This window comes from Dendrobates tinctorius, unplaced genomic scaffold (genome assembly GCF_039654945.1).
Source record: "Dendrobates tinctorius isolate UK_male_01 unplaced genomic scaffold, ASM3965494v1 ptg000063l, whole genome shotgun sequence".
NCBI classification, from domain to species: Eukaryota; Metazoa; Chordata; class Amphibia; order Anura; family Dendrobatidae; genus Dendrobates; species Dendrobates tinctorius.
In genome coordinates, this window is record NW_027361731.1 from 28,164,807 (window position 1) to 28,235,505 (window position 70,699).

General features: G+C 58.9%; 1 protein-coding gene and 1 non-coding gene across 4 annotated transcripts; one reads left to right on the forward strand and one right to left on the reverse strand.

Moving 5' to 3' along the window:
• Nucleotides 1–15,261: 15,261 nt before the first annotated feature.
• On the forward strand, nt 15,262–48,120 carry TEX2 (testis expressed 2). Of its 3 annotated transcripts, none has more exons than XM_073579752.1 (12): nt 15,262–15,419; nt 24,545–26,027; nt 26,100–26,300; nt 26,377–26,695; nt 27,294–27,541; nt 27,706–27,879; nt 36,109–36,208; nt 36,536–36,668; nt 37,407–37,529; nt 39,434–39,643; nt 45,127–45,247; nt 45,359–48,120. In XM_073579752.1, exons 2-12 carry the CDS (start codon nt 24,570–24,572, stop codon nt 45,476–45,478), a joined length of 3,207 nt encoding a protein of 1,068 aa, XP_073435853.1. In that variant the 5' UTR covers nt 15,262–15,419; nt 24,545–24,569; the 3' UTR covers nt 45,479–48,120. The 3 variants fall into 3 exon arrangements, with proteins under 3 accessions (XP_073435853.1, XP_073435855.1, XP_073435854.1); XM_073579754.1 differs by having other exon boundaries at nt 37,413–37,529; XM_073579753.1 differs by having other exon boundaries at nt 15,416–15,519.
• Nucleotides 48,121–57,980: 9,860 nt separating this feature from the next.
• Nucleotides 57,981–58,111, reverse strand: LOC141094410 (small nucleolar RNA SNORA76). Its single transcript, XR_012233069.1, has one exon. It is a non-coding gene; the product is annotated as a small nucleolar RNA SNORA76 (small nucleolar RNA).
• Between the last annotated feature and the right edge of the window lie 12,588 nt (nt 58,112–70,699).

Below are 70,699 nucleotides of genomic sequence, written 5' to 3' on the forward strand. Positions count from 1 at the left end.
TGGACACAGTAGACGTTCGGAAAGTGACAGGATGGTGAGTGCAGTACACTGCAGCTCCACAGAAGCTGACCGTATCATTGTTCTGTGATTACATTCCTTACAAGAAAAATATCCATGAAGGGACGATGGCGGTATGTAGTATGGTCCATCCCTACAACCAAGTCCACTCGTAGCCCAAGCAGTTTACATGGGGCAGAGTTTTCAAGTGAAGATGACCCGGTTCAGGGCGAAGTATCTTCATGGGAAATGTCGTAAAGTTGAGGCCATGATTTTGTAAGACCATCAGTGTCATAGCTCAAGAGAATTTCGACCTGGAGAAAATCCAGTAGGCTCCTATTCTAGAACTGGTTACACCGAGGCTCCACTGCCATGATCCTGAGACAGTCCATGCCAAGGAGGCACAAAGGGCGACCAGCAGACGGCTGGAGAGACTATGGCTGCTTCACGGCAAGACACCGGCTCACAAATAACAAGCTGCTGTCGGAGTCCGGCTCCATGGAGCTTCACCGTCACCCGACAGTTTAGACCCGGCTCCAAGTCATTGTGTCTCATAACATGAAGACATTTCTGATGATGGAGGAGCGAGAGGTCTCCAATTCTCAGAGCATCCGGTCACTATAAGCGAATTGTGAACTCAAGGGGGATTACACTGAAGAGACCCCAGAACATTACAGAGCGGGGGCCATCATATTTGTATTGATGTCTATGGATATAGATGAGGACAGAGAAGCCCCGGAGGTGGATGTGGGGGTCACATACTTTTATCTATATTAATGTCTATGGATGTAGATAGATGAGGACATAGATGCCCCCGGAGATGGGGGGCACGTACTCTTCTCTATATTAATGTCTATGGATGTAGATGAGACCAGAGAAAATCCTGGAGGCGGATGGGGGGGCTCGTGCAGTTAACGGATGGTGCCATATTATAAGGAAGTGTTACATATAATAAGAGGAAACCATGTAATTAATGATGGTGCTCCGTTTAACGAGCGGCTATAGTCTAGGGCAGTGATGGCGAACCTTTCTGAGATCGAGTGCCCAAACTGCAACCTAAAACCCAATTATTTATGACGAAGTGCCAACACGTGCCGAATTCCCCATCGTGATCCCCTTCATGCAGAAATGCCCCACCATGATCCTCTTCATGTAGAAATATGCCCCATCGCGATCCCCTTCATGTAGAAATATGCCCCATCGCGATCCCCTTCATGTAGAAATATGCCCCATCGCGGTCCCCTTCATGTAGAAATATGCCCCATCGCGGTCCCCTTCATGTAGAAATATGCCCCATCGCGGTCCCCTTCATGTAGAAATATGCCCCATCGCGGTCCCCTTCATGTAGAAATATGCCCCATCGCGGTCCCCTTCATGTAGAAATATGCCCCATCGCGGTCCCCTTCATGCAGAAATATGCCCCATCGCTGTCCCCTTCTTGTAGAAATTGCCCATTCCACCACCTTCATCACTTCCTCCTCCCCATCATTGCCTTCACCACCACAACCATCGTTAGCCCTCTCCCCATCACTGCCATCATTGGCCCACTCCCATCATTGGCCCTCTCCACACCCACAGGGCCACACTCACGAGACACACACCACACACACAGCGGCCACACACATCTCCGTGGGCCGGCAGCTTCCTTCCAGTCACTTCCTCACACACATTGAGAGGCGCGGCTGGATGACATTGACAGCTGGATGACATTGACAGTGAGGCGAGGCCGTGTGCCAGCTGAGAGGGCTCTGTGTGCCCTGTCACGCGTGCCATAGGTTCGCCATCACTGGTCTAGGGGATGGTGCTGTATATAACTAGGGTGTACACTATATACTAAGGGGTGGATGTGACAGGGTCTTACTCTAGAATCACACAATCAACAGCCAGAGATGATTGAACTGTCCAAAGAACCTTTATTACATGGAAACCGAAAGGTCCATAAAATCCACCACGCAGAGGACAAACTAATCCCGGGGCACGGATACAGTCCAGTAACGGGATAATTGCCCCAAGAGATGAGTCACAATCCTCTATTTAGAGATCAATATGGCTCATCTTCCAGGGTAATCGGGGTGTGTCTAAGTCCTTTGGGAGTGCTGACCTTGGCTCCTTTGTGGGATGATGATGCTACCTTACGTGTCTCCCTGTCCTCAGGTTCCCTCCTTAGATCTAGGGATAGGGGTAGGCAGACGGGTTGGGTGGTGTTCAGGCCCCCCAGACCTGGGAATGGTGTTCAAAGAACAAGGCATTACAGAAGGTGATTTGTGGCATTTGGAGAGCAGAGGGGTCATGAATGGACAGTCAGATTTCAGCAGGGGTTCATCAAGAGGCATAGGCACAATCAGGCTGCAGATGGTAACTGAGCTAATTTATCAGCCGTTTTGTAATACTCCAGAGTAGGTGGGGAATACACAGAGGGATACAGAGCAACTTGACAACACTCCTAAAATCTGTAGCATGGTGGTATAGGCAACTTCCCTATCCAGTAGTTTCCGACTGGCAAAAGCAGCAGGATCTTCCTTCCTTGCGGCATTGACCTGGCTAAGAATTGTCCCCAATCCCGAAGGTGGATGCGTCTGCAGAATCTGCTTACAGTTAGGGTGGGCCAAGACCGGAGCAGTGATGTCCTTCATGTTAAGGCATCCTTGCATGCGGTTGTCCTCGTCACATTCCTAGGAGTGTTCTTGAGGGTGAGGTCGGTTAGGGGCTTGGCCAAGGTGTTGACATTAGAAATCAATTTTCGACAGTAAGCAGCCGGTCCCAAAAAAAGAAAGTACCTGCTTCTTGGTCTGGGGTCTACACCAGCTGCTAATGGCTTCCACCTTGTTGGCTCCGGCCTTAAGGTCCCATCCCCAACTCTATGCCCGAGGTACTGCACCTCAGCCACCCCCAGGGCATTTATCAGGGTAAATGGTCGGTCCTGCAGTCAGGATATGGTCAAGCACTAGGCTGGGTGTGTTAAGATGTTCTCCCAGGTTGTGCTGAAAATGGCAATGTCATCCAAGTAAGCCCAGGCAAAGTCCTGGCAGTGTTCTAACAGTCTCTGGAAAGTAGCGGGGGCAGTTATCATTCTGAAGGGCCTTTCCAGGAACTCAAAAAGCTCAAGTAATGAAGGCCGAGCACTCCCAAGCGTCCTCCGTTAGCGGTGTCTGCCAGTACCCCTTGCTCAAGTCTAACAAGGTTACAAATTGGGCACTGGCTAGATGATCCAATCAATCCTAGGAATGGAGTAAGCGTCACACTTGGTTGCATTGTTTAATCTCTGTTCAGAACCGCATTGTACCATCATCTTGGCCACCAGGATGACAGGAGAGGTCCAGGACCTGTTTGATGGCTGGATAACTCCCAGTTGTTTCACCTCTTCGAGTTCGCTCTTTTTCATGCCTTGAATAGCCTCTGGAGCCCGGTACGCCGCCTGCTGGATCGGGCATTGTCCGGAGGTTTCCACATGGTGGCTGGTGAAAGTCCACCCCGGCTTTGAGGAGAAAGCCGCAGCCCTCAGTCTTAGTACGTAGAAGATGTTGTCCTTTTGTATATCCGATAAATGGGAGCCCAGGGGCACTTGTTCCAGGGATTTTCCTGCTTGGGCGAGCTGGAGAAGATCAGGGAGATACCTCTGAGGACGAGTATCACTTAGGGGTGGCAAACAGCTAGAACAGGCAGAGATCGATTGTGATATTTTTTCAGCATGTTGATGTGGACAGTCTTCTGTTGACCACTAGGGTCCAGGACAATGATGTAGTTAGTGCCATTAATCCTCCTGACAATCTGATAAAGGCCTTCCCACGTTGCTTGAAGCTTGTTGGCAGGGGAAGCAAAAATCATGAGCACTTGATGTCCTTCCATAAATTCCCTGGTCCTGGCATTATGGTCATACCAGGTGTTTTGTCTGGACTGGGCCATTCGCTGGTACTCGTTAGCCAAGGTAGCTAGCTGGGAGAGACGTTCTCGGAGCTCTGGAACATAAGGAATGACGGGCTTTCCGATGTCTGCGATATCTCCCTCCAAGTGTTTCTTCAGAAGAGGGAGAGGCCCATGGACTTTCTGGCCAAACAGTATTTGAAGTGGGAGAACCCTTTGGACTCTTGGGGAACCTCCCGATAGGTGAAGAGGAGATGGGGCCAATATTTTTAAGAGTCTTTCAAAGTTGTTAAAAGCCCGCAGGATATTTTTTCGGTTTCCATTACAGCATTCAGGTAGTCTTAGTCTGTGGGTGGTGCGAATGGCTTGAACACCACAGGTATGCTAGAGGGACCGGACCAGGTCAGACACGAACGGAGCCCCATGATCTGATGATATATGGTGAACCCTACCCGGATACAGATGGTAATGAGAGCCTCAGCCACCTGTACTCCTGTGATACTGGCCGGGCTGCGGCTTCAGGATACCGAGTGGCAGGGTCCACCACTGCCAGGCTGGAGTGGCCCGAGGTCCTATGATGGCCACAGCCACACGGTGACATGGTCCTTCATTTATGGGCATGGGTGGCAGGGACCTTACCTCCAGCTCCTGGGTGCAGTAGAGACATTTTCACCCCACACTTGAAATGTTTCCTGCAAATTTTCTTTAATTATCGTTCAACACAAGTGCAACTGGTGGACACAGAAGGATTGTGAAATAATGTGAGGCTATTGATTCATCCCCTCCCAGACCATGGCCACAGAGTCGCTCTGGGGGAATGGACAAAATCGGTGCACAAACACAAAGGTTACACAGACGTACACAATAGTTACTGCAAGTATGGATACAAAGGTGATTCTTGAATCCAGGTATCAGACGTATACGTCTACATATCATGTGGGGCGCAACACACCGTGTCCCCACCCACCTTACGTCCCATCACACCGCCCCTCGTACATGTCACCATGGGACTCCTCCACCCACCTCACATCCCATCACACCGCCTATCCTACTACATGTCCCCACTCCACCCACCTCACATCCCATCACACCGCCCCCTGCTACATGTGTCACCACGTGATTCCTCCCCACTCCGTCATCCTCACATCCATTGCCTCCCACATTCCCATCATCCCCTATCATCTCCCATATGCCCATCATGGTGCCGAGTTGGATGGTCCATTCAGGTGGGGGTGGTGGTAACTCTTCCTCAGGCGGAATGGAGTGCACAAGGTGCACCAGATGAGGTGGGGTGCGTGAGACTCCCTCCAAGTCCTTGAGGGACAGCTGAACTGCAGGTGCCCAGGTTGCCCGCACCCATAACATCTCTGCAAAGTGATTGCCCCAAGTCGTGTTCGGAACTTTTGGGGCCCAGGATTGTGAGGTGTGGTTGTCATTGGTCTGCTGTTGGGTGGAGGGAGCAGATATAACAGGAGGCCGGGGTGCAGGGAGCAGGCAGTGAGAGCCAGAGCACACACGGCCAGCATGGGGTGGGAGCACAGAGGACACACAGCCGTCATGGGATGGGAGCACAGAGGACACAGTCGGCATGGGGTGAGAGCACAGAGGCCACACGGCCGGCATGGAGTGAGAGCACAGAGGACACACGGCCAGTGTAGGGTGGGAGCAAGGGGTAAGAACACAGGACACACGGCCGGCACGGGGTGAGAGAACTGAGGACACACGGCTGGGCCGAGGAGCGAGCACAGAGGACACACGGCTGGGCCGAGGAGCGAGCACAGAGGACACACGGCTGGGCCGAGGAGCGAGCACAGAGGACACACGGCTGGGCCGAGGAGCGAGCACAGAGGACACACGGCTGGGCCGAGAAGCGAGCACAGAGGACACACGGCTGGGCCGAGCACAGAGGACACACGGCTGGGCCGAGGAGCGAGCACAGAGGACACGCAGCCGGGGCGGGGTGCGAGCACAGAGGACACACGGGTGGAAGCACAGCAGATATTTGATTGTAGGGAGAAATGTCTTCACCAGTGGAGCTCCAGGGACCGAGCGTGAATGGAGAAAATCACTGTCAGTAGAAGACTTCATCCACTAAGTTCATGCTCAAAACTTATAACTCTGTTCCCCATCCGGCAAAACAAACTTCACCGCTCTCATCACATCACTTTCTAACAATCCAAAATGACTCTATGAAACCGTCCACTCCCTCCTGAGCCCTAAAGTACCCCAACCTCAGCACTGACGATCTGTCACTTATTTCCTACAAAATAAACACCCGTATCCAAAGGAAATTTTGTTCCAATCCCCCAATATCACAGTTCCTTTTCCCTCAGGCTCAATTTCCACCTTAGAATTTCTAACACAAGAAGTTACCGGACTCCTTGCTTCTCACCATACAACCTGTTTCAGTGACCCCTGTTCCCTCACATCTCCTTCTCACTGGCTGTGACCTCTCACCTAACTTCTTTCCTCAGTTTAGCACTCAGTTCTGGACCAGAACTGCGCTGCTGACAACAGACCCGTCTCTATTCTTCTCTTCATCTCTAATTCCTGTAACGTTTGGTCCACTCCCGTCTAATCTGCTATCTCTGATAACGCTCGGGCTTCTTCACTCTTTAAAATCTTGTATCCGCTGTTTACATTCTACAGAACCTGCCCTCATTAAATTCTGTAACGATCTAACAGCTAAATCTACTGCTCCCTGCTGAATCGCCTGGATCTCTGTGACATCTTACACAGTGGATTACCAGCTCCTCATCGTTATGCTCCGCTCCATCATGCTCAAGGACAGTGTGCTATCATGGTTCACCTCCTAGCTCTCTGACCACTTCCTCTGTGTATCGATTTCCCTCTTACTAACCCCTCCTTTCAACAATCATTGGTGCAACAGACAAGATCATATATGTGTCCATTTTCTGCCCCGATGTCTCCACCCTGTGCCAGCCATCGCTCTGGTTATGTATTAGCTACTGTCACTCACAAAGCTCTCCCCGGTGCTGTATCCCCTTATACCTCCATCTATCTACCTGTCCTCTCAACAGTGCTACACTGCCCTACATCTCATCTGTCTACCACCTACCCGTCCACTCCACAGTGCTTAACCATCATACATCTCATCTGTCTACCACTTAACCGGCTTCTCCACAGTGATGCACCGCCCTACATCTCATCTGTCTACCATTCTACCTGTCTTCTCCACAGTGCTGCACCGCCCCACATCTGTCTACCACCTTCCTGTCCTCTCCACAGTCCTGCACTGCCCTACATCTCCTCTTTCTACCACCTACCCGTATTCTCCACAGTGCTGCACCACCCTATATCTCCTCATCTGTCTATCACTCTACCTGTCCTGCAGGTCCTACATCTCATCTCTACCACCTACCCGTTCTCTCCAGTGCCTCACCACCCTAAATCTCCTCCTCATCTCTGTCTACCACTCTAGCTGTCCTCTCCACAGTGCTGTGCCGCCCTACATCTCCTCACCTGTCTACTACCCTACCCGTCCTCTCCAAAGTGATGCACTGCCCTACATCTCCTCCTCGTCTGTCTATCTCCTACCTGTCCTCTGCACAGTGCTGCACTGCCCTACATCTTTCTCATCTGTCTACTACCCTACCCGTCCTCTCCACAGTGCTGCACTGCCCTACATCTCCTCATCTATCACCTACCTGTCCTCTCCACAGTGCTGCACCACTCTACATCTCCTCACCTGTATACTACCCTACCCGTCCTCTCCACAGTGTTGCACCGCCCTACATCTCATCTGTCTACCACTCTACCTGTCCTCTCCACAGTGCTGTACCGCCCTATATCTCCTCATCTGTCTATCACCTACCCGTCCTCTCCACAGTGCTGTACCGCCCTACATCTCCTCCTCATCTGTCTACCACCTACCCGTCCTCTCCACAGTGCTGTACCGCCCTATATCCTCATCTGTCTATCACCTACCCGTCCTCTCCACAGTGCTGTACCGCCCTACATCTCCTCATCTGTCTACCGCCTAACTGCCCTCTTCACAGTGCGGCACCACCCTACATCTCCATCTGCCTGCACCACCCTATGACTCTGTGAAACCGTCCACTCCCTCCTGAGCCCTAAAGTACACCAACCTCAGCACTGACGATCTGCCACTTATTTCCTACAAAATAAACACCCGTATCCAAAGGAAATTGTGTTCCAATCCCCCAATATCACAGTTCCTCTTCCCTCAGGATCAATTTCCACCTTAGGCTAATTTCACATTTGCGTCTTTGTGCGCTGCGCATCGTGCGCAAGTAGAAATGCATGCAAAAACGCATCATGCGTTTTTGCATGCATTTGCATTTTTTTATGCGCATTCGTTCTCTAGGTGTTAAACAAGAGTCTACACATGTTTACTCGTAAAACGCATGCGTAGGGATGTCCATGTGCACGCCTGCGTTCCCATAGACTGTAATGCGTTGTTTTGATGCATTCCATGCGCAAGCGTAAACGTGTTTTTTGACTCCTTTGGACGGACCCAAAAATGCAACATGTTGCGTCAGGCGCGTCTAGATGTACACCTTGAAAAAACGCATGCACACGAAAACGCAGACGAACGCGTGCAAACACAAGACCATGCGTACGCCATGTTAAACATGGGTACGCATGACGCATGTGCACGGATGCACACAATGCGCTGAGCACAAAAATGCTAATGTGAAACCAGCCTTAGAACTTCTAACACAAGAAGTTACCTGACTCCTTGCTTCTCACCGTACAAACTGCAGCAGTGACCCCTATTCCCTCACATCTCCCTCTCACCGGCTGTGACCTCTAGCCTAACGTCTTTCCTCAGTTTAGCACTCAGTTCTGGACCAGAACTGCGCTGCTGACAACAGACCCGTCTCTATTCTTCCCTATTCTTCTCTTCATCTCTAATTCCTGTAACGTTTGGTCCACTCCCGTCTAATCTGCTATCTCTGATAACGCTCGGGCTTCTTCACTCTTTAAAATCTTGTATCCGCTGTTTACATTCTACAGAACCTGCCCTCACTAAAGTCTGTAACGATCTAACAGCTAAATCTTCTGCTCCCTGCTGAATCGCCTGGATCTCTGACATCTTACACTGTGGATTACCAGCTCCTCGTCGTTATGCTCCGCTCCATCATGCTCAAGGACAGTGTGCTATCATGGTTCACCTCCTAGCTCTCTGACCACTTCCTCTGTGATCGATTTCCCTCTTACTAACCCCTCCTTTCAACAATCATTGGTGCAACAGACAGGATCATATATGTGTCCATTTTCTGCCCCGATGTCTCCACCCTGTGCCAGCCATCGCTCTGGTTATGTATTAGCTATGGAGTACAATTTAACCTCATTACTGTCACCCACAAAGCTCTCCCCCGTGCGGCATGCCCTTACATCTCCTCGTCATCTATCTCCTACCCGTCCACTCTACAGGGCTACACTGCCCTACATATCATCTGTCTATCACCTACCTGTCCTCTCCACAGTGCTGCACCGCCCTACATCTCATCTTCATCTGTCTATCACCTACCCATCCTCTCCACAGTGCTGCACCATCCTACATCTCATCTGTCTACCACCTACCCGTCCTCTCCACAGTGCTGCACCATCCTACATCTCCTCATCTGTCTACCACCTACCTGTCCTCTCCACAGTGCTGCACCGCCCTACATCTCCTCATCTGTCTATCACCTACCCGTCCTCTCCACAGTGCTGCACCGCCCTACATCTCATCTTCATCTGTCTATCACCTACCCGTCCTTTCCACGGTGCTGCACTGCCCTACATCTCCTCATCTATCACCTACCCGTCCTCTCCACAGTGCTGCACCATCCTACATCTCATCTATCACCTACCATCCTCTCCACAGTGCTGCACCATCCTACATCTCATCATCTGTCTACCACCTACCTGTCCTCTCTACAGTGCTGCACTGCCCTACATCTCCTCCTCATCTGTCTACCACCTACCTGTCCTTTCCACAGTGCTGCACCAACCTACATCTCCTCATCTGTCTACCACCTTCCTGTCCTCTCCACAGTGCTACACCATCCTACATCTCCTCATCTATCACCTACCCGTCCTCTCCACAGTGCTGCACCATCCTACATCTCATCTATCACCTACCATCCTCTCCACAGTGCTGCACCATCCTACATCTCATCATCTGTCTACCACCTACCTGTCCTCTCTACAGTGCTGCACTGCCCTACATCTCCTCCTCATCTGTCTACCACCTACCTGTCCTTTCCACAGTGCTGCACCGCCCTACATCTCCTCATCTGTCTACCACCTTCCTGTCCTCTCCACAGTGCTGCACTGCCCTACATCTCCTCCTCATCTGTCTACCACCTTCCTGTCATCTCCACAGTGCTGCACCGCCCTACATCTCCTCATCTGTTTACCACCTACCTGTCCTCTCCACAGTGTTGACCGTCCTACATCTCCTCCTCATCTGTCTATCACCTACCTGTCCTCTCCACAGTGCTGCACCGCCCTACATCTCCTCCTCATCTATCACCTACCCGTCCTCTCCACAGTCCTGCACCACCCTACATCTCCTCCTCATCTGTCTATCACCTACCCATCCTCCACCGTGCTGCACCGCCCTACATCTCATCTGTCTACCACCTACCTGTCCTCTCCACAGTGCTGCACCCCCCTACATCTCCTCCTCATCTGTCTACCACCTACCTGTCCTCTCCACAGTGCTGCACCGCCCTACATCTCATCTGTCTACCACCTACCTGTCCTCTCCACAGTACTGCACCTCCCTACATCTCCTCCTCATCTGTCTACCACCTACCTGTCCTCTCCACAGTGCTGCACCGCCCTACATCTCCTCATCTGTCTATCACCTACCTGTCCTCTCCACAGTGCTGCACCTCCCTACATCTCCTCCTCATCTATCACCTACCCGTCCTCTCCACAGTGCTGCACCTCCCTACATCTCCTCCTCATCTATCACCTACCTGTCCTCTCCACAGTGCTGCACCCCCCTACATCTCCTCCTCATTTGTCTATCACCAACCTGTCCTCTCCAGTGTTGACCGTCCTACATCTCCTCCTCATCTGTCTACCACCTACCTGTCCTCTCCACAGTGCTGCACCGCCCTACATCTCCTCCTCATCTGTCTACCACCTACCCGTCCTCTCCACAGTGCTGCACTGCCCTACATCTCCTCCTCATCTATCACCTACCTGTCCTCTCCACAGTGCTGCACCGCCCTACATCTCCTCCTCATCTGTCTATCACCTACCCGTCCTCTCCACAGTGCTACACCATCCTACATCTCCTCATCTATCACCTACCCGTCCTCTCCACAGTGCTGCACCATCCTACATCTCATCTATCACCTACCTGTCCTCTCCACAGTGCTGCACTGCTCATCGGTCTACCACCTACCTACCCTCTCCACAGTCCCGCACCGCCCTACATCTCCTCATCTGGCTATCGCCTACCCGTCCTCTCCACAGTGCTGCACCACCCTACATCTCCTCCTCATCTATCACCTACCATCCTCTCCACAGTGCTGCACCATCCTACATCTCATCATCTGTCTACCACCTACCTGTCCTCTCTACAGTGCTGCACTGCCCTACATCTCCTCCTCATCTGTCTACCACCTACCCGTCCTCTCCACAGTGCTGCACCGTCCTACATCTCCTCCTCATCTGTCAATCACCTACCTGTCCTCTCCACAGTGCTGCACCGTCCTACATCTCCTCATCTGTCTATCACCTACCTGTCCTCTCCACAGTGCTGCACCACCCTACATCTCCTCCTCATCTATCACCTACCCGTCCTCTCCACAGTGCTGCACCTCCCTACATCTCCTCCTCCTCTATCACCTACCCGTCCTCTCCACAGTGCTGCACCTCCCTACATCTCCTCCTCATCTATCACCTACCTGTCCTCTCCACAGTGTTGACCGTCCTACATCTCCTCATCTCTCTACCCCCTTCCTGTTCTCTCCACAGTGCTGCACCGCCCTACATCTCCTCCTCATCTGTCTACCACCTACCCATCCTCTCCACAGTGCTGCACTGCCCTACATCTCCTCCTCATCTATCACCTACCTGTCCTCTCCACAGTGCTGCACCGCCCTACATCTCCTCATCTGTCTACCACCTACCCGTCCTCTCCACAGTGCTGCACTGCCCTACATCTCCTCATCTATCACCTACCTGTCCTCTCCACAGTGCTGCACTGCCCTACATCTCCTCCTCATCTATCACCTACCCGTCCTCTCCAGTGCTGCACCGCCCTACATCTCCTCCTCAACTGTCTATCACCTACCTGCCTCTCCACAGTGCTGCACTGCCCTACATCTCCTCCTCATCTATCACCTACCTGTCCTCTCCAGTGTTGACCGTCCTACATCTCCTCCTCATCTATCACCTACCTGTCCTCTCCACAGTGCTGCACCGCCCTACATCTCTTCCTCATCTATCACCTACCCGTCCTCTCCACAGTGCTGCACCTCCCTACATCTCCTCATCTATCACCTACCCGTCCTCTCCACAGTGCTGCACCTCCCTACATCTCCTCATCTATCACCTACCCGTCCTCTCCACAGTGCTGCACCTCCCTACATATCCTCCTCATCTATCACCTACCTGTCCTCTCCACAGTGTTGACCGTCCTACATCTCCTCCTCATCTGTCTACCACCTACCTGTCCTCTCCACAGTGCTGCACCCCCCTACATCTCCTCCTCATCTATCACCAACCTGTCCTCTCCAGTGTTGACCGTCCTACATCTCCTCATCTGTCTACCACCTACCCGTCCTCTCCACAGTGCTGCACTGCCCTACATCTCCTCATCTATCACCTACCTGTCCTCTCCACAGTGCTGCACCGCCCTACATCTCCTCCTCATCTATCACCTACCCGTCCTCTCCACAGTGCTGCACCGCCCTACATCTCCTCCTCATCTATCACTTACCCGTCCTCTCCACAGTGCTGCACCGCCCTACATCTCCTCCTCATCTGTCTACCACCTACCCGTCCTCTCCAGTGCTGCACTGCCCTACATCTCCTCCTCATCTATCACCTACCTGTCCTCTCCACAGTGCTGCACCGCCCTACATCTCCTCCTCATCTGTCTACCACCTACCCGTCCTCTCCAGTGCTGCACTGCCCTACATCTCCTCATCTATCACCTACCTGTCCTCTCCACAGTGCTGCACCGCCCTACATCTCCTCCTCATCTGTCTATCACCTACCCGTCCTCTCCACAGTGCTGCACCACCCTACATCTCCTCCTCATCTATCACCTACCCGTCCTCTCCACAGTGCTGCACCACCCTACATCTCCTCCTCATCTATCACCTACCTGTCCTCTCCACAGTGCTGCACCGCCCTACATCTCCTCCTCATCTGTCTACCACCTACCCGTCCTCTCCAGTGCTGCACTGCCCTACATCTCCTCCTCATCTATCACCTACCCGTCCTCTCCACAGTGCTGCACCTCCCTACATCTCCTCATCTATCACCTACCCGTCCTCTCCACAGTGCTGCACCTCCCTACATCTCCTCCTCATCTACCACCTACCTGTCCTCTCCACAGTGCTGCACCGCCCTACATCTCCTCCTCATCTACCACCTACCTGTCCTCTCCACAGTGCTGCACCGCCCTACATCTCCTCATCTATCACCTACCCGTCCTCTCCACAGTGCTGCACCGCCCTACATCTCCTCCTCATCTATCACTTACCCGTCCTCTCCACAGTGCTGCACCGCCCTACATCTCCTCCTCATCTATCACCTACCCGTCCTCTCCACAGTGCTGCACCGCCCTACATCTCCTCCTCATCTGTCAATCACCTACCTGTCCTCTCCACAGTGCTGCACCTCCCTACATCTCCTCCTCATCTACCACCTACCTGTCCTCTCCACAGTGCTGCACCATCCTACATCTCCTCCTCATCTACCACCTACCTGTCCTCTCCACAGTGCTGCACCGCCCTACATCTCCTCCTCATCTATCACCTACCCGTCCTCTCCACAGTGCTGCACCGCCCTACATCTCCTCCTCATCTATCACTTACCCGTCCTCTCCACAGTGCTGCACCGCCCTACATCTCCTCCTCATCTATCACTTACCCGTCCTCTCCACAGTGCTGCACCGCCCTACATCTCCTCCTCATCTGTCTACCACCTACCCGTCCTCTCCAGTGCTGCACTGCCCTACATCTCCTCCTCATCTATCACCTACCCGTCCTCTCCACAGTGCTGCACCTCCCTACATCTCCTCATCTATCACCTACCCGTCCTCTCCACAGTGCTGCACCTCCTTACATCTCCTCCTCATCTACCACCTACCTGTCCTCTCCACAGTGTTGACCGTCCTACATCTCCTCCTCATCTGTCTACCACCTACCTGTCCTCTCCACAGTGCTGCACCGCCCTACATCTCCTCCTCATCTGTCTACCACCTACCCGTCCTCTCCACAGTGCTGCACCACCCTACATCTCCTCCTCATCCATCACTTACCCGTCCTCTCCACAGTGCTGCACCTCCCTACATCTCCTCCTCATCTGTCTACCACCTACCTGTCCTCTCCACAGTGCTGCACCTCCCTACATCTCCTCCTCATCTGTCTACCACCTACCTGTCCTCTCCACAGTGCTGCACTGCCCTACATCTCCTCCTCATCTGTCTACCACCTACCCGTCCTCTCCAGTGCTGCACTGCCCTACATCTCCTCCTCATCTACCACCTACCCGTCCTCTCCAGTGCTGCACTGCCCTACATCTCCTCCTCATCTACCACCTACCCGTCCTCTCCACAGTGCTGCACCTCCTTACATCTCCTCCTCATCTACCACCTACCCGTCCTCTCCACAGTGCTGCACCTCCTTACATCTCCTCCTCATCTACCACCTACCTGTCCTCTCCACAGTGTTGACCGTCCTACATCTCCTCCTCATCTGTCTACCACCTACCTGTCCTCTCCACAGTGCTGCACCGCCCTACATCTCCTCATCTGTCTACCACCTACCCGTCCTCTCCACAGTGCTGCACCGCCCTACATCTCCTCCTCATCCATCACTTACCCGTCCTCTCCACAGTGCTGCACCGCCCTACATCTCCTCCTCACCAATGTCGTACAGAACGTTCATTATTCTCCTGACTCTGAACGGCTGGCCATTTGTTGACCACCAGGAACCGCAGCAGGGAACACAACACGGCCCACGAATCACTGTGTTTACACTCTTGAAGGCTCTGGACGTCGTGAACTTTATATAGCGCTGGATCACGTGTTTTGTCATAACTCCACCCCCTTTCCTATCAGCCAGGTTCTTAGCCAATCAGTGAACACCCCGTGCGCCCAGTACCAGGAATTCCTATAAATAACAATTCATCAAATCTGCGTCTTTGGACCAATCAGTGCGCTCCATTTTGACAGCGAGTCACGGCACGCAAATCTGACGTCTAAGCCAGAGGTGTAGAGAGCCGAGAGAATCCGCAGATCAGGCAGCGATTAGCTGACCCTGCTTGCGTCAGGCGGCCGCGGGCCAGAGACCGGCGACACCGGGGCTGAGGCGGGGACATGAGACACGGAGGCGGTGAGTGTGCGTTGTGCTGTGCTGGAAATGGGGGAGAGGCCGAAATGGTGCTGTGATGTGAGGTGGGAGAGTCACCGAGCGGTGTATGCGGCAGACTCCGGTAATAACGTGTGTATTATACCCTATACCTCCCCCCCTGTGTATTATACCCTATACCTCCCCCCCTGTGTATTATACCCTATACCTCCCCCCCTGTGTATTATACCCTATACCTCCCCCCTGTGTATTATACCCTATACCTCCCCATTTGTATTATACCCTATACCTTCCCCCCCTGTATATTATACCTTATACCCTATACCTCCCCCCCCCCTGTATATTATACCCTATACCCCCTGTATATTATACCCTATATCTCCCTGTGTATATTATACCCTATACCTCCCCCCCCTGTATATTATACCCTATACCTCCCCCCCTGTATATTATACTCTATATCTCCCTGTGTATATTATACCCTATACCTCCCCCCTGTATATTATACCCTATACCTTCCCCCTGTCCTTCCCCCTGTATATTATACCCTATACCTCCCTCTGTATGTTATACCCTGTACCTCCCCCCCTGTATATTATACCCTATACCTCCCCCTGTATATTATACCTTATACCCTATACCTCCCCCCTGTATATTATACCATATACCTCCCCCCCTGTATATTATACCATATACCTCCCCCCCTGTATATTATACCCTATACCTCCCCCCAGTATATTATACCCTATACCTCCCCCCAGTATATTATACCCTATACCTCCCCCCAGTATATTATACCCTATACCTCCCCCGTGTATATTATACCCTATACATCCCCCCTGTATATTATACCCTATACCTCTCCCGTGTATGTTATGCCCTATACCTCCCCCTGTATATTATGCCCTATACCTCCCCCTCGATATTATACCCCCCTGTGTATTATACCCTATACCTCTCCCCTGTGAATTATACCCTATACCTCTCCCGTGTATATTATACCCTATACCTCCCCCTGTATATTATACCCTATACCTCCCCCCTGTATATTATACCCTATACCTCCTCCAGTATATTATACCCCCTGTATATTATACCCTATACCTCCCCCTCAATATTATACCCTATACCTCTCCCCTGTGAATTATACCCTATACCCCCCTGTATATTATACCCTATACCTCTCCCCTGTATATTATACCCTAGCGGTATATGCGGCTGACTCCGGTAATAACGTGTATTATACCCTATACCTCCCCCTGTATATTATACCCTATACCTCCCCCCTGTATATTATACCCTATACCTCCCCCTGTATATTATACCCTATACCTTCCCCCTGTATATTATACCCTAAGCGGCACGGTGGCTCAGTGGTTAGCGCTGCAGCCTTGCAGCGCTGGGGTCCTGGGTTCGAATCCCACCAAGGACAACATCTGCAAGGAGTTTGTATGTTCTCCCTGTGTTTGCGTGGGTTTCCTCCGGGTACTCCGGTTTCCTCCCACATTCTAAAGACATACTGATAGGGAATTTAGATTGTGAGCCCCATCAGGGACAGTGATGATAATATGTGCAAATTGTAAAGCGCTGCGGAATATGTTAGCGCTATATAAAAATAAAGATTATTATTATACCTCCCCCTGTATATTATACCCTATACCTCCCCCTGTATATTATACCCTATACCTTCCCCCTGTATATTATACCCTATTCCACCTGTATATTATGCCCTATACCTCCCCCTCTATATTATATCCTATACCTCCCCCTCGATATTATATCCTATACCTCCCCCTCGATATTATACCCTATACCTCCCCCTGTATGTTATACCCTATACCTTCCCCCTGTGTATTATACCCTATACATCTGTGTATATTATACCCTATACCTTCCCCCTGTTTATTATACCCTATACCTTCCCCCTGTATATTATACCCTATACCTTCCCCCTGTATGTTATACCTTCCCCCTGTATGTTATACCCTATACCTTCCCCCTGTATGTTATACCCTATACCTTCCCCCTGTGTATTATACCCTATACATCTGTGTATATTATACCCTATACCTCCCCCCTGTATATTATACCCTATACCTTCCCCCTGTATATTATACCCTATACCTTCCCCCTGTATATTATACCCTATACCTCCCCCTGTATATTATACCCTATACCTTCCCCCTGTATATTATACCCTATTCCACCTGTATATTATGCCCTATACCTCCCCCTCTATATTATATCCTATACCTCCCCCTCGATATTATATCCTATACCTCCCCCTCGATATTATACCCTATACCTTCCCCCTGTGTATTATACCCTATACCTTCCCCCTGTATATTATACCCTATACCTTCCCCCTGTTTATTATAACCTATACCTTCCCCCTGTATATTATACCCTATACCTTCCCCCTGTATATTATACCCTATACCTTCCCCCTGTATATTATACCCTATACCTTCCCCCTGTATGTTATACCTTCCCCCTGTATGTTATACCCTATACCTTCCCCCTGTATGTTATACCCTATACCTCCCCCCTGTATATTATACCCTATACCTCCCCCCTGTGTATTATACCCTATACATCTGTGTATATTATACCCTATACCTCCCCCCTGTGTATTATACCCTATACACCTGTGTGTATTATACCCTATACCTCCTCCCCCCCCCCCCCCTGTATTTTATACCAATTAGACTCTATACCTCGTCACCCCTTGCAGCGGGGATGTCACCGCAGGCGCCTGCTGTGTAGTGGGGGTGCGGCCCTTGTGTCTGGGTACACCGCCGGCTGGGGCTTGTTTGCTGATGTTGATCTAATCGCTGTTCATACAGACGTGTGAGATAAGAGGGGAGCGGAGCTGTAATAATGCTATAATATGTAACCAGCACGGCCACAGTCCGCAGCCATCACTCCCGCCCTGGGACTTGTGTCCTCGTGTTTTGGGGAAAGGGGTGATGATGCTGGGGTGGAGATCGCTGTGCCACCAGATTGTGTGTGTGTGTGTGTGTGTTTTCATCTGTATGTGTACGATGCTCAACCTATTGTGTTCTGCACCTCATGTGAGGAGGGAGGGGGGTGTCCTGCACCTGGCTGTGTGTCCCACCCCTGAGGGTTGGGAAGGGAGAAGACGTGTGTGTCCCGCCCCTAAGGGTTGGAAGGGAGAAGAGGGGTGTGTGTGTGTCCCGCCCCTGAGGGTTGGAAAGGGAGAAGAGGTGTGTGTGTGTCCCGCCCCTGAGGGTTGGAAAGGGAGAAGAGGTGTGTGTGTGTCCCGCCCCTGAGGGTTGGGGAGGGAGAAGGTGTGTCCCGCCCCTGAGGGTTGGGGAAGGAAGAAGAGGTGTGTGTGTGTCCTGCCCCTGAGGGTTGGGGAAGGAAGAAGAGGTGTGTGTGTGTGTCCCGCCCCTGAGGGTTGGGGAAGGAAGAAGAGGTGTGTGTGTGTGTCCCGCCCCTGAGGGTTGGGAAGGGAGAAGATGGGTGTGTGTCCCGCCCCTGCGGGTTGGGAAGGGAGAAGATGGGTGTGTGTCCTGCCCCTGAGGGTTGGGAAGGGAGAAGATGGGTGTGTCCTGCCCCTGAGGGTTGGGAAGGGAGAAGATGGGTGTGTGTCCCGCCCCTGAGGGTTGGGAAGGGAGAAGATGGGTGTGTGTCCCGCCCCTGAGGGTTGGGAAGGGAGACGGGGTGTGTCCCCCGCCCCTGAGGGTTGGGAAGGGAGAAGATGGGTGTGTCCCGCCCCTGAGGGTTGGGAAGGGTGAAGATGGGTGTGTCCCGCCCCTGAGGTTTGGGAAGGGAGAAGATGGGTGTGTGTCCCGCCCCTGAGGGTTGGGAAGGGTGAAGATGGGTGTGTCCCGCCCCTGAGGATTGGGAAGGGAGAAGAGATGTGTCCCGCCCCTGAGGAGTGGGGAAGAGGGGTGTGTGTCCCGCCCCTGAAGGTTGGGAAGGGAGAAGAGGGGTGTGTGTCCCGCCCCTGAGGGTTGGGAAGGGAGACAAGGTGTGTGTCCCGCCCCTGAGGGTTGGGAAGGGAGATGGTGTGTGTCCCGCCCCTGAGGGTTGGGAAGGGAGATGAGGTGTGTCCCACCCCTGATGGTTGGGAAGGGAGAAGAGGTGTGTCCTGGCCCTGAGGAGTGGGGAAGAGGTGTGTGTCCTGCCTCTGAGGGTTGGAGTAAGAAGTGTGGGTGTCCTGCCTCTGAGGGTGGAGGGGAAGAAAAAGTGTATCTCACTTCTGATGTGTGTGGCGGGGAAGATGTGTGTTCCACCCCTGAGGTCTGGGGGGGAGAAGAGGTGCATGTCTTGCCCCTGGGGGGGAGTGGTGTGTGTATCCTGCCCGTTGGGGGAGAAAAGAGGTGTGTTTCCCGCCTTTTGAGGTTGTGGGGGGGAGAGCTGTTTGTTTCGCCTATGAGGAATGGGGGGAATAGGTGTGTGGGTGTCCCGCCCCTGAGGGGTGGAGGAGTGTCACTTGTCTTGCTCGCTGTCACCGGCTCCTATCAGATCATTTCTTTGTGTAAGGAGATGGCAGGACAGTGTGTTGTACCGGGGTGATGATGTGTCGGGTGATGATGTGTCAGGTGATGGCGGCACAGTGTAATATACCGGGATGATGTGTCAGGTGATGGCGGCACACTGTATGACCCTGCGTACTGTCTTTGCCTTCGCTCCACACTCGTATCTGCTGTGCTCTCCTCGGCTGCCGTATTTGTGGTGTGTTCTGCCTCGCTTGTCCTGGACTGATGCTCTGATCACCTGGGAATTCTCTGGAGGAGGAAGAGAGCATCAGGAATATGACCCTGTCCTGGAGTTTAATAGGCGCAGTCTGCAGGCCAGCGACTGGGCGATCTGTGCACAAAAAGAGGATATAACATAGTAACATAGTTTTGAAGGCTGAAGGAAGACCTTATGTCCATCTAGTTCAGCCTATTTTTAGTGCAGCTGTTCTGCATTGTTGATCCTGGGGAAGGCAAAAAACCCACAGAGTAGAAGCCAATTTTCTCCATAGGAAAAAAAATTCCTTCCCCTAAGCTGGGTCAACCATCTACCTATAATATTATGTTATTCGTAACTTTCTATACTGTTACTCACAAGAAAAGCATCCATTCCTTTCTTACATTCATTCAGTGAGTTGGCCATCACCACTTCCTCAGGAAGAGAATTCCAGAGCCTCACTGCTCTTACTGTGAAGAACCCTCTTCTATGCTGGTGCAGAAATTGTCTTTCCTCCAAATGAAGAGAATGCCCCCTTGTTCTTGTCACAGTCCTTGGTACAAACAGTTCATGGGAGAGATCTCTGTATTGCCCTCTGATATACTTGTACATATATATTAGGTCTCCCCTAAGTCTTCTCTTTTCTAGGGTAAATAGACCTAATTTTGATAACCTTTCTGGGTATTGTAGTGAACCAACTCCATTTATCATTTTAGTAGCCCGCCTTTGAATCCTTTCAAGTTCAGTAGTGTCTTGGCCTGGCCTGTGCTTCACACTCGGGAGGGCCCCCTGCCCGCCTCTGGCCTGTACTTCACACCCTGGGCCCCCTCTGGCCTGCGCCTGGCGACTCATTTGGCCTGCGCCTGGCACCTCTTTTTGCCGACTCCACCTCTGACTTCAGCCCAGCACCCTCTCTGGCTTGCCCCCGACATGTTACAGCCTCCGCTCATCTGCCGCCTCCTATAATCTCTCATCAAATTATCCGGTGAGGAGCGGGGGAGGGGATCTGGCAACGTCAGCGCAGCCTGGACTCTGCTGCATGGCAATCACCAGTTAAGGAGTGGCACCGGGTGGCCAAGGGGCACCAGACACCATAGCTGGGGGGGGGGGGCGGCGGGCACTGCTCTATAGTTGTGGTGAGGGAAGGGGGGCCCGACACTGCGCTATAGCTGTGGTGGGGGGACGGGCACTGCTCTATAGCTTTGGTGGGGGGACGGGCACTGTTCTATAGCTGTGGAGGGGAACTGTTCTGTAGCTGTGGGGGGGCACTGGCACTGTTCTATAGCTGTGGCGGGGGGACGGGCACTGTTCTATAGCTGTGTGGTGGGAGGACGGGCACTGCTCTATAGCTGTGTGGTGGGGGGGGACGGGCACTGCTCTATAGCTGTGTGGTGGGGGGGACGGGCACTGCTCTATAGCTGTGTGGTGGGGGGGACGGGCACTGCTCTATAGCTGTGTGGTGGTGGGGGGGGACGGGCACTGCTCTATAGCTGTGTGGTGGTGGGGGGGGACGGGCACTGCTCTATAGCTGTGTGGTGGTGGGGGGGACGGGCACTGCTCTATAGCTGTGTGGTGGTGGGGGGGACGGGCACTGCTCTATAGCTGTGTGGTGGTGGGGGGGACGGGCACTGCTCTATAGCTGTGTGGTGGTGGGGGGGACGGGCACTGCTCTATAGCTGTGTGGTGGTGGGGGGGACGGGCACTGCTCTATAGCTGTGTGGTGGTGGGGGGGACGGGCACTGCTCTATAGCTGTGTGGTGGTGGGGGGGACGGGCACTGCTCTATAGCTGTGTGGTGGTGGGGGGGACGGGCACTGCTCTATAGCTGTGTGGTGGTGGGGGGGACGGGCACTGCTCTATAGCTGTGTGGTGGTGGGGGGGACGGGCACTGCTCTATAGCTGTGTGGTGGTGGGGGGGACGGGCACTGCTCTATAGCTGTGTGGTGGTGGGGGGGACGGGCACTGCTCTATAGCTGTGTGGTGGTGGGGGGGACGGGCACTGCTCTATAGCTGTGTGGTGGTGGGGGGGACGGGCACTGCTCTATAGCTGTGTGGTGGTGGGGGGGACGGGCACTGCTCTATAGCTGTGTGGTGGTGGGGGGGACGGGCACTGCTCTATAGCTGTGTGGTGGTGGGGGGACGGGCACTGCTCTATAGCTGTGTGGTGGTGGGGGGACGGGCACTGCTCTATAGCTGTGTGGTGGTGGGGGGGACGGGCACTGCTCTATAGCTGTGTGGTGGTGGGGGGGACGGGCACTGCTCTATAGCTGTGTGGTGGGGGGGGGACGGGCACTGCTCTATAGCTGTGTGGTGGTGGGGGGGACGGGCACTGCTCTATAGCTGTGTGGTGGTGGGGGGGACGGGCACTGCTCTATAGCTGTGTGGTGGTGGGGGGACGGGCACTGCTCTATAGCTGTGTGGTGGTGGGGGGACGGGCACTGCTCTATAGCTGTGTGGTGGTGGGGGGGGACGGGCACTGCTCTATAGCTGTGTGGTGGTGGGGGGGGGACGGGCACTGCTCTATAGCTGTGTGGTGGTGGGGGGGGACGGGCACTGCTCTATAGCTGGAAGGGGGGGGTGGGCACTTCTGTGGTGTTGACGCTTGCGGCTGCACACACTGACTCTGTTGTTCTCCTGGTGACGCCCCGTCTGGCAGTGAGTCCTTGAGGCCCATGTTTATTAACCGGTGCCCGATGTGTACTGAGGATACTCTTCGCCCGGGGTCTGTGCCGCTCCCCTCCCCCCCCCCCCCCCTGTGATGATCTCTTTGCTGCTCCCTACCTTACATGACTGTGCCCGGTGTCTCGCTCCGCTTCCGCCCTCTCTGCTCCAGTGTCACTTTCACACAATTTGTTCTTTTCACCTGGTGACATAAAATGATAATGAGGAGAGCGCCTGTAATTACCAGTGAGCGGCGGAAACGCTCCGCAGCACATTACACACAGCAGAGCCGCATGAATAATACAGGGCAGCGCCAGAGATGTATTGGTGTCAGAGAGCAGACCGAGCGGCAACGGTGCACCTCTCCCCCCCCCCCCCCCCCATCTGGTGCGCTACCTGAGTGCACCTCTCCTCCCCCCCCCCCCCCCCATATGGTGCGCTGCCTGAGTGCACCTCTGCTCCCCCCCCATCTGGTGCGCTGCCTGAGTGTATCTCTTTTCCCATCCCCGTGCGCTACCTGAGTGCACCTCCCCCCCCCCCCCCATCTGGTGCGCTGCCTGAGTGTATCTCTGTTCCCATCCCCGTGCGCTACCTGAGTGCACCTCTGCTCCCCCCCCATCTGGTGCGCTGCCTGAGTGTATCTCTGTTCCCATCCCCGTGCGCTACCTGAGTGCACCTCTGCTCCCCCCCCATCTGGTGCGCTGCCTGAGTGTGTCTCTGCTCCCATCCCCATGCGCTACCTGAGTGCACCTCTGCTCCCCCCCATCTGGTGTGCTGCCTGAGTGTGTCTCTGTTCCCATCCCCGTGCGCTACCTGAGTGCACCTCTGCTCCCCCCCATCTGGTGCGCTGCCTGAGTGTGTCTCTGCTCCCATCCCCGTGCACTACCTGAGTGCACCTCTGCTCCCCCCCCCCATCTGGTGCGCTGCCTGAGTGTATCTCTGTTCCCATCCCCGTGCGCTACCCGAGTGCACCTCTGCTCCCCCCCCCATCTGGTGTGCTGCCTGAGTGTGTCTCCGCTCAAATCCCTGTGCGCTACCTGAGTGCACCTCTGCTCCCCCCCATCTGGTGCGCTGCCTGAGTGTGTCTCTGCTCCCATCCCCGTGCGCTACCTGAGTGCACCTCTGCTCCCCCCCATCTGGTGCGCTGCCTGAGTGTGTCTCTGCTCCCATCCCCGTGCGCTACCTGAGTGCGCCTCTCCCCCCCCCCCCCCCCCCCCCCCCCAATATGGTGTGCTGCCTGAGTTTGTCTCTGCTCCCATCCCCGTGCGCTACCTGAGTGCACCTCTGCTCCCCCCCATCTGGTGCGCTGCCTGAGTGTCTCTGTTCCCATCCCCGTGCACTACCTGAGTGCACCTCTGCTCCTCCCCCATCTGGTGCGCTGCCTGAGTGTGTCTCTGCTCCCATCCCCGTGCGCTACCTGAGTGTGTCTCTGCTCCCCCCCATCTGGTGCGCTGCCTTAGTGCATCTCTGCTCCCTTCCCCGTGCGCTACCTGAGTGCGCCTCTGCTCCCCCCCCCATCTGGTGCGCTGCCTTAGTGCGTCTCTGCTCCCTTCCCCGTGCGCTACCTGAGTGCGCCTCTGCTCCCTTCCCCGTGTGCTACCTGAGTGCGCCTCAGCTCGCCCCCCCCCGCCCATACAGTGCCTGATGTAGGTGATGCCCGCTCGCTTATGTGGTGAATGGAGGGGGTGATGCCCGTTCGTCTCTGTGGTGGTGATGTCCACTCGTTTCTGTGGTGGATGGTGAGGGTGATGCCTGCTCCAGTTTAACCCTTTCCCTCTCTCATAGCTCCTGGATCCCCGCTGAGAGTGCAATGACAAGTCTGGACGGCAGCCATGGGGAGAAATCACGCCAAACCTCTGCCAAGACCACCGCCCCCAAAGTGGAGGTCCATCGTTCTGTGTCCCGAGAGACCCTCACCATCCGCTTCTCAGCTATGGGGACGGAGGAAGAGGAGGAGGAAGAGACCCTCAGCGTGGACATGGACGACCAGAAGGTGGTAACAGCGGTGGAGGCCAGCGAGGACCTCTGCTTCGATAGCGCTGCACACGTGACCTCCAGCCCCGCGGCCTCCCCCACTGATGCCATGCTCCAGTCTTCATTGCCAACCCTGCTGCCTGCCACCATGCCACCCCCAGAAGCGCCTGGTCAGTCCGGGCTTTCCAGCGCCGTGCCATTACCCCTGTCCTTGTCTCACAGCAGCCTGGCCTCCCCCAGCGCGTCCCCTCCCTCAGAGCAGAAGCCATTGCTGGTCTCCTCACCCTCCAAAGTGCTGGCACTGTCCACGGCTGCGCCCGCCATATCTGGACCAAAGCCGTTCCTGAGCTTGGTCAAGTCTCTGTCCACGGAGGTGGAACCTAGAGAGGCCGTGGCGCCCACCCGGCACCGGCACCTGATGAAGACCCTGGTGAAGTCTCTGTCCACGGACACCTCCAAGCAGGAGGTAGAGGGCGGCGCTCCCCGACCACCTGACTCCAAACTCAACCTGCACCTGTTCAAGCAGTTTACACAACCGCGGAGCAGCGGCGGAGACTCCAAGACCGCCCCATCCTCGCCCATCACCTCCCCGTCCGATGGACGATCCTTCTTCAAGGTGACGGAGGTGGAGGCCAAGATCGAGGACACGAAGAGGCGCTTTTCCGAGGTGATCTACGAGCCCTTCCAGCTGCTCAGTAAGATCATGGGCGACGAGTCCTCCAGCTACAGGTCCAAAGCATTGTCCTCCAGCGCTTCTGAGCTGTCCAGCCTCTCCAGCCTCAATGGCCACCTGGAGGCCAACAACAACAACTACAGCATCAAGGAGGAGGACGGGGATGATGAGTGCACCACCGGGCAGGAGAAGGAGGCTGGGAGCAGGGGCCCGGCCCTGGCCCTTGACTCCTGCTCGCTGTCTGCCCTGGTCAGTAAGGAGGACGAGGAGTTCACCGAGCTTTACTCTGAAGACTTTGACTTTGAAGATGAGGAGGCAACAGAGGCTCCGGAGGAGGCGGCCGGGGTCTGTGGCACTGCGGACGACGAGGGTGATGAATACATGGAGGCCCCTGAGGTTCCCGGTCTGACGCTCTTCTTCCTGGTACTTGCTGTCTACGCCTATCTCCTCCTCCCCCTTCCCAGTTACCTGGAAGGCCTGTGTCTGGGAATGGCCGTTGGTTTCATGGCTGCCATCGCAGTCATTTGGCTTTTTGCATCTCCTCGTTCTTCACATGGACGTCTGTGCCGGCATGAGAGCCCGGTGGAGCCGCTGAGCATTGCGGAGCCGGACATATGGAAGGTGAGCGCAGTGCATGCTGGGGCATTATGGGGAAGCGCGGGGCCCGATCTCCAACCTGTCCTTGTCTTCTAGGGGTGGATGAACGAGATCCAGAGCTACGACCCCGAGACATACCACGCCACCCTGACCCACTCCGTGTACGTCCGGCTGCAGGGTGCCACTCTGCGCCTGTCCAAACCCAACAAGAACGTGTCCCGCAGAGCCACCTTCAACGAGGCCAAACCGGATGTCACATATGTCAGCCAGAAGATCTACGACCTGACAGACTGCAAGGTGAGCAAAACCCCGAGAGGCCCCGCCACCTTAAGTCCCCACTGTCGCCATGTTACCAGCCACCTCTCGCGCACAGGTCCACCTCGTCCCGCACAGCCTGGCACGGAAGCGGCTGTGGAATAAGAAGTATCCCATCTGTCTGGAGCTCGGCCGGCAGGAAGACTTCATGTCCAAGGCTCAGAGGGAGAAGGAGACCACTGAGGAAGGGGAAACCCCGGCCGAGGACGGCTCCCAGCATGATGGCGGCAAGTCCTCCACAGGCAGGAACGCCTCGGGAGGCAGGGACCAGGTGCTTTACCTGTTTGGAAGGACGGGCCGAGAGAAGGAGGAATGGTTCCACCGGCTGCTGCTGGCCTCCAAAATAAAGAGCGACGTGAAGAAAGCCCTGAGGTCAGGTACGTCAGCCACGAGACAGACCATGTATCATAGGCCATTGTATATGGTCGGCGAGATGTTCTTCACCTGAAATGCTGTGCCCTTTTTTTCTCCACCTTTGATCATTGTGGACACTGAAATCTCTATTTTACCCTCACCGGTCCACAGGACTTATCCAAAATGCATCAGGCTTGTTTAGATGTTCTTTTGCATACTTGTAACACTGAATTTTATGGTGAGCATGCAGGAGAGGTTTTCCATGCCTTCCATGAAGGCAATATTTGTGCAGGTGTCTCTGAACAGTAGAACAATGTGCCAGAACATCTGCTCAATCTTTCTTAAAATATTTTGCAGTCAGGGGGGGGTTCTGATTTTCCTCTCTAGCAATCCTACAAGCAGCTCTCACTGAAATTTTGCTTAATCTTCCAGACCTCATCTTGAACTCCACTGCTCCTGGTAACAGCCATTTCTTAATTACATTTCCAACTGATGAAAGGACAATTAGGAAACGCTTTATCTTCTAACAGCCTTCTCCTGCTTTGTGACTCCCACCATTTTCATTTTTAAAATGTAAAAGAAGAATATATATAATATTATTGTACACCTCTGTCCCCCCAGGACCGCTGCTCGCACACAGCCGGCAGGGCAGTCAGTCCGGGGTCCTCACTCACAGCCGCAGCAGCAGTAAGGGCAGCACGGATGAAGTCCTCTCCCAGGTCCGCGCCAAGGAGCTACCCACCGGCGTCCGGCAGAAGGTGCTGATGGACTACAGTGTGTACATGGCCCGGTGCATCCCACAGGAGGAGCCGAGCCCAGGAGAGAGCCCCGTAACCAGTGCAAACAGCAGCCCCACCGCAACCAAGAAGGTAGAGGGGCCGCAGCCGGGCACATAGCGATATCTGGTGGCCGCAGCCGGGCGCGTAGCGATGTCTGAGGGCTGGAGCCGGGCGCGTAGCGATGTCTGGGGGCTGGAGCCGGGTGCGTAGCGATGTCTGAGGGCCGGGCACACATGTCGCTCCTCCCTCCGCAGGGCGTGTCTGGACAGGTGAGCGGAGAGCAGGCGGACCTGGCGGAGCAGGTGGTCCTGGCGCAGCAGGCCTGGGTGAATGCTCTGCTCGGGCGGATGTTCTGGGACTTCCTCGGGGAGAAGTACTGGTCCGATATGGTGTCAAAGAAGATCCAGATGAAGCTCAGCAAGATCAAGGTGGGTGCACCACTACCCTCATCATTGTCCTGATGTGAGGGGTTAATGGTCTGAGGGCAAAGTCTGCTGTAAGGTTTAACCCTTTCCTGGCTCTGTACACTGGGAATCTCCTTCGAGCTGCCGGCTGCCCCTCCCCCGCTCAGTAAGCCGCTTTCCTCCGGAGATCAGTAGTAAATCCCTGATGTGTGACCACGGTGAGTGCCCCCTGCTGGCTCCTCCTAGCTGCTGACGCCCTTCTCCTGGGGGTTATATGCTGTGTACTGTGACCATGGTGAGCGCCCCCTTCTGGCTCCTCCTAGCTGCTGATGCCCCTCTCCTGGGGGTTATATGCTCTGTACTGTGACCACGGTGAGCGCCCCCTGCTGGCTCCTCCTAGCTGCCGACGCCCTTCTGGGGGTTATATGCTGTGTACTGTGACCACGGTGAGCGCCCCCTTCTGGCTCCTCCCAGCTGCTGACGCCCCTCTCCTGGGGGTTATATGCTCTGTACTGTGACCACGGTGAGCGCCCCCTTCTGGCTCCTCCTAGCTGCTGACGCCCCTCTCCTGGGGGTTATATGCTCTGTACTGTGACCACGGTGAGCGCCCCCTGCTGGCTCCTCCTAGCTGCTGACGCCCCTCTCCTGGGGGTTATATGCTCTGTACTGTGACCACGGTGAGCGCCCCCTGCTGGCTCCTCCTAGCTGCTGACGCCCCTCTCCTGGGGGTTATATGCTCTGTACTGTGACCACGGTGAGTGCCCCCTACTGGCTCCTCCTAGCTGCTGACGCCCCTCTCCAGGGGGTTATATGCTCTGTACTGTGACCACGGTGAGCGCCCCCTGCTGGCTCCTCCTAGCTGCTGATGCCCCTCTCCTGGGGGTTATATGCTGTGCACTGTGACCACGGTGAGCGCCCCCTGCTGGCTCCTCCCATCTGCTGATGCCCCTCTCCTGGGGGTTATATACTCTGTACTGTGAGCGCCCCCTGCTGGCTCCTCCCATCTGCTGATGCCCCTCTCCTGGGGGTTATATACTCTGTACTGTGAGCGCCCCCTGCTGACTCCCCTCTCCTGGGGGGTTATATACTCTGTACTGTGACTTCAGTGAGCGCCCCCTGCTGGCTCCTCCTAGCTGCTGATGCCCCTCTCCTGGGGGTTATATGCTCTATACTGTGACTACAGTGAGCGCCCCCTGCTGGCTCCTCCTAGCTGCTGATGCCCCTCTCCTGGGGGTTATATGCTCTATACTGTGACTACAGTGAGCGCCCCCTTCTGGCTCCTCCTAGCTGCTGATGCCCCTCTCCTGGGGGTTATATGCTCTGTACTGTGACCACGGTGAGCGCCCCCTGCTGGCTCCTCCTAGCTGCTGACGCCCTTCTGGGGGTTATATGCTGTGTACTGTGACCACGGTGAGCGCCCCCTGCTGGCTCCTCCGAGCTACTGACGCTCCTCTCCTGGGGGTTATATGCTGTGCACTGTGACCACGGTGAGCGCCCCCTGCTGGCTCCTCCCATCTGCTGATGCCCCTCTCCTGGGGGTTATATACTCTGTACTGTGAGCGCCCCCTGCTGGCTCCTCCCATCTGCTGATGCCCCTCTCCTGGGGGTTATATACTCTGTACTGTGAGCGCCCCCTGCTGACGCCCCTCTCCTGGGGGGTTATATACTCTGTACTGTGAGCGCCCCCTGCTGACGCCCTTCTCCTGGGGGTTATATGCTGTGTACTGTGACCACGGTGAGCGCCCCCTGCTTGCTCCTCGGAGCTACTGACGCCCCTCTCCTGGGGGTTATATGCTCTGTACTGTGACTACAGTGAGCGCCCCCTGCTGGCTCCTCCTAGCTGCTGATGCCCCTCTCCTGGGGGTTATATGCTCTATACTGTGACTACAGTGAGCTCCCCCTGCTGGCTCCTCCTAGCTGCTGATGCCCCTCTCCTGGGGGTTATATGCTGTGCACTGTGACCACGGTGAGCGCCCCCTGCTGGCTCCTCCCATCTGCTGATGCCCCTCTCCTGGGGGTTATATACTCTGTACTGTGAGCGCCCCCTGCTGGCTCCTCCCATCTGCTGATGCCCCTCTCCTGGGGGTTATATACTCTGTACTGTGAGCGCCCCCTGCTGACTCCCCTCTCCTGGGGGGTTATATACTCTGTACTGTGAGCGCCCCCTGCTGACGCCCTTCTCCTGGGGGTTATATGCTGTGTACTGTGACCACGGTGAGCACCCCCTGCTTGCTCCTCGGAGCTACTGACGCCCCTCTCCTGGGGGTTATATGCTGTGTACTGTGACTACAGTGAGCGCCCCCTGCTGGCTCCTCCTAGCTGCTGATGCCCCTCTCCTGGGGGTTATATGCTCTATACTGTGACTACAGTGAGCGCCCCCTGCTGGCTCCTCCTAGCTGCTGATGCCCCTCTCCTGGGGGTTATATGCTGTGCACTGTGACCACGGTGAGCGCCCCCTGCTGGCTCCTCCCAGCTGCTGATGCCCCTCTCCTGGGGGTTATATACTCTGTACTGTGAGCGCCCCCTGCTGACGCCCCTCTCCTGGGGGGTTATATACTCTGTACTGTGAGCGCCCCCTGCTGACGCCCTTCTCCTGGGGGTTATATGCTGTGTACTGTGACTACAGTGAGCGCCCCCTGCTGGCTCCTCCTAGCTGCTGACGCCCTTCTCCTGGGGGTTATATGCTGTGTACTGTGACCACGGTGAGCGCCCCCTGCTGGCTCCTCCGAGCTACTGACGCTCCTCTCCTGGGGGTTTTATGCTGTGTACTGTGACCACGGTGAGCGCCCCCTTCTGGCTCCTCCTAGCTGCTGATGCCCCTCTCCTGGGGGTTATATGCTCTGTACTGTGACCACGGTGAGCGCCCCCTGCTGGCTCCTCCGAGCTACTGACGCTCCTCCTGGGGGTTATATGCTGTGCACTGTGACCACGGTGAGCGCCCCCTGCTGGCTCCTCCCATCTGCTGATGCCCCTCTCCTGGGGGTTATATACTCTGTACTGTGAGCGCCCCCTGCTGGCTCCTCCCATGTGCTGATGCCCCTCTCCTGGGGGTTATATACTCTGTACTGTGAGTGCCCCCTGCTGACGCCCCTCTCCTGGGGGGTTATATACTCTGTACTGTGAGCGCCCCCTGCTGACTCCCCTCTCCTGGGGGGTTATATACTCTGTACTGTGAGCGCCCCCTGCTGACGCCCTTCTCCTGGGGGTTATATGCTGTGTACTGTGACCACGGTGAGCACCCCCTGCTTGCTCCTCGGAGCTACTGACGCCACTCTCCTGGGGGTTATATGCTCTGTACTGTGACTACAGTGAGCGCCCCCTGCTGGCTCCTCCTAGCTGCTGATGCCCCTCTCCTGGGGGTTATATGCTCTATACTGTGACTACAGTGAGCGCCCCCTGCTGGCTCCTCCTAGCTGCTGATGCCCCTCTCCTGGGGGTTATATGCTGTGCACTGTGACTTCAGTGAGCGCCCCCTGCTGGCTCCTCCTAGCTGCTGATGCCCCTCTCCTGGGGGTTATATGCTCTATACTGTGACTACAGTGAGCGCCCCCTGCTGGCTCCTCCTAGCTGCTGATGCCCCTCTCCTGGGGGTTATATGCTCTATACTGTGACTACAGTGAGCGCCCCCTTCTGGCTCCTCCTAGCTGCTGATGCCCCTCTCCTGGGGGTTATATGCTCTGTACTGTGACCACGGTGAGCGCCCCCTGCTGGCTCCTCCTAGCTGCTGACGCCCTTCTGGGGGTTATATGCTGTGTACTGTGACCACGGTGAGCGCCCCCTGCTGGCTCCTCCGAGCTACTGACGCTCCTCTCCTGGGGGTTATATGCTGTGCACTGTGACCACGGTGAGCGCCCCCTGCTGGCTCCTCCCATCTGCTGATGCCCCTCTCCTGGGGGTTATATACTCTGTACTGTGAGCGCCCCCTGCTGGCTCCTCCCACCTGCTGATGCCCCTCTCCTGGGGGTTATATACTCTGTACTGTGAGCGCCCCCTGCTGACGCCCCTCTCCTGGGGGGTTATATACTCTGTACTGTGAGCGCCCCCTGCTGACGCCCTTCTCCTGGGGGTTATATGCTGTGTACTGTGACCACGGTGAGCGCCCCCTGCTTGCTCCTCGGAGCTACTGACGCCCCTCTCCTGGGGGTTATATGCTCTGTACTGTGACTACAGTGAGCGCCCCCTGCTGGCTCCTCCTAGCTGCTGATGCTCCTCTCCTGGGGGTTATATGCTGTGCACTGTGACCACGGTGAGCGCCCCCTGCTGGCTCCTCCCATGTGCTGATGCCCCTCTCCTGGGGGTTATATACTCTGTACTGTGAGCGCCCCCTGCTGACTCCCCTCTCCTGGGGGGTTATATACTCTGTACTGTGAGCGCCCCCTGCTGACTCCCCTCTCCTGGGGGGTTATATACTCTGTACTGTGAGCGCCCCCTGCTGACGCCCTTCTCCTGGGGGTTTTATGCTGTGTACTGTGACCACGGTGAGCACCCCCTGCTTGCTCCTCGGAGCTACTGACGCCCCTCTCCTGGGGGTTATATGCTGTGTACTGTGACTACAGTGAGCGCCCCTGCTGGCTCCTCCTAGCTGCTGATGCCCCTCTCCTGGGGGTTATATGCTCTATACTGTGACTACAGTGAGCGCCCCCTGCTGGCTCCTCCTAGCTGCTGATGCCCCTCTCCTGGGGGTTATATGCTGTGCACTGTGACCACGGTGAGCGCCCCCTGCTGGCTCCTCCCAGCTGCTGATGCCCCTCTCCTGGGGGTTATATACTCTGTACTGTGAGCGCCCCCTGCTGACGCCCCTCTCCTGGGGGGTTATATACTCTGTACTGTGAGCGCCCCCTGCTGACGCCCTTCTCCAGGGGGTTATATGCTGTGCACTGTGACCACGGTGAGCGCCCCCTGCTGGCTCCTCCCAGCTGCTGATGCCCCTCTCCTGGGGGTTATATACTCTGTACTGTGAGCGCCCCCTGCTGACGCCCCTCTCCTGTGGGGTTATAGACTCTGTACTGTGAGCGCCCCCTGCTGACGCCCTTCTCCTGGGGGTTATATGCTGTGTACTGTGACTACAGTGAGCGCCCCCTGCTGGCTCCTCCTAGCTGCTGACGCCCTTCTCCTGGGGGTTATATGCTGTGTACTGTGACCACGGTGAGCGCCCCCTGCTGGCTCCTCCGAGCTACTGACGCTCCTCTCCTGGGGGTTTTATGCTGTGTACTGTGACCACGGTGAGCGCCCCCTTCTGGCTCCTCCTAGCTGCTGATGCCCCTCTCCTGGGGGTTATATGCTCTGTACTGTGACCACGGTGAGCGCCCCCTGCTGGCTCCTCCTAGCTGCTGACGCCCTTCTGGGGGTTATATGCTGTGTACTGTGACCACGGTGAGCGCCCCCTGCTGGCTCCTCCGAGCTACTGACGCTCCTCTCCTGGGGGTTATATGCTGTGCACTGTGACCACGGTGAGCGCCCCCTGCTGGCTCCTCCCATGTGCTGATGCCCCTCTCCTGTGGGTTATATACTCTGTACTGTGAGTGCCCCCTGCTGACGCCCCTCTCCTGGGGGGTTATATACTCTGTACTGTGAGCTCCCCCTGCTGACGCCCTTCTCCTGGGGGTTATATGCTGTGTACTGTGACCACGGTGAGCACCCCCTGCTTGCTCCTCGGAGCTGCTGACGCCCCTCTCCTGGGGGTTATATGCTGTGTACTGTGACTACAGTGAGCGCCCCCTGCTGGCTCCTCCTAGCTGCTGATGCCCCTCTCCTGGGGGTTATATGCTGTGCACTGTGACCACGGTGAGCGCCCCCTGCTGGCTCCTCCCAGCTGCTGATGCCCCTCTGCTGGGGGTTATATACTCTGTACTGTGAGCGCCCCCTGCTGACGCCCCTCTCCTGGGGGGTTATATACTCTGTACTGTGAGCGCCCCCTGCTGATGCCCCTCTCCTGGGGGTTATATGCTGTGCACTGTGACCACGGTGAGCGCCCCCTGCTGGCTCCTCCCAGCTGCTGATGCCCCTCTCCTGGGGGTTATATACTCTGTACTGTGAGCGCCCCCTGCTGACGCCCCTCTCCTGGGGGGTTATATACTCTGTACTGTGAGCGCCCCCTGCTGACGCCCTTCTCCAGGGGGTTATATGCTGTGCACTGTGACCACGGTGTGCGCCCCCTGCTGGCTCCTCCCAGCTGCTGATGCCCCTCTCCTGGGGGTTATATACTCTGTACTGTGAGCGCCCCCTGCTGACGCCCCTCTCCTGGGGGGTTATATACTCTGTACTGTGAGCGCCCCCTGCTGACGCCCTTCTCCTGGGGGTTATATGCTGTGCACTGTGACCACGGTGAGCGCCCCCTGCTGGCTCCTCCCAGCTGCTGATGCCCCTCTCCTGGGGGTTATATGCTCTGTACTGTGAGCGCCCCCTGCTGACGCCCCTCTCCTGGGGGGTTATATACTCTGTACTGTGAGCGCCCCCTGCTGACGCCCTTCTCCAGGGGGTTATATGCTGTGCACTGTGACCACGGTGAGCGCCCCCTGCTGGCTCCTCCCAGCTGCTGATGCCCCTCTCCTGGGGGTTATATACTCTGTACTGTGAGCGCCCCCTGCTGACGCCCCTCTCCTGGGGGGTTATATACTCTGTACTGTGAGCGCCCCCTGCTGACGCCCTTCTCCTGGGGGTTATATGCTGTGTACTGTGACTACAGTGAGCGCCCCCTGCTGGCTCCTCCTAGCTGCTGACGCCCTTCTCCTGGGGGTTATATGCTGTGTACTGTGACCACGGTGAGCGCCCCCTGCTGGCTCCTCCGAGCTACTGACGCTCCTCTCCTGGGGGTTTTATGCTGTGTACTGTGACCACGGTGAGCGCCCCCTTCTGGCTCCTCCTAGCTGCTGATGCCCCTCTCCTGGGGGTTATATGCTCTGTACTGTGACCACGGTGAGCGCCCCCTGCTGGCTCCTCCTAGCTGCTGACGCCCTTCTGGGGGTTATATGCTGTGTACTGTGACCACGGTGAGCGCCCCCTGCTGGCTCCTCCGAGCTACTGACGCTCCTCTCCTGGGGGTTATATGCTGTGCACTGTGACCACGGTGAGCGCCCCCTGCTGGCTCCTTCCATCTGCTGATGCCCCTCTCCTGGGGGTTATATACTCTGTACTGTGAGCGCCCCCTGCTGGCTCCTCCCATGTGCTGATGCCCCTCTCCTGGGGGTTATATACTCTGTACTGTGAGTGCCCCCTGCTGACGCCCCTCTCCTGGGGGGTTATATACTCTGTACTGTGAGCGCCCCCTGCTGACTCCCCTCTCCTGGGGGGTTGTATACTCTGTACTGTGAGCGCCCCCTGCTGACGCCCTTCTCCTGGGGGTTATATGCTGTGTACTGTGACCACGGTGAGCACCCCCTGATTGCTCCTCGGAGCTACTGACGCCCCTCTCCTGGGGGTTATATGCTCTGTACTGTGACTACAGTGAGCGCCCCCTGCTGGCTCCTCCTAGCTGCTGATGCCCCTCTCCTGGGGGTTATATGCTGTGCACTGTGACCACGGTGAGCGCCCCCTGCTGGCTCCTCCCAGCTGCTGATGCCCCTCTCCTGGGGGTTATATACTCTGTACTGTGAGCGCCCCCTGCTGACGCCCCTCTCCTGGGGGGTTATATACTCTGTACTGTGAGCGCCCCCTGCTGACGCCCTTCTCCTGGGGGTTATATGCTGTGCACTGTGACCACGGTGAGCGCCCCCTGCTGGCTCCTCCCAGCTGCTGATGCCCCTCTCCTGGGGGTTATATACTCTGTACTGTGAGTGCCCCCTGCTGACGCCCCTCTCCTGGGGGGTTATATACTCTGTACTGTGAGCGCCCCTTGCTGACGCCCTTCTCCTGGGGGTTATATGCTGTGCACTGTGACCACGGTGAGCGCCCCCTGCTGGCTCCTCCCAGCTGCTGATGCCCCTCTCCTGGGGGTTATATACTCTGTACTGTGAGCGCCCCCTGCTGACGCCCCTCTCCTGGGGGGTTATATACTCTGTACTGTGAGCGCCCCCTGCTGACGCCCTTCTCCTGGGGGTTATATGCTGTGTACTGTGACCACGGTGAGCGCCCCCCGCTGGCTCCTCGGAGCTACTGACGCCCCTCTCCTGGGTGGGGTTATATGCTCTGTACATGGGAGATTCTGCCACAATGTCTCCCCGGGGCATCCAAAGGTTTAGTGTGTCTGAGGGTCCGTGTCCCCCCCCCCTCTACCATCACACAGATAATGTTATCACCTTATTACTGTCCCTGCAGCTGCCGTACTTCATGAACGAACTGACGCTGACCGAGCTGGACATGGGGGTGTCTGTGCCGAAAATCCTCCAGGCCTTCCAGCCAACCATCGACCACAGAGGTAGCACATCCGCCTGCGTGACCTCTCGCCCTGCGCTGCGTGACCTCTCGCCCTGCGCTGCGTGACCTCTCGCCCTGCGCTGCGTGACCTCTCGCCCTGCGCTGCGTGACCTCTCCGCCCTGCGCTGCGTGACCTCTCCGCCCTGCGCTGCGTGACCTCTCCGCCCTGCGCTGCGTGACCTCTCCGCCCTGCGCTGCGTGACCTCTCCGCCCTGCGCTGCGTGACCTCTCCCCCCTGCGCTGCGTGACCTCTCCCCCCTGCGCTGCGTGACCTCTTTGCCCGGCGCTCAGCTCAGGGATCTCTCAGTGACGCTTTTCTCGGTTGCAGGGCTGTGGACGGATCTGGAGATCTCCTACACCGGATCGTTTCTTATGACTTTAGAAACAAAAATGAACCTGACAAGACTCGGGAAGGAGCCACTCGGGGAGACCCTCAAAGTGGGGGAGCCTGGAAAAGAAGGGTGAGCAGTGAGGATGCTGGGGTGATGATGAGGAGGGGGGTCAGGGATTGGACGACTGCCCCCCATTCTGTACATTAATAGTCTCTTCCTGTCTCTTCTCTGCCTCCACTCCGGGATCTCTCATTGGTGAGTATAATGTCCTGACCTCTGACCCCCATCACATGACTCATCTGCTGTGGGTGGAGCTAATAGACACTGATAAGTTTATGTAGTCTTTAGAGAGGACATGTAAGAATACCTACGCTCCCCCGACCTCCCGGGGGTTATTATTCCTCGACCCCTCCCCCGACCTCCCAGGGGTTGTTAGTCCTCGACCCCTCCCCCGACCTCCCGGGGGTTGTTAGTCCTCGACCCTTCCCCCGACCCCCTGGGTGTTATTAGTCCTCATCCCCTCCCCCCGACCTCCCAGGTGTTTGTCCTCGTCCCCTCCCCCGACCTCCTGGGTGTTATTAGTCCTCGTCTCCTCCCCCCGACCTCCCGGGGGTTATTAGTCCTCGTCCCCTCCCCACGTCCTCCCCGTGGGTTATTAGTCCTCGTCCGCTCTCCCGACCGCCCGGGTATTATTAGTCCTCGTCCCCTCCCCTGACCTCCCAGGTGGATTTGTCTCACTTGGAGGAATGGCGCTGCACCTCTTATGTCTACTTCTGTTGCTACTATGTCCCACATTACTGTGCAGCTTGTGCTGTGTACTGTGAAGTTGGAGGCCGTGCTCAGCTCATGCCTCTGTGTCTCCACCAGCTCCAGACCGAGAGCCTATTACCTGGCAGACAGTGACGAGGAGTCATCCAGTGCTGGATCCTCTGATGAAGAAGATGCGGCAGAGATGACTAATGACCGGCAGCAGATCCTGGGAGTCGAGGGGTAAGGACCTGCCGAAATCCAATCACAGCTAAGCGGCTAAGAAACTGCTGCACATTCCTCAGGGGCGGGGTCATATGTACGACTGGCTGGTTTGTTTACTCAGGAGCAGGACCATGTGTATGGCTGACATTTGTTTTTCCTGTTCAGGGGCGGGGCCCTGTGTATGGCTGCCAAGTGTGTCTCCTGCTCAGGGCCCTGTGTATGACTGCCAGGTGTGTCTCCTGCTCAGGGACGGGGCCCTGTGTATGACTGCCAGGTGTGTCTCCTGCTCAGGGCCCTATGTATGACTGCCAGGTGTGTCTCCTGCTCAGGGGCGGGGCCCTGTGTATGGCTGCCAAGTGTGTCTCCTGCTCAGGGCCCTGTGTATGACTGCCAGGTGTGTCTCCTGCTCAGGGACGGGGCCCTGTGTATGACTGCCAGGTGTGTCTCCTGCTCAGGGACGGGGCCCTGTGTATGACTGCCAGGTGTGTCTCCTGCTCAGGGACGGGGCCCTGTGTATGACTGCCAGGTGTGTCTCCTGCTCAGGGACGGGGCCCTGTGTATGACTGCCAGGTGTGTCTCCTGCTCAGGGACGGGGCCCTGTGTATGACTGCCAGGTGTGTCTCCTGCTCAGGGACGGGGCCCTGTGTATGACTGCCAGGTGTGTCTCCTGCTCAGGGACGGGGCCCTGTGTATGACTGCCAGGTGTGTCTCCTGCTCAGGGGCGGGGCCCTGTGTATGGCTGCCAAGTGTGTCTCCTGCTCAGGGCCCTGTGTATGACTGCCAGGTGTGTCTCCTGCTCAGGGCCCTGTGTATGACTGCCAGGTGTGTCTCCTGCTCAGGGACGGGGCCCTGTGTATGACTGCCAGGTGTGTCTCCTGCTCAGGGACGGGGCCCTGTGTATGACTGCCAGGTGTGTCTCCTGCTCAGGGCCCTGTGTATGACTGCCAGGTGTGTCTCCTGCTCAGGGCCCTGTGTATGACTGCCAGGTGTGTCTCCTGCTCAGGGGCGGGGCCCTGTGTATGGCTGCCAAGTGTGTCTCCTGCTCAGGGCCCTGTGTATGACTGCCAGGTGTGTCTCCTGCTCAGGGACGGGGCCCTGTGTATGACTGCCAGGTGTGTCTCCTGCTCAGGGACGGGGCCCTGTGTATGACTGCCAGGTGTGTCTCCTGCTCAGGGACGGGGCCCTGTGTATGACTGCCAGGTGTGTCTCCTGCTCAGGGGCGGGGCCCTGTGTATGGCTGCCAGGTGTGTCTCCTGCTCAGGGGCGGGGCCCTGTGTATGGCTGCCAGGTGTGTCTCCTGCTCAGGGCCGTGTATGACTGCCAGGTGTGTCTCCTGCTCAGGGCCCTGTGTATGACTGCCAGGTGTGTCTCCTGCTCAGGGACGGGGCCCTGTGTATGACTGCCAGGTGTGTCTCCTGCTCAGGGACGGGGCCCTGTGTATGACTGCCAGGTGTGTCTCCTGCTCAGGGACGGGGCCCTGTGTATGACTGCCAGGTGTGTCTCCTGCCCAGGGGCGGGGCCCTGTGTATGGCTGCCAAGTGTGTCTCCTGCTCAGGGCCCTGTGTATGACTGCCAGGTGTGTCTCCTGCTCAGGGACGGGGCCCTGTGTATGACTGCCAGGTGTGTCTCCTGCTCAGGGACGGGGCCCTGTGTATGACTGCCAGGTGTGTCTCCTGCTCAGGGGCGGGGCCCTGTGTATGGCTGCCAAGTGTGTCTCCTGCTCAGGGCCCTGTGTATGACTGCCAGGTGTGTCTCCTGCTCAGGGACGGGGCCCTGTGTATGACTGCCAGGTGTGTCTCCTGCTCAGGGGCGGGGCCCTGTGTATGGCTGATAGGTGTTTTTCCTGTTCAGGGGGCATACATTTTTTTTAGTCTTTGTGTGCGGCCTCCCTCCTCTCTAAATTTACTTTCTGCCTCCTGCAGGTATCCGGGGCCTCATCGTACGAGCAAGATCATGAGATTTGTGGACAAAATCACAAAGTCCAAATATTTTCAGAAAGCGACAGAGACGGAGTTTATAAAGAAGAAGATTGAGGAAGTGTCCAACACTCCGCTGCTGCTGACGGTGGAGGTGCAGGAGTGCCGAGGGAAGCTGGCCATTAACATCCCCCCTCCCCCGACCGACCGCATCTGGTGAGGGTCAGCAGCTCTGTGTTGCCGTGCTCTGCTCCCCGCCTCTTCAGCCGTGCTCTGCTCCCCGGCCTCTTCAGCCGTGCTCTGCTCCCCGGCCTCTTCAGCCGTGCTCTGCTCCCCGGCCTCTTCAGCCGTGCTCTGCTCCCCGGCCTCTTCAGCCGTGCTCTGCTCCCCGGCCTCTTCAGCCGTCCTCTGCTCCCCGGCCTCTTCAGCCGTCCTCTGCTCCCCGCCCACATAATCCCTCAGGCTATGTGCACACGTTGCGGAATTGTCGCAGAAATTCCCGCGGGAATTCCGTAATTCTATTCTGCGGGAAATATGTGAGAAAATCCTATTTCCCGCTGAAAAACTAGCGATTTGCAAGCGTAATTAGCTTGCAGAATGCTAGCGTTTTCCAAGCGATCTGTAGCATCGCTTGGAAAACTGATAGACAGGTTGGTCACACTCGTCAACATAGTGTTTGACGACTGTGACCAACTTTTCAGTATTGAGGCGGCCTATGCGGCATCAGTAGTAAAAAGATCTACTGTTAAAAATAATTTAAAAAAAATTAAAAATGGTGTTTTTCTCACCTTCCGACGACCCGCGCAGCGTTCCCGATCATCACGATGCTCCCGGCAGGTCTCTTTCCCAGTGATGCATTGCGACAATGACTCCAGATGACGTAGCATCACGCGAGACGCGACGTCAGCAAAGGTCATTGCAATGCATCACTGGGAACGTGATCTGCCGCGAGTATCGCTGAAGCCTGGTGACACTGCGCGGGACATCGGAAGGTGAGAATATGACGATTTTTTTATTTTAATTCTATTTTTACAGGGATATGGTACCCAGAGCCCGGAGGACAGTCTCCTCTCCTCCGGACCGTGGGTACCAGCCGCACATGATCTGCTTACTTTTTGCATGGTGGGCACAGCCACATGCGGAAAGTAAGCAGAACAATGCATTCCTATGTGTGCGGATTTTCCTGCGATTCCGCACAAAGAATGAGCATGCTGCGTGTTTTTCCGCGATGCAATTCCGCCGTGGAAAAATCCGCAGCATTAGCACAGCATTGCGGAATCACATAGGAATGCATGGGATGCTTTTTTTTTGCGTTTTCACGGCAAAATTGGGCGTTTAAATTCACCGCGAAAACGCAAAAAAAACTACGTGTGAACACAGCCTTATTGTTTGGTCAGTTAGATTTCATATTTGTCCTTCAAGTTGTGCAGACTAGTAAACTGCAGGGGGCTGATAAAGTGTAATCAGTAGGTATTTCACAAATTAACATACAGTAAGGGTCAACGGACAATCTCGCCTGAAGCAATGGCTCATGTCCCTTGACCTACTGAATGAAGTAACAGTACATCTGGCATAATTAAGAATTATTCATCCCCACACCAGTGGCCAGATTGACAATGTCGTCACACCCACCTCCTTTTCACTGTCGTCCTGCTCCCTTCCCCCTCTCTTATTCACTGTCCTCCCTCTCCCCCCCTCTCCTTTTTGGCTTACTCGTGCTCTCCGCCCTCTCCTTTTCAATGTCCTCACGCTCCATGCCCTCTCCTCTTCACTGTCTTTGTGCTCCCTGCCGTCTTCTCTTCACTGTCCTCGCACTCCACGCCCTCTTGTCTCCACTGTCCTCGCATTCCACGCCCTCTTCTCTCCACTGTCCTCGCATTCCACGCTCTCTTCTCTCCACTGTCCTAGCACTCCACGCCCTCTCCTCTTCACTGTCCTCGCGCTCCACGTCCTCTCCACCGTCCTCGCGCTCCACGCCTTCTTCTCTTCACCGTCCTCGCGCTCCACGCCCTCTCCTCTTCACTGTCCTCGCGCTCCACGCCTTCTCTTCTTCACTGTCCTCGCGCTCCACGCCCTCTCCTCTTCACTGTCCTCGCGCTCCACGCCCTCTCCTCTTCACTGTCCTCGCGCTCCACGCCCTCTCCTCTTCACTGTCCTCGCGCTCCACGCCCTCTCCTCTTCACTGTCCTCGCGCTCCACGCCCTCTCCTCTTCACTGTCCTCGCGCTCCACGCCCTCTCCTCTTCACTGTCCTCGCGCTCCACGCCCTCTCCTCTTCACTGTCCTCGCGCTCCACGCCCTCTCCTCTTCACTGTCCTCGCGCTCCACGCCCTCTCCTCTTCACTGTCCTCGCGCTCCACGCCCTCTCCTCTTCACTGTCCTCGCGCTCCACGCCCTCTCCTCTTCACTGTCCTCGCGCTCCACGCCCTCTCCTCTTCACTGTCCTCGCGCTCCACGCCCTCTCCTCTTCACTGTCCTCGCGCTCCACGCCCTCTCCTCTTCACTGTCCTCGCGCTCCACGCCCTCTCCTCTTCACTGTCCTCGCGCTCCACGCCCTCTCCTCTTCACTGTTCTCGCGCTCCACGCCCTCTCCTCTTCACTGTTCTCACGCTCCCCGCCCTTTCCTCTTCACTGTCCTCACGCTCCCTGCCCTCTCCACTATCCTCGCGCGCCATGCCCTCTCCTCTTCACTGTCCTCACGCTCCCCGCCCTCTCCTCTTCACTGTCCTCACGCTCCCCGCCCTCTCCTCTTCACTGTCCTCACGCTCCCCGCCCTCTCCTCTTCACTGTTCTCACGCTCCCCGCCCTTTCCTCTTCACTGTCCTCACGCTCCATGCCCTCTCCTCTTCACTGTCCTCACGCTCCCCGCCCTCTCCTCTCCACTGTCCTCACGCTCCCCACCCTCTCCTCTTCACTGTCCTCGCGCTCCACGCCCTCTCCTCTTCACTGTCCTTGCGCTCCCTGCCCTCTCGTCACACTCTCTTCTCTTAGGCTAGTTTCACACTAGCGCTTTGGAGCGCAGCGAAGGCCTGCGCACGGCCGCCGCTAAGCCCCGCCCCCTGCCACGCCTCTGCCGGTAGCTCCGCCTACCGGCGCATGACGCTGCATGCGTCCCCTATCTTTATCACTGGGGGCGCAGGCCATGCGCAGTATGCGTTTGGCGGCGCATGCGTCCTTATGACGGTGCGCCGACCTGTGCCAAACGCAACCTGCTGCAGTTTGGTTGCGCTCGGTGCACCGTCAAAAAGGCGCATGCACCGCCAAACGCATACTGCGCTCCAAAGCGCTAGTGTGAAACTAGCCTTAACTGTACTCGCACTACCCGCCATCTCCTCTTCACTACCTTCTCACTCCCCACCCTCTCCTCTTGTTGTCCTGCTACCCGCTCTCTCCTCACTGTCATACTGATCCCAACTCTATCCTCTTCACTGTCCTCCTGCTCTCTCCACTTTGGCACCCTCCCGCTCTCTGCCCTCTCTCCTCTTTGGCGCCCTCTCTTCTCTTTGGCGGCCTCCCGCTCTCTGCCCCCTCCACTTTGCCCTCCTCCCGCTCTCTGCCCTCCTCCCGCTCCTCTGCCCTCTCTCCTCTTTGGCGGCCTCCCACTCTCTGCCCTCTCTCCTCTTTGGCGGCCTCCCGCTCTCTGCCCTCCTCCTGCTCCTCTGCCCTCTCTCCTCTTTGGCGGCCTCCCGCTCTCTGCCCTCTCTCCTCTTTGGCGGCCTCCCGCTCTCTGCCCTCTCTCTCCTCTTTGGCGGCCTCCCGCTCTCTGCCCTCTCTCTCCTCTTTGGCGGCCTCCCGCTCTCTGCCCTCCTCCCGCTCTCTGCCCTCCTCCCGCTCCTCTGCCCTCTCCTCTTTGGCGGCCTCCCGCTCTCTGCCCTCTCCTCTTTGGCGGCCTCCCGCTCTCTGCCCTCTCTCTCCTCTTTGGCGGCCTCCCGCTCTGCCCTCTCTCTCCTCTTTGGCGGCCTCCCGCTCTCTGCCCTCTCTCTCCTCTTTGGCGGCTTCCCGCTCTCTGCCCTCTCTCTCTCCTCTTTGGCGGCCTCCCGCTCTCTGCCCTCTCTCTCTCTCCTCTTTGGCGGCCTCCCGCTCTCTGCCCTCTCTCTCCTCTTTGGCGGCCTCCCGCTCTCTGCCCTCTCTCTCCTCTTTGGCGGCCTCCCGCTCTCTGCCCTCTCTCTCCTCTTTGGCGGCCTCCCGCTCTCTGCCCTCTCTCTCCTCTCTGCCCTCTCTCTCCTCTCTGCCCTCCTCCCGCTCTCTGCCCTCCTCCCGCTCTCTGCCCTCCTCCCGCTCTCTGCCCTCCTCCCGCTCTCTGCCCTCCTCCCGCTCTCTGCCCTCCTCCCGCTCTCTGCCCTCCTCCCGCTCTCTGCCCTCCTCCCGCTCTCTGCCCTCCTCCCACTCCTCTGCCCTCTCCTCTTTGGCGGCCTCCCGCTCTCTACCCTCTCCTCTTTGGCGGCCTCCCGCTCTCTACCCTCTCTCCTCTTTGGCGGCCTCCCGCTCTCCGCCCTCTCTCCTCTTTGGCGGCCTCCCGCTCTCTGCCCTCTCTCCTCTTTGGCGGCCTCCCGCTCTCTACCCTCTCCTCTTTGGCGGCCTCCCGCTCTCTACCCTCTCCTCTTTAGCGCCCTCCTGCTCTCTACCCTCCTCCCGCTCCTCTGCCCTCCTCCCGCTCTCTACCCTCTCCTCTTTGGCGGCCTCCCGCTCTCCGCCCTCTCTCCTCTTTGGCGGCCTCCCGCTCTCTACCCTCTCCTCTTTGGCGGCCTCCCGCTCTCTACCCTCTCCTCTTTGGCGGCCTCCCGCTCTCTACCCTCTCTCCTCTTTGGCGGCCTCCCGCTCTCTGCCCTCTCTCCTCTTTGGCGGCTTCCCGCTCTCTACCCTCTCCTCTTTGGCGGCCTCCCGCTCTCTACCCTCTCCTCTTTAGCGCCCTCCTGCTCTCTGCCCTCCTCCCGCTCCTCTGCCCTCCTCCCGCTCTCTGCCCTCTCTCCTCTTTGGCGGCCTCCCGCTCTCTGCCCTCTCTCCTCTTTGGCGGCCTCCCACTCTCTGCCCTCTCTCCTCTTTGGCGGCCTCCCGCTCTCTACCCTCTCCTCTTTGGCGGCCTCCTGCTCTCTGCCCTCCTCCCGCTCCTCTGCCCTCCTCCCGCTCTCTACCCTCTCCTCTTTGGCGGCCTCCCGCTTTCCGCCCTCTCTCCTCTTTGGCGGCCTCCCGCTCTCTGCCCTCTCTCCTCTTTGGCGGCCTCCCGCTCTCTGCCCTCTCTCCTCTTTGGCGGCCTCCCGCTCTCTGCCCTCTCTCCTCTTTGGCGGCCTCCCGCTCTCTGCCCCCTCTCTCCTCTTTGGCGGCCTCCCGCTCTCTGCCCCCTCTCTCCTCTTTGGCGGCCTCCCGCTCTCTGCCCCCTCTCTCCTCTTTGGCGGCCTCCCGCTCTCTGCCCCCTCTCTCCTCTTTGGCGGCCTCCCGCTCTCTGCCCCCTCTCTCCTCTTTGGCGGCCTCCCGCTCTCTGCCCCCTCTCTCCTCTTTGGCGGCCTCCCGCTCTCTGCCCCCTCTCTCCTCTTTGGCGGCCTCCCGCTCTCTGCCCCCTCTCTCCTCTTTGGCGGCCTCCCGCTCTCTGCCCCCTCTCTCCTCTATGGCGGCCTCCTGCTCCCTGCCATCTCCCCGTATCCTGCAGCGCCCCCTGCAGGCTTCTCTGCCCTGTAACGCTCGTGCTCCTCCCCTGTGAATAAGGTACGGATTTCGGACGCCTCCACATCTGGAGCTGAAGGCGCGGCCAAAGCTGGGTGAGAGGGAGGTGACACTCGCTCATGTCACTGAGTGGATTGAAAAGAAGCTGGAACAGGAATTTCAGGTGAGCTGGACAAGATGGTGGTCACGGACCTCGCAAGTGACCCTTTGACCGGACGTAGCGGTGGGGGGGAGCATCCGCGTTATGTGACTCCTTTTCCTCTCTCCCTTGTAGAAAATCTTTGTCATGCCAAACATGGATGACGTGTACGTGACCATCATGCACTCAGCCATGGACCCGCGATCTGGAGGAGGCGGAGACTTGGTGACCGCGGAAGAGGCGGAGTCTCACTGACGCTGCTCGCTCCAGTGTGACTGACTTTTCTTTTGCCTTGAGTATGAGCCTCGCTGTGTCCGTCACACTGGCGCGGGGCTGCCTTGGCGCAGAGAGCGCCTTCCCCGGCGTCACATGGTCAGTGATGGACCTCGCGAGCGCCGAGCTCCTGACAGCGGCCTCCACCAGCTCTGCTGACAGGTCACGGCTGGACCCCATGTGCACATCATCGCCCCCTGCAGGCAGTGATGGAGGACTGTGCTGCAGCACATCGCTGCCCTCTCCCCACCCGGAAACTGAAAACCAAAGCCGATGCAAAAGGTGTGAGTGGGGGAGGGTCTGGTTGTGAGACAGCACGGCCCCCGTGGGGTCATCCTGCAGTACGAGGACCAATCCTCATCCAGGCACTACATCCCGGAGCCATAGCCCAGCAGTACCGCGCTCCACCACCAGGGGCTCAGCTGCACAACGACCAAAGCTCTCTCCTGTGCAGCGCCGCCCTCTGCTGGCCGGGTCTCGCACTACATTCCGCAGCTCCACCCCTCCGTGGAGCCGCCCCCTGTCCGCTATGTGTAATAGCAGCGCTATTTGCCCCATGAAGGAATATTTGCGCCGTTTTATGGCCGTGATTAGAGATTTATTTATTGTGTGACGCCACGTTGCTGTGATCCGTAGTGACGGAGCGTCGGAGGCTTTATATAGTGACGGACAATCGCGGGGGTCTCCTGTCCCTCTGACAGTTCTGACTGTCCGGGCGGCCGGTGCCTCCTTAGTAGGGTTTAGCAGTGCCACCCCCACACACATATACCCCAGCTGCATTGTCCGCGGGGTACAATGGCCGCCGGCGCCCCCCACTGGCTTTTTTTTTTTTTTTTTTTAAAGCTTTGAGTTAATTTGCCAAGTTTCTTGTTTACATCGATGTTGGATGATTTTTACCCTTTTATTTCTGCATCTTCTGTTATATCGCCATGCGTCTCGTCTGCGGTCGTCGTCCGTGTGCAATGTCTCCTGCCACATTAATCCTCCCCGTGCCGGCAGCCTCTGCAGGGTCCAGCACGGAATGGGTTAATGACCGCCGCCTTGCCAATGGTACGGAGATATGCTGTGAACTGTAGGGGCAGGACAGCACCAGCCGGGGTCCGCACCATCAGCGCGGGGTCTGTCCACACCAAAATGGCACTGATCCCACCACCTGCTGTGGATTGTGGTACCACCCTTCAGCAAAGAAAGATACAGGTACACCCTAGGAGAAGCCCCCCTATACTGGCCGTATAGACACGGGTGCATCCTGGGAGAAGCCCCCCTCATACCGGACGTATAGATGCGGGTGCATCCTGGGAGAAGCCCCCCTCATACCGGACGTATAGATGCGGGTGCATCCTGGGAGAAGCCCCCGTACTAGCCGTATAGACGCGGGTGCATCCTGGGAGGAGCCCCCCCTACCGGCCGTATAGACGCGGGAGCATCCTGGGAGAAGCCCCCCGTACCGGCCGTATAGATGCGGGAGCATCCTGGGAGAACCCCCCCCCCCCGCACTGGCCGTATAGACGCTGGTGCATCCTGGGAGGAGCCCCCCCTACCGGCCGTATAGACGCGGGAGCATCCTCGGAGAAGCCCCCCGTACCGGCCGTATAGATGCGGGAGCATCCTGGGAGAACCCCCCCCGCACTGGCCGTATAGACGTGGGTGCATCCTGGGAGGAGGCCCCCCCCCCCCTGTGCCGGCCGTATAGACGCGGGAGCATCCTGGGAGAAGGCCCCCCCATACCGGCCATATAGACGCGGGAGCATCCTGGAAGAACCCCCCTGTACCGGCCGTATAGACGCGGGTGCATCCTGGGAGGAGCCCCCCCCCCGTACCGGCCGTATAGACGCGGGCGCATCCTGGGAGGAGCCCCCCCCCGTACTGGCCGTATAGACGCGGGTGCATCCTGGGAGGAGCCCCCCCCGTACCAGCCGTATAGACGCGGGCGCATCCTGGGAGAAGCCCCCCGTACCAGCCGTATAGACGCGGTTGCACCCTGGGAGAAGCCCCCCCCGCACTGGCCGCATAGACGCGGGTGCATCCTGAGAGGCGTCCCCTGTACCGACTGTATAGACGCGGGTACATCCTTGGAGAAGCCCCAAGTACAGGCCGTATAGACGCGGGAGCATCCTGGGAGAAGCCCCCTGTATTGGCCGTATAGACGCAGGAGCATCCTGGGAGAAGCCCCCTGTATTGGCCGTATAGACGCGGGAGCATCCTGGGAGAAGCCCCCTGTACCGGCCGCATAGACGCGGGAGCTTCCTGGGAGAAGCCCCCTGTATTGGCCGTATAGACGCGGGAGCATCCTGGGAGAAGCCCCCTGTATTGGCCGTATAGACGCGGGAGCATCCTGGGAGAAGCCCCCTGTACCGGCCGTATAGACGCAGGAGCATCCTGGGAGAAGCCCCCTGTATTGGCCGTATAGACGCGGGTGCATCCTGGGAGCACCCCTCCCCCATATGTTCACAGCGGATCGGTACCTGCACTACACAGCGGGCGGCAGGTGATGGGTGGTGGCCGCAGGGCTGTAGGGTCACCGTCTGCACTGTCGCGGCCCCGGCTCTGCTGCACTCTGTCATGTTTGTCGGATCAGAATCTGCTCATTATTTTATTAAATAAAGAAAATCTTGTTTCTGCCACGTCTGCACTGATGTCGTCCCTCCATGTCCTGCGCAGGAGGAGCGGGCCTGGTGCTGCACTAAACACTTCCCTCCTGCAGCCGCAGACCCCCAGCCATGAATGTTGCCACATTCAGATGACTGCTATATGGAGCAGTGCGGATCCTGCACCAGAACCACATCCTAACCACATTGTATGCGCGGGACAAGAAATAAAACATGGCTGCCTGCTGACGTGCGAAGAAAGGCCAAAGGTGCAGAAATAAGATCAATGACCTGTGCAGACCAGAAACGATATGCACAGGGATGAAACCAGACATCTGTGTCCAAGCAACACGTCCTAGAACCTGCCCGCACTGGAGCCCACGCGTATCGCAGCTGCTGGGTCCTCATGTTCTCCAGTGTTGCAGTGTCCTAGAGCCTGTCCGTACTGGATCCCACGTGTATCGCAGCTGCTGGGTCTTCAGGGTCTCCAGTGCTGCGATGTCCTAGAGCCTGTCCGTACTGGATCCCACGTGTATTGCAGCTGCTGGTTCTTCATGGTCTCCAGTGCTGCGGTGTCCTAGAGCCTGTCTGCACTAGAGCCCACGCGTATCACAGCTGCTGGGTCATCATGGTCTCCAGTGCTGCGGTGTCCTAGAGCCTGTCCGAACTGGATCCCTCGTGTATCGCAGCTGCTGGGTCTTCATGGTCTCCAGTGCTGCGGTGTCCTAGAGCCTGTCCGTACTGGATCCCACGTGTATTGCAGCTGCTGGTTCTTCAGGGTCTCCAGTGCTGCGGTGTCCTAGAGCCTGTCTGCACTAGAGCCCACGTGTATCACAGCTGCTGGGTCATCATGGTCTCCAGTGCTGCGGTGTCCTAGAGCCTGTCCGTACTGGATCCCACGTGTATTGCAGCTGCTGGTTCTTCAGGGTCTCCAGTGCTGCGGTGTCCTAGAGCCTGTCCATACTCGATCCCACGTGTTTCGCAGCTGCTGGGTCATCATGGTCTCCAGTGCTGCGGTGTCCTAGAGCCTGTCCGAACTGGATCCCTTGTGTATCGCAGCTGCTAGGTCTTCATGGTGTCCAGTGCTGCGGTGTCCTAGAGCCTGTCCATACTCGATCCCACGTGTATCGCTGCTGCTGGGTCATCATGGTCTCCAGTGCTGCGGTGTCCTAGAACCTGTCTGCACTGGAGCCCGCGCGTGTCCTAGAACCTGTCTGCACTGGAGCCCACGTGTATCGCAGCTGCTGGGTCATCATGGTCTCCAGTGCTGCGGTGTCCTAGAGCCTGTCCGAACTGGATCCCTCGTGTATCACAGCTGCTGGGTCTTCAGGGTCTCCAGTGCTGATGTGTCCTAGAACCTGTCTGCACTGGAGCCCACGCGTATCACAGCTGCTGGGTCATTATGGTCTCCAGTGCTGATGTGTCCTAGAGCCTGTCCGTACTGGATCCCAAGTGTATTGCAGCTGCTGGGTCTTCAGGGTCTCCAGTGTTGATGTGTCCTAGAACTTGTCTGCACTGGAGCCCACGCGTATCACAGCTGCTGGGTCATCATGGTCTCCAGTGCTGCTGGGTCATCATGGTCTCCAGTGCTGCGGTGTCCTAAAGCCTGTCCGAACTGGATCCCACGTGTATCCCAGCTGCTTGGTCTTCATGGTCTCCAGTGCTGCGGTGTCCTAGAGCCTGTCTGCACTAGAGCCCACGCGTATCGCAGCTGCTGGGTCCTCATGGTCTCCAGTGTTGCAGTGTCCTAGAGCCTGTCCGTACTGGATCCCACGTGTATCGCAGCTGCTGGGTCTTCAGGGTCTCCAGTGCTGCGGTGTCCTAGAGCCTGTCCGTACTGGATCCCACGTGTATTGCAGCTGCTGGTTCTTCATGGTCTCCAGTGCTGCGGTGTCCTAGAGCCTGTCTGCACTAGAGCCCACGCGTATCACAGCTGCTGGGTCATCATGGTCTCCAGTGCTGCGGTGTCCTAGAGCCTGTCCGAACTGGATCCCTCGTGTATCGCAGCTGCTGGGTCTTCATGGTCTCCAGTGCTGCGGTGTCCTAGAGCCTGTCCGTACTGGATCCCACGTGTATTGCAGCTGCTGGTTCTTCAGGGTCTCCAGTGCTGCGGTGTCCTAGAGCCTGTCTGCACTAGAGCCCACGCGTATCACAGCTGCTGGGTCATCATGGTCTCCAGTGCTGCGGTGTCCTAGAGCCTGTCCGTACTGGATCCCACGTGTATTGCAGCTGCTGGTTCTTCAGGGTCTCCAGTGCTGCGGTGTCCTAGAGCCTGTCCATACTCGATCCCACGTGTTTCGCAGCTGCTGGGTCATCATGGTCTCCAGTGCTGCGGTGTCCTAGAGCCTGTCCGTACTGGATCCCACGTGTATTGCAGCTGCTGGTTCTTCAGGGTCTCCAGTGCTGCGGTGTCCTAGAGCCTGTCCATACTCGATCCCACGTGTATCGCAGCTGCTGGGTCATCATGGTCTCCAGTGCTGCGGTGTCCTAGAACCTGTCTGCACTGGAGCCCACGCGTGTCCTAGAACCTGTCTGCACTGGAGCCCACGTGTATCGCAGCTGCTGGGTCATCATGGTCTCCAGTGCTGCGGTGTCCTAGAGCCTGTCCGAACTGGATCCCTCGTGTATCACAGCTGCTGGGTCTTCAGGGTCTCAAGTGCTGATGTGTCCTAGAACCTGTCTGCACTGGAGCCCACGCGTATCACAGCTGCTGGGTCATTATGGTCTCCAGTGCTGATGTGTCCTAGAGCCTGTCCGTACTGGATCCCAAGTGTATTGCAGCTGCTGGGTCTTCAGGGTCTCCAGTGTTGATGTGTCCTAGAACTTGTCTGCACTGGAGCCCACGCGTATCACAGCTGCTGGGTCATCATGGTCTCCAGTGCTGCTGGGTCATCATGGTCTCCAGTGCTGCGGTGTCCTAAAGCCTGTCCGAACTGGATCCCACGTGTATCCCAGCTGCTTGGTCTTCATGGTCTCCAGTGCTGCGGTGTCCTAGAGCCTGTCTGCACTAGAGCCCACGCGTATCACAGCTGCTGGGTCATCGTGGTCTCCAGTGCTGCTGTGTCCTAGAGCCTGTCCGAACTGGATCCCACGTGTATCCCAGCTGCTGGGTCTTCAGGGTCTCCAGTGCTGCGGTGTCCTAGAAACCAGTCCTGGAGCCCACATCTATTGCTGCTTCTGGGTCTTCATCAGGGGATCCATTGCTGATGTGTCTAAGAACCAACCAGCACTGGTGACCACAGGTATCACTGTTTCTGGTTCTGACTTATCCATTTGGTTTTATCCTTCTGTAACATCCTTGTTATTTAGGATGAGCACGATAGTGGGGCGCAGGTAGACTTCATTCACATTATTGTTTTATCCCTTCCATAGTCGAATCTGCTACAAATTCTGGGTAGATGACAATTTACCCTCAGTATGGAGAAGTCTCCCGTACTCCAAAATCCTTCACACCCCTGTGAAACTACTGCTGGAACGTGAGCAGACGGGCGCACTGACAGCGTCCTTATTGGTGAGGGCACTGAGTGTCCTTATTGGTGGGCACACCGACAGGGTCTTTATTGGCGAGGGCACTGAGTGTCCTTATTGGTGGGCACACCGACAGGGTCCTTATTGGTGGGTGCACCGACAGGGTCCTTATTGATGGGGGCATCTACAGCTTTAGGTGAGGGTACTGAGTGTCCTTATTGGTGAGCGCACCGACAGGGTGCTTATTGGTGGGCACACCGACAGGGTCCTTATTGGTGGGTGCACCGACCGCTTCCTTATTGATGGGAGCATCTACAGCTTTTTAGGTGAGGGTACTGAGTGTCCTTATTGGTGAGCGCACCGACAGGGTGCTTCTTGGTGAGGGCACCAAGTGTCCTTATTGGTGGGGGCACTGACAGCGGCCTTACTGGTGGGGAACCTGCAGATGAGGCGCTCCTTACTGGTGCAGTCACAGAGGAGAATACAGCCACCATGTGGTGAGCAGAGGAAGGCACAGATGTCTGTTACTCCTCATCATAGCTCGCCTGTGATGGTGGAGGATGCGGGCACGTTGCTGATCACCTGTAATATATATAATATGGAGGATGGGAGCACGTTTTAGGTGAGTGGACCACTCCTTGTACAAATCTCCATATACACAGCAGAGCAGCGCTCCGAATTCTTCCAGGTTTGCTTCAGCCATAAATCCAGACCCAACAAAAACTCACATTGTTGCAACCTTACTGATACACAATGTTTCGCATCCAATTTGCTTCATCAGGTCCTGAGAAATGCAATAGAAATAGTGAGTACATGTCCAATCACCAGAGGAATTAGCGTAAAGTGCGGTTATTTCTGTAAGAAATCATCCAGGGACCAGGATTTTCTGGAAACCTCAGTATTGTGTCCGGATGATTGACAGTTCCCCTGATGATTCACAAACATGCTCACTATCTCTGTTTCCATACCTAGGACTGATGAAGGATATTGCAGGCGAAACATTGTGTATGAAAAGAAGACTGAGGCGCGGCGCTTTGTCGTGTCTGAAACTCTGAGGAAGGCGTGATCCGGCGGAGCGCTGCTCTGCTTCTCTCTATATGTGGACTTGTAAGAGGTGTAAGGACCACCTAAGACCCCCGGATACTGAGACTAGTGACGCTCCTGGAAGACTCATGTTGGATTGTGGGCTTTTGGCTGCAGTACATGGCAATGCCCAAGAAAACTTCTGTGTGAATTCCCCCTTATTACTGGGAGGATGGAGGAGACCCCCAGGACGACCATCAGAGGACATTCTGTAAGGCTACTTATTACTGGGGTGCTGGGAGGACGGAGGAGACCCCCAGGACAACCATCAGAGGACATTCTGTAAGGCTACTTATTACTGGGGTGCTGGGAGGACGGAGGAGACCCCCAGGACGACCATCAGCAGACGTTCTGTAAGACTACTTATTACTGGGGTGCTGGGAGGACGGAGGAGACCCCCAAGGACGACCATCAGCAGACATTCTGTAAGGCTACTTATTACTGGGGTGCTGGGAGGACAGGAGACCCCCCAGAGGACATTCTGTAAGGCTACTTATTACTGGGGTGCTGGGAGGACAGAGGAGACCACCAGAGGACATTCTGTAAGGCTACTTATTACTGGGGTGCTGGGAGGACAGAGACCCCCAGGACGACCATCAGCGGACATTCTGTAAGGCTACTTATTACTGGAGTGCTGGGAGGATGGAGACCCCCCAGGACGACCATCAGCAGACGTTCTGTAAGGCTACTTATTACTGGGGTGCTGGGAGGACAGAGGAGACCCCCCAGGACGACCATCAGCAGACGTTCTGTAAGGCTACTTATTAGTGGGGTGCTGGAGACCCCCAGGACGACCATCAGCAGACATTCTGTAAGACTACTTATTACTGGGGTGCTGGAGACCCCCAGGACGACCATCAGAGGACATTCTGTGAGGCTACTTATTACTGGGGTGCTGGGAGGACGGAGGAGACCCCCAGGACGACCATCAGTGAACATTCTCCAAGGCTACTTATTACTGGGGTGCTGGGAGGACGGAAGAGAACCCCAGGACGACCATCAGCGGACATTCTGTAAGGCTACTTATTACTGGGGTGCTGGGAGGACGGAAGAGACCCCCAGGACGACCATCAGCGGACATTCTGTAAGGCTACTTATTACTGGGGTGCTGGGAGGACGGAGGAGACCCCCAGGACGACCATTAGCAGACGTTCTGTAAGGCTACTTATTAGTGGGGTGCTGGAGACCCCCAGGACGACCATCAGCAGACGTTCTGTAAGGCTACTTATTACTGGGGTGCTGGGAGGATAGAGGAGACCCCCCAGGACGACCATCAGCGGACATTCTGTAAGGGTACTTATTAGTGGGGTGCTGGAGACCCCCAGGACGACCATCAGCAGACATTCTGTAAGACTACTTATTACTGGGGTGCTGGAGACCCCCAGGACGACCATCAGAGGACATTCTGTGAGGCTACTTATTACTGGGGTGCTGGGAGGACGGAGGAGACCCCCAGGACGACCATCAGTGAACATTCTCCAAGGCTACTTATTACTGGGGTGCTGGGAGGATGGAGGAGACCCCCAGGACGACCATCAGCGGACATTCTGTAAGGCTACTTATTACTGGGGTGCTGGGAGGACGGAGACCCCCAGGACGACCATTAGCAGACGTTCTGTAAGGCTACTTATTACTGGGGTGCTGGGAGGACAGAGGAGACCCCCAGGACGACCATCAGCAGACATTCTGTAAGGCTACTTATTACTGGGGTGCTGGGAGGACGGAGGAGACCCCCAAGGACGACCATCAGCAGACATTCTGTAAGGCTACTTATTATTGGGGTGCTGGGAGGACGGAGGAGACCCCCCCAAGGACGACCATCAGCAGACATTCTGTAAGGCTACTTATTATTGGGGTGCTGGGAGGACAGAGACCCCCAGAGGACATTCTGTAAGGCTACTTATTACTGGGGTGCTGGGAGGACAGAGACCCCCAGGACGACCATCAGCGGACATTCTTGTAATGCTTATTACTGGGGTGCTGGGAGGATGGAGGAGACCCCCCCAGGGTGACCATCAGAGGACATTCTGTAAGGCTACTTCTTACAGGAGTGCTAGGAAAACAGAGGAGACCCCCAGGACGACCATCAGCAGACATTCTGTAAGGCTACTTATTACTGGGGTGCTGGAGACCCCCAGGACAACCATCAGAGGACAATCTGTAAGGCTACTTGTTACTAGGGTGCTGGGAGGACTGAGGAGACCCCCCAGGACGACCATCAGCAGACATTCTGTAAGGCTACTTATTACTGGGGTGCTGGAGACCCCCAGGACAACCATCAGGACATTCTGTAAGGCTACTTATTACTGGGGTGCTGGGAGGACGGAGGAGACCCCCAGGACGACCATCAGCAGACATTCTGTAAGGCTATTTATTACTGGGGTGCTGGAGACCCCAGGACGACCATCAGAGGACATTCTGTAAGGCTACTTATTACTGGGGTGCTGGGAGGACGGAGGAGACCCCCAGGACGACCATCAGCATTCTGTACGGCTACTTATTACTAGGGTGCTGGGAGGACGGAGGAGACCCCCAGGACGACCATCAGCAGATTCTGTAAGGCTACTTATTACTGGGGTGCTGGAGACCCCCAGGACAACCATCAGGACATTCTGTAAGGCTACTTATTACTAGGGTGCCGGGAGGACGGAGGAGACCCCCAGGACGACCATCAGGACATTCTGTAAGGCTACTTATTACTGGGGTGCTGGGAGGACGGAGGAGACCCCAGGACAGCAGACATTCTGTAAGGCTATTTATTACTGGGGTGCTGGGGACCCCCAGGACGACCATCAGGACATTCTGTAAGGCTTATTACTGGGGTGCTGGGAGGACGGAGGAGACCCCCAGGACGACCATCAGCATTCTGTAAGGCTACTTATTACTAGGGTGCCGGGAGGACGGAGGAGACCCGGAGGACGGAGGAGACCCCCAGGACGACCATCAGCAGACATTCTGTAAGGCTACTTATTACTGGGGTGCTGGAGACCCCCAGGACGACCATCAGAGGACATTCTGTAAGGCTACTTATTACTGGGGTGCTGGAGACCCCCAGGACGACCATCAGAGGACATTCTGTGAGGCTACTTATTACTGGGGTGCTGGAGACCCCTAGGACGACCATCAGAGGACATTCTGTGAGGCTTATTACTGGGGTGCTGGGAGGACGGAGGAGACCCCTAGGACGACCATCAGCATTCTGTAAGGCTACTTATTACTGCGAGGCAGGAGGAGGAGACCCCAGCTCACATTCTTATGTTTCACTGCTCTGATTTTAGGAACAAATAGAATTGATGTCAAAATCTGATGGAATTGGAAGCGGAGGGTCCTGATGCTGATTATGGGGTCACTCCGGACTGAGCTTATGTGATGACTTTGACAGACCCCACATTAATGTATGTGCCCCTCCATTTACATCAGATCTAAACATTATATGGAATCTGTCAGCAGGGTTTGTTGCCCACCCGTAGCAGGATGAGGTCGGGCAGAGACTCCGATTCCTGCCATGTGTCATTGGGCTTTTTGTAGTTACATCTACTGCAGACCTACTGGAGTTCTGAAAGCTCAGCTGTGTAACCCCGCCCCCAGCACTGATTGACAGCCCCCTATATAACCCCACTCAGTTGCAGGGCAGATGCGGAGGTGCTGTGAGGGAGGCGCCGAAGGGATGCAGGTGTGAGGTTCAGCCATCACTGCGGCTGGGGACAATACAGAAGAATATGGAGATGTCATTAATAACATGGACACATTTATTACACGTTTATAACAATAGTGACACCCAATAATAATCTGAGCGCCTGTGACCTGGAGCCGTGCTACCAGTTCGCTTGCAATCACCGCACTCACACGTGGGTCAGCACCATCACCACACTCACCTGGGTCAGGACCACCAGCCACTCACCATCACCACGCTCACACCTGGGTCAGGACCACCAGTCCGCTCACCATCACAGCGCTCACACCTGGATCAGGATCATCAGGTCGCTCACACCAGGGTCAGTGCACCTGTCCACTCGCCATCGCCCCGCTCACACCTGAGTCAGGACCACCAGTCCGCTCACCATCACCGCACTCACACCTGGGCCAGGACCACCAGTCCGCTCACCATCACCGCACTCACACCTTGGTCAGGACCACCAGTCCGCTCACCATCACCGCACTCACACCTTGGTCAGGACCACCAGTCCGCTCACCATCACCGCACTCACACCTGGGCCAGGACCACCAGTCCGCTCACCATCACCGCACTCACACCTGGGTCAGGACCACCAGTCTGCTCACCATCACCACACTCACACCTGGGTCAAGACCACCAGTCCGCTCACCATCACAGCGCTCACACCTGGATCAGGATCATCAGGTCACTCACACCAGGGTCAGTGCACCTGTCCACTCGCCATCGCCCCGCTCACACCCGAGTCAGGACCACCAGTCCGCTCACCATCACCACACTCACACCTGGGTCAGGACCACCAGTCCGCTCACCATCACAGCGCTCACACCTGGGTCAGGACCACCAGTCCACTCACCATCACCACACTCACACCTGGGTCAGGACCACCAGTCCGCTCACCATCACCACACTCACACCTGGGTCAGGACCACCAGTCCGCTCACCATCACCACACTCACACCTGGGTCAGGACCACCAGTCCGCTCACCATCACAGCGCTCACACCTGGGTCAGGACCACCAGTCCGCTCACCATCACCACACTCACACCTGGGTCAGGACCACCAGTCCGCTCACCATCACCGCACTCACACCTGGGTCAGGACCACCAGTCCGCTCACCATCACCGCACTCACACCTGGGTCAGGACCACCAGTCCGCTCACCATCACCACACTCACACCTGGGTCAGGACCACCAGTCCGCTCACCATCACCACACTCACACCTGGGTCAGGACCACCAGTCCGCTCACCATCACCGCACTCACACCTGGGTCAGGACCACCAGTCCGCTCACCATCACCGCACTCACACCTGGGTCAGGACCACCAGTCCGCTCACCATCACCACACTCACACCTGGGTCAGGACCACCAGTCCGCTCACCATCACCGCACTCACACCTGGGTCAGGACCACCAGTCCGCTCACCATCACCGCACTCACACCTGGGTCAGGACCACCAGTCCGCTCACCATCACCACACTCACACCTGGGTCAGGACCACCAGTCCGCTCACCATCACCACACTCACACCTGGGTCAGGACCACCAGTCCGCTCACCATCACCACTCTGCTGTGCTCTGCGTCTCCCCCTCAAGCTCCGCACCCAGCGGGGGGGAGATGGTCACTGAACCCACGAACACCCCCCGGGACTACAAGTCCCAGCAGGAGCACGTGTCGCTTCGTGTTAAAGGCGCAGAGCGGGGCAGCTCGCGCGGCGCCAGTTATCACGAGCCGTCTCTGTAGCACCGGAGCTTGGCCGCTGACTCCACACACAGGACGTCACCGGTTCAAAGCCAGTGCGGGAAAGGAAGGAAACGGAGGCGGAGAGCGGAAACAACAACTTTATTGATGCACAGCACAGACAATAACGTCACATAGTGATTCACCGGGAACGTCCAGCACCGGAGTCGCGACCACGGGAGCCGCCACCGATCCACCGCCACCTGCAACCCAGAGACACGCGGTGAGCACGGACACCCCACACGCCGGCCCCGCGGCCAATCACCGCGCAGCATCAGATCACAGGAGACATCATTACTATCAGAAGTCTAACGCGATAATAATCATCATCAGCGCTGCCCGGACCCGCGGCCGCACACACCACCCGCACTTACCGCTGCTGAGACACGAGAGACAGCGCCGCCGCCGGCGACTCCTTATATAGGGAAATGTGACGTACTTCCGCTAAAGGGGCGGAGCACAAAGACACGATAAACACCGCCCCCTCAATCTCCCAGCGCCCCCTGGTGGAGAGGAGCGCCTAGAGCCAGTGCAGCGTGTAGCAGGAGTTCTCAGCACCACCTGGTGGAGAGAAGGTGCCGCAGCATAGAGCAAGATCGTGGCGACCAGAACCGTTTCTTGAGGTAAGATGTCACCAGAAGGGGCGCCGCGTGAGGAGAGGACTGAGAGGGCCGCACCATGGAGCCGCGTGAGGAGAGGGCTGAGGGGCCGCACCATGGCGCCGCGTGAGGAGAGGACTGAGAGGGCCGCACCATGGAGCCGCGTGAGGAGAGGGCTGAGGGGCCGCACCATGGCGCCGCGTGAGGAGAGGGCTGAGGAGCCGCACCATGGCGCCGCGTGAGGAGAGGGCTGAGGGGCCGCACCATGGCGCCGCGTGAGGAGAGGGCTGAGGGGCCGCACCATGGCGCCGCGTGAGGAGAGGACTGAGAGGGCCGCACCATGGCGCCGCGTGAGGAGAGGGCTGAGGGGCCGCACCATGGCGCCGCGTGAGGAGAGGGCTGAGGGGCCGCACCATGGCGCCGCGTGAGGAGAGGGCTGAGGGGCCGCACCATGGCGCCGCGTGAGGAGAGGGCTGAGGGGCCGCACCATGGCGCCGCGTGAGGAGAGGGCTGAGGAGCCGCACCATGGCGCCGCGTGAGGAGAGGGCTGAGGAGCCGCACCATGGCGCCGCGTGAGGAGAGGGCTGAGGGGGCCGCACCATGGTGCCTTTTGAGGAGAGGACTGAGGAGCCGCACCGTGTGAGGAGAGGACTGAGGAGCCGCACCATGGAGCCGTGTGAGGAGAGGGCTGAGGAGCCGCATCATGGCGCCGTGTGAGGAGAGGACTGAGGGGCCGCACCATGGCGCCGTGTGAGGAGAAGGCTGAGGAGCCGCGCCGTGTGAGGAGAGGACTTAGGAGCCACACCATGGAGCCGTGAGGGGGCCGCACCATGGCGCCATGTGAGGAGAGGACTGAGGAGCCGCATCGTTTGAGGAGAGGGCTGAGGAGCCGCACCATGGCGCCGTGTGAGGAGAGGACTGAGGGGCCGCACCATGGAGCCGTGTGAGGAGAGGACTGAGGAGCCGCACCATGGCGCCGCGTGAGGAGAGGGCTGAGGAGCCGCACCATGGCGCCGCGTGAGGAGAGGACTGAGGGGCCGCACCATGGCGCCGCGTGAGGAGAGGACTGAGGGGCCGCACCATGGCGCCGCGTGAGGAGAGGACTGAGGGGCCGCACCATGGCGCCGCGTGAGGAGAGGACTGAGGGGCCGCACCATGGCGCCGCGTGAGGAGAGGGCTGAGGAGCCGCACCATGGCGCCGCGTGAGGAGAGGGCTGAGGGGCCGCACCATGGCGCCGCGTGAGGAGAGGGCTGAGGAGCCACACCATGGAGCCGTGAGGGGGCCGCACCATGGCGCCATGTGAGGAGAGGACTGAGGAGCCGCATCGTTTGAGGAGAGGGCTGAGGAGCCGCACCATGGCGCCGTGTGAGGAGAGGACTGAGGGGCCGCACCATGGAGCCGTGTGAGGAGAGGACTGAGGAGCCGCACCATGGAGCCGTGTGAGGAGAGGGCTGAGGAGCCGCACCATGGCGCCGCGTGAGGAGAGGACTGAGGGGCCGCACCATGGCGCCGCGTGAGGAGAGGACTGAGGGGCCGCACCATGGCGCCGCGTGAGGAGAGGACTGAGGGGCCGCACCATGGCGCAGCGTGAGGAGAGGACTGAGGGGCCGCACCATGGCGCCGCGTGAGGAGAAGACTGAGGGGCCGCACCATGGAGCCGCGTGAGGAGAGGACTGAGGAGCCGCACCATGGAGCCGTGTGAGGAGAGGACTGAGGGGCCGTACCATGGCGCCGTGTGAGGAGAGGACTGAGGGGCCGCACCATGGAGCCGTGTGAGGAGAGGACTGAGGAGCCGCACCATGGAGCCGTGTGAGGAGAGGACTGAGGGGCCGCACCATGGAGCCGTGTGAGGAGAGGGCTGAGGGGGCCGCACCATGGCGCCATCTGAGGAGCCGCACCGTGTGAGGAGAGGGCTGAGGAGCCGCACCATGGCGCCGTGTGAGGAGAGGACTCAGGGGCCGCACCATGGCGCCATGTGAGGAGAGGACTGAGGGGCCGCACCATGGCGCCGTGTGAGGAGAGGACTGAGGAGCCGCACCATGGAGCCGTGTGAGGAGGGCTGAGGAGCCGCACCATGGCGCCATGTGAGGAGAGGACTGAGGGGGCCGCACCATGGAGCCGTGTGAGGAGAGGACTGAGGAGCCGCACCATGGAGCCGTGTGAGGAGAGGACTGAGGGGCCGCACCATGGCGCCGTGTGAGGAGAGGACTGAGGGGCCGCACCATGGAGCCGTGTGAGGAAGGGGCCACACCATGGCGCCGTGTGAGGAGAGGACTGAGGGGGCCGCACCGTGTGAGGAGAGGAGTGAGGGGCCGCACCATGGCGCCGCGTGAGGAGAGGAGTGAGGGGCCGCACCATGGCGCCGCGTGAGGAGAGGAGTGAGGGGCCGCACCATGGCGCCGCGTGAGGAGAGGAGTGAGGGGCCGCACCATGGCGCCGCGTGAGGAGAGGACTGAGGGGCCGCACCATGGCGCCGCGTGAGGAGAGGACTGAGGGGCCGCACCATGGCGCCGCGTGAGGAGAGGGCTGAGGGGGCCGCACCATGGTGCCTTTTGAGGAGAGGACTGAGGAGCCGCACCGTGTGAGGAGAGGACTGAGGAGCCGCACCATGGAGCCGTGTGAGGAGAGGGCTGAGGAGCCGCACCATGGCGCCGTGTGAGGAGAGGACTGAGGGGCCGCACCATGGCGCCGTGTGAGGAGAAGGCTGAGGAGCCGTGCCGTGTGAGGAGAGGACTTAGGAGCCACACCATGGAGCCGTGAGGGGGCCGCGCCATGTGAGGAGAGGACTGAGGAGCCGCATCGTTTGAGGAGAGGGCTGAGGAGCCGCACCATGGCGCCGTGTGAGGAGAGGACTGAGGGGCCGCACCATGGAGCCGTGTGAGGAGAGGACTGAGGAGCCGCACCATGGAGCCGTGTGAGGAGAGGACTGAGGGGCCGCACCATGGCGCCGTGTGAGGAGAGGACTGAGGGGCCGCACCATGGAGCCGTGTGAGGAAGGGGCCACACCATGGCGCCGTGTGAGGAGAGGACTGAGGGGGCCGCACCGTGTGAGGAGAGGAGTGAGGGGCCGCACCATGGCGCCGCGTGAGGAGAGGAGTGAGGGGCCGCACCATGGCGCCGCGTGAGGAGAGGAGTGAGGGGCCGCACCATGGCGCCGCGTGAGGAGAGGAGTGAGGGGCCGCACCATGGCGCCGCGTGAGGAGAGGACTGAGGGGCCGCACCATGGCGCCGCGTGAGGAGAGGACTGAGGGGCCGCACCATGGCGCCGCGTGAGGAGAGGGCTGAGGGGGCCGCACCATGGTGCCTTTTGAGGAGAGGACTGAGGAGCCGCACCGTGTGAGGAGAGGACTGAGGAGCCGCACCATGGAGCCGTGTGAGGAGAGGGCTGAGGAGCCGCACCATGGCGCCGTGTGAGGAGAGGACTGAGGGGCCGCACCATGGCGCCGTGTGAGGAGAAGGCTGAGGAGCCGTGCCGTGTGAGGAGAGGACTTAGGAGCCACACCATGGAGCCGTGAGGGGGCCGCGCCATGTGAGGAGAGGACTGAGGAGCCGCATCGTTTGAGGAGAGGGCTGAGGAGCCGCACCATGGCGCCGTGTGAGGAGAGGACTGAGGGGCCGCACCATGGAGCCGTGTGAGGAGAGGACTGAGGAGCCGCACCATGGAGCCGTGTGAGGAGAGGGCTGAGGAGCCGCACCATGGCGCCGCGTGAGGAGAGGACTGAGGGGCCGCACCATGGCGCCGCGTGAGGAGAGGACTGAGGGGCCGCACCATGGCGCCGCGTGAGGAGAGGGCTGAGGAGCCGCACCATGGCGCCGCGTGAGGAGAGGGCTGAGGGGCCGCACCATGGCGCCGCGTGAGGAGAGGGCTGAGGAGCCACACCATGGAGCCGTGAGGGGGCCGCACCATGGCGCCATGTGAGGAGAGGACTGAGGAGCCGCATCGTTTGAGGAGAGGGCTGAGGAGCCGCACCATGGCGCCGTGTGAGGAGAGGACTGAGGGGCCGCACCATGGAGCCGTGTGAGGAGAGGACTGAGGAGCCGCACCATGGAGCCGTGTGAGGAGAGGGCTGAGGAGCCGCACCATGGCGCCGCGTGAGGAGAGGACTGAGGGGCCGCACCATGGCGCCGCGTGAGGAGAGGACTGAGGGGCCGCACCATGGCGCAGCGTGAGGAGAGGACTGAGGGGCCGCACCATGGCGCCGCGTGAGGAGAAGACTGAGGGGCCGCACCATGGAGCCGCGTGAGGAGAGGACTGAGGAGCCCGCACCATGGAGCCGTGTGAGGAGAGGACAGAGGGGCCGTACCATGGCGCCGTGTGAGGAGAGGACTGAGGGGCCGCACCATGGAGCCGTGTGAGGAGAGGACTGAGGAGCCGCACCATGGAGCCGTGTGAGGAGAGGACTGAGGGGCCGCACCATGGAGCCGTGTGAGGAGAGGGCTGAGGGGGCCGCACCATGGCGCCATCTGAGGAGCCGCACCGTGTGAGGAGAGGGCTGAGGAGCCGCACCATGGCGCCGTGTGAGGAGAGGACTCAGGGGCCGCACCATGGCGCCATGTGAGGAGAGGACTGAGGGGCCGCACCATGGCGCCGTGTGAGGAGAGGACTGAGGAGCCGCACCATGGAGCCGTGTGAGGAGGGCTGAGGAGCCGCACCATGGCGCCATGTGAGGAGAGGACTGAGGGGGCCGCACCATGGAGCCGTGTGAGGAGAGGACTGAGGAGCCGCACCATGGAGCCGTGTGAGGAGAGGACTGAGGGGCCGCACCATGGCGCCGTGTGAGGAGAGGACTGAGGGGCCGCACCCTGGAGCCGTGTGAGGAAGGGGCCACACCATGGCGCCGTGTGAGGAGAGGACTGAGGGGGCCGCACCGTGTGAGGAGAGGAGTGAGGGGCCGCACCATGGCGCCGCGTGAGGAGAGGAGTGAGGGGCCGCACCATGGCGCCGCGTGAGGAGAGGAGTGAGGGGCCGCACCATGGCGCCGCGTGAGGAGAGGAGTGAGGGGCCGCACCATGGCGCCGCGTGAGGAGAGGACTGAGGGGCCGCACCATGGCGCCGCGTGAGGAGAGGACTGAGGGGCCGCACCATGGCGCCGCGTGAGGAGAGGACTGAGGGGCCGCACCATGGTGCCTTTTGAGGAGAGGACTGAGGAGCCGCACCGTGTGAGGAGAGGACTGAGGAGCCGCACCATGGAGCCGTGTGAGGAGAGGGCTGAGGAGCCGCACCATGGCGCCGTGTGAGGAGAGGACTGAGGGGCCGCACCATGGCGCCGTGTGAGGAGAAGGCTGAGGAGCCGCGCCGTGTGAGGAGAGGACTTAGGAGCCACACCATGGAGCCGTGAGGGGGCCGCACCATGGCGCCATGTGAGGAGAGGACTGAGGAGCCGCACCGTGTGAGGAGAGGGCTGAGGAGCCGCACCATGGCGCCGTGTGAGGAGAGGACTGAGGGGCCGCACCATGGAGCCGTGTGAGGAGAGGACTGAGGAGCCGCACCATGGAGCCGTGTGAGGAGAGGGCTGAGGAGCCGCACCATGGCGCCGTGTGAGGAGAGGACTGAGGGGCCGCAGCATGGCGCCGCGTGAGGAGAGGACTGAGGGGCCGCACCATGGCGCCGCGTGAGGAGAGGACTGAGGGTGCCGCACCATGGCGCCGCGTGAGGAGAGGACTGAGGGGCCGCACCATGGCGCCTTTTGAGGAGAGGACTGAGGAGCCGCACCATGGAGCCGTGTGAGGAGAGGACTGAGGAGCCGCACCATGGAGCCGTGTGAGGAGAGGACTGAGGGGCCGCACCATGGAGCCGTGTGAGGAGAGGGCTGAGGGGCCGCACCATGGCGCCGTGTGAGGAGAAGGCTGAGGAGCCGCGCCGTGTGAGGAGAGGACTTAGGAGCCACACCATGGAGCCGTGAGAGGGCTGAGGGGGCCGCACCATGGCGCCATGTGAGGAGAGGACTGAGGAGCCACACCGTGTGAGGAGAGGGCTGAGGAGCCGCACCATGGCGCCGTGTGAGGAGAGGACTGAGGGGCCGCACCATGGAGCCGTGTGAGGAGAGGACTGAGGAGCCGCACCATGGAGCCGTGTGAGGAGAGGGCTGAGGAGCCGCACCATGGCGCCGCGTGAGGAGAGGACTGAGGGGCCGCACCATGACGCCGCGTGAGGAGAGGACTGAGGGGCCGCACCATGGCGCCGCGTGAGGAGAGGACTGAGGGGCCGCACCATGGCGCCGCGTGAGGAGAGGACTGAGGGGCCGCACCATGGCGCCGCGTGAGGAGAGGACTGAGGGGCCGCACCATGGCGCCGCGTGAGGAGAGGACTGAGGGGCCGCACCATGGCTCCGCGTGAGGAGAGGACTGAGGGGCCGCACCATGGCGCCGCGTGAGGAGAGGACTGAGGGGCCGCACCATGGCGCCGCGTGAGGAGAGGACTGAGGGGCCGCACCATGGCGCCGCGTGAGGAGAGGACTGAGGGGCCGCACCATGGCGCCGCGTGAGGAGAGGACTGAGGGGCCGCACCATGGAGCCGCGTGAGGAGAGGACAGGGGCCGCACCATGGAGCCGTGTGAGGAGAGGACTGAGGAGCCGCACCATGGAGCCGTGTGAGGAGAGGACTGAGGAGCCGCACCATGGAGCCGTGTGAGGAGAGGACTGAGGGGCCGCACCATGGAGCCGTGTGAGGAGAGGGCTGAGGGGGCCGCACCATGGCGCCATCTGAGGAGCCGCACCGTGTGAGGAGAGGGCTGAGGAGCCGCACCATGGCGCCGTGTGAGGAGAGGACTCAGGGGCCGCACCATGGCGCCATGTGAGGAGAGGACTGAGGGGCTGCACCATGGCGCCGTGTGAGGAGAGGACTGAGGGGCCGAACCATGGCGCCGTGTGAGGAGAGGACTGAGGAGCCGCACCATGGAGCCGTGTGAGGAGGGCTGAGGAGCCGCACCATGGCGCCATGTGAGGAGAGGACTGAGGGGGCCGCACCATGGAGCCGTGTGAGGAGAGGACTGAGGAGCCGCACCATGGAGCCGTGTGAGGAGAGGACTGAGGGGCCGCACCATGGCGCCGTGTGAGGAGAGGACTGAGGGGCCGCACCATGGAGCCGTGTGAGGAGGGGGGCACACCATGGCGCCGTGTGAGGAGAGGACTGAGGAGCCGCACCATGTCGCCGTGTGAGGAGAGGACTGAGGGGCCGCACCATGGCGCAGTGTGAGGAGAAGGCTGAGGAGCCGCGCCGTGTGAGGAGAGGACTTAGGAGCCACACCATGGAGCCGTGAGAGGGCTGAGGGGGCCGCACCATGGCGCCATGTGAGGAGAGGACTGAGGAGCCGCACCGTGTGAGAGGGCTGAGGAGCCGCACCATGGCGCCGTGTGAGGAGAGGACTGAGGGGCCGCACCATGGAGCCGTGTGAGGAGAGGACTGAGGAGCCGCACCATGGAGCCGTGTGAGGAGAGGGCTGAGGAGCCGCACCATGGCGCCGCGTGAGGAGAGGACTGAGGGGCCGCACCATGGCGCCGCGTCAGGAGAGGACTGAGGGGCCGCACCATGGCGCCGCCTGAGGAGAGGACTGAGGGGCCGCACCATGGCGCCGCGTGAGGAGAGGACTGAGGGGCCGCACCATGGCGCCGCGTGAGGAGAGGACTGAGGGGCCGCACCATGGCGCCGCGTGAGGAGAGGACTGAGGGGCCGCACCATGGCGCCGCGTGAGGAGAGGACTGAGGGGCCGCACCATGGTGCCGCGTGAGGAGAGGACTGAGGGGCCGCACCATGGCGCCGCGTGAGGAGAGGACTGAGGGGCCGCACCATGGAGCCGCGTGAGGAGCCGCACCATGGAGCCGCGTGAGGAGAGGACTGAGGGGCCGTACCATGGCGCCGTGTGAGGAGAGGACTGAGGGGCCGCACCATGGAGCCGTGTGAGGAGAGGGCTGTGGGGGGCCGCACCATGGCGCCATCTGAGGAGCCGCACCGTGTGAGGAGAGGGCTGAGGAGCCGCACCATGGCGCCGTGTGAGGAGAGGACTCAGGGGCCGCACCATGGCGCCGTGTGAGGAGAGGACTGAGGGGCCGCACCATGGCGCCATGTGAGGAGAGGACTCAGGGGCCGCACCATGGCGCCATGTGAGGAGAGGACTGAGGGGCCGCACCATGGCGCCGTGTGAGGAGAGGACTGAGGGGCCGCACCATGGCGCCGTGTGAGGAGAGGACTCAGGGGCCGCACCATGGCGCCATGTGAGGAGAGGACTGAGGGGCCGCACCATGGCGCCGTGTGAGGAGAGGACTGAGGGGCCGCACCATGGCGCCATGTGAGGAGAGGACTGAGGAGCCGCACCATGGAGCCGTGTGAGGAGAGGGCTGAGGAGCCGCACCATGGCGCCATGTGAGGAGAGGACTGAGGGGGCCGCACCATGGAGCCGTGTGAGGAGAGGACTGAGGAGCCGCACCATGGAGCCGTGTGAGGAGAGGACTGAGGGGCCGCACCATGGCGCCGTGAGGAGAGGACTGAGGGGCCGCACCATGGAGCCGTGTGAGGAGGGGGCCACACCATGGCGCCGTGTGAGGAGAGGACTGAGGGGGCCGCACCGTGTGAGGAGTAGACTGAGGGGCCGCACCATGGCGCCGCTTGAGGAGAGGACTGAGGGGGCCGCACCATGGCGCCGCGTGAGGAGAGGACTGAGGGGCCGCACCATAGCGCCGCGTGAGGAGAGGACTGAGGAGCCGCACCGTGTGAGAGGGCTGAGGAGCCGCACCATGGCGCCGTGTGAGGAGAGGACTGAGGGGCCGCACCATGGAGCCGTGTGAGGAGAGGACTGAGGAGCCGCACCATGGAGCCGTGTGAGGAGAGGGCTGAGGAGCCGCACCATGGCGCCGCGTGAGGAGAGGACTGAGGGGCCGCACCATGGCGCCGCGTCAGGAGAGGACTGAGGGGCCGCACCATGGCGCCGCGTGAGGAGAGGACTGAGGGGCCGCACCATGGCGCCGCGTGAGGAGAGGACTGAGGGGCCGCACCATGGCGCCGCGTGAGGAGAGGACTGAGGGGCCGCACCATGGCGCCGCGTGAGGAGAGGACTGAGGGGCCGCACCATGGCGCCGCGTGAGGAGAGGACTGAGGGGCCGCACCATGGCGCCGCGTGAGGAGAGGACTGAGGGGCCGCACCATGGAGCCGCGTGAGGAGCCGCACCATGGAGCCGCGTGAGGAGAGGACTGAGGGGCCGTACCATGGCGCCGTGTGAGGAGAGGACTGAGGGGCCGCACCATGGAGCCGTGTGAGGAGAGGGCTGAGGGGGGCCGCACCATGGCGCCATCTGAGGAGCCGCACCGTGTGAGGAGAGGGCTGAGGAGCCGCACCATGGCGCCGTGTGAGGAGAGGACTCAGGGGCCGCACCATGGCGCCATGTGAGGAGAGGACTGAGGGGCCGCACCATGGCGCCGTGTGAGGAGAGGACTGAGGGGCCGCACCATGGCGCCATGTGAGGAGAGGACTGAGGAGCCGCACCATGGAGCCGTGTGAGGAGAGGGCTGAGGAGCCGCACCATGGCGCCATGTGAGGAGAGGACTGAGGGGGCCGCACCATGGAGCCGTGTGAGGAGAGGACTGAGGAGCCGCACCATGGAGCCGTGTGAGGAGAGGACTGAGGGGCCGCACCATGGCGCCGTGAGGAGAGGACTGAGGGGCCGCACCATGGAGCCGTGTGAGGAGGGGGCCACACCATGGCGCCGTGTGAGGAGAGGACTGAGGGGGCCGCACCGTGTGAGGAGAGGACTGAGGGGCCGCACCATGGCGCCGCTTGAGGAGAGGACTGAGGGGGCCGCACCATGGCGCCGCGTGAGGAGAGGACTGAGGGGCCGCACCATAGCGCCGCGTGAGGAGAGGACTGAGGGGCCGCACCATGGCGCCGCGTGAGGAGAGGACTGAGGGGCCGCACCATGGCGCCGCGTGAGCAGAGGACTGAGGGGCCGCACCATGGCACCGCGTGAGGAGAGGACTGGGGCTGCACCATGGCGCCGCGTGAGGAGAGGACTGAGGGGCCGGGCCGCACCATGGCGCCGCGTGAGGAGAGGACTGAGGGGCCGCACCATGGCGCCGCGTGAGGAGAGGACTGAGGGGCCGCACCATGGTGCCTTTTGAGGAGAGGACTGAGGAGCCGCACCGTGTGAGGAGAGGACTGAGGAGCCGCACCATGGAGCCGTGTGAGGAGAGGGCTGAGGAGCCGCACCATGGCGCCGTGTGAGGAGAGGACTGAGGGGCCGCACCATGGCGCCGTGTGAGGAGAAGGCTGAGGAGCCGCGCTGTGTGAGGAGAGGACTTAGGAGCCACACCATGGAGCCGTGAGGGGGCCGCACCATGGCGCCATGTGAGGAGAGGACTGAGGAGCCGCACCGTGTGAGGAGAGGGCTGAGGAGCCGCACCATGGCGCCGTGTGAGGAGAGGACTGAGGGGCCGCACCATGGAGCCGTGTGAGGAGAGGACTGAGGAGCCGCACCATGGAGCCGTGTGAGGAGGGCTGAGGAGCCGCACCATGGCGCCATGTGAGGAGAGGACTGAGGGGGCCGCACCATGGAGCCGTGTGAGGAGAGGACTGAGGAGCCGCACCATGGAGCCGTGTGAGGAGAGGACTGAGGGGCCGCACCATGGCGCCGTGTGAGGAGAGGACTGAGGGGCCGCACCATGGAGCCGTGTGAGGAAGGGGCCACACCATGGCGCCGTGTGAGGAAGGGGCCACACCATGGCGCCGTGTGAGGAGAGGACTGAGGGGGCCGCACCGTGTGAGGAGAGGACTGAGGGGCCGCACCATGGCGCCGCGTGAGGAGAGGACTGAGGGGCCGCACCATGGCGCCGCGTGAGGAGAGGACTGAGGGGCCGCACCATGGCGCCGCGTGAGGAGAGGACTGAGGGGCCGCACCATGGCGCCGCGTGAGGAGAGGACTGAGGGGCCGCACCATGGTGCCTTTTGAGGAGAGGACTGAGGAGCCGCACCGTGTGAGGAGAGGACTGAGGAGCCGCACCATGGAGCCGTGTGAGGAGAGGGCTGAGGAGCCACACCATGGCGCCGTGTGAGGAGAGGACTGAGGGGCCGCACCATGGCGCCGTGTGAGGATAAGGCTGAGGAGCCGCGCCGTGTGAGGAGAGGACTTAGGAGCCACACCATGGAGCCGTGAGGGGGCCGCACCATGGCGCCATGTGAGGAGAGGACTGAGGAGCCGCACCATGGCGCCGTGTGAGGAGAGGACTGAGGGGCCGCACCATGGAGCCGTGTGAGGAGAGGACTGAGGAGCCTCACCATGGAGCCGTGTGAGGAGAGGGCTGAGGAGCCGCACCATGGCGCCGTGTGAGGAGAGGACTGAGGGGCCGCAGCATGGCGCCGCGTGAGGAGAGGACTGAGGGGCCGCACCATGGCGCCGCGTGAGGAGAGGACTGAGGGGGCCGCACCATGGCGCCATGTGAGGAGGGGCCGCACCATGGCGCCGCGTGAGGAGAGGACTGAGGGGCCGCACCATGTCGCCTTTTGAGGAGAGGACTGAGGAGCCGCACCATGGAGCCGTGTGAGGAGAGGACTGAGGAGCCGCACCATGGAGCCGTGTGAGGAGAGGACTGAGGGGCCGCACCATGGAGCCGTGTGAGGAGAGGGCTGAGGGGCCGCACCATGGCGCCGTGTGAGAAGGCTGAGGAGCCGCGCCGTGTGAGGAGAGGACTTAGGAGCCACACCATGGAGTCGTGAGAGGGCTGAGGGGGCCGCACCATGGCGCCATGTGAGGAGAGGACTGAGGAGCCGCACCGTGTGAGGAGAGGGCTGAGGAGCCGCACCATGGCGCCGTGTGAGGAGAGGACTGAGGGGCCGCACCATGGAGCCGTGTGAGGAGAGGACTGAGGGGCCGCACCATGGAGCCGTGTGAGGAGAGGGCTGAGGAGCCGCACCATGGCGCCGCGTGAGGAGAGGACTGAGGGGCCGCACCATGGTGCCGCGTGAGGAGAGGACTGAGGGGCCGCACCATGGCGCCGCGTGAGGAGAGGACTGAGGGACCGCACCATGGCGCCGCGTGAGGAGAGGACTGAGGGGCCGCACCATG

Coding starts and splice junctions, on each gene's coding strand:
- TEX2 (XM_073579752.1), top strand. CDS start 24,570: ATGACAAGTCTGGACGGCAGCCATGGGGAGAAATCACGCCAAACCTCT. Junction 26,696..27,293: donor GAAGAAAGCCCTGAGGTCAG/GTACGTCAGCCA, acceptor CTGTCCCCCCAG/GACCGCTGCTCGCACACAGC. Junction 37,530..39,433: donor CAGATCCTGGGAGTCGAGGG/GTAAGGACCTGC, acceptor TGCCTCCTGCAG/GTATCCGGGGCCTCATCGTA.